The following is a 72,089-nucleotide window of genomic DNA, read 5'->3' on the forward strand; positions in this document are numbered from 1 at the left end:
TATTTCTTCTTCTTGTTGTTCTTCCTCTGCACAGCTAAGCTGGAAGTGGCATTTGCAGCTCGCAATATTGCAGAGTTATCTCACAGAAAGGGGCCACGGTGTTTCTGTATCTCTATTATGTTGGTGCGGCTTCGGAACTTTTAAATATCTTGATATATCTCGAGAACTAAGCATCTGATCAAAAAATATCATAGAACATAAAAAGTAGGAAACTTAATTCTCTACAAAAAAGGTCTCTTAACATTTTGCCATAGCTCGCTTCGTTTCCGAGATATTTGCATATTTATCTCAAGGGAAGGGGCCTGACGGACATATTTCGAGATATTTCTTCTTCTTGTTGTTCTTCTTCTGCACAGCTAAGCTGGAAGTGGCATTTGCGGCTCGCACTAGTGCAGAGTTATCTCAAAGAAAGGGGCCACGGTGTTTCTGTATCTCTATTATGTTGGTGCGGCTTCGGAACTTTTAAATATCTCGATATATCTCGAAAACTACGCTTCTGATCAAAAAATATCATAGAACATAAATTGTAGGAAACATAATTCTCTACAAAAAAGGTCTCTTAACATTTTGCCATAGCTCGCTTCGTTTCCGAGATATTTGCATATTTATCTCAAGGGAAGGGGCCTGACGGACATATTTCGAGATATTTCTTCTTCTTGTTGTTCTTCTTCTGCACAGCTAAGCTGGAAGTGGCATTTGCAGCTCGCAATAGTGCAGAGTTATCCCAAAGAAAGGGGCCACGTATCTCTATTATGTTGGTGCGGCTTCGGAACTTTTAAATATCTCGATATATCTCGAAAACTACGCTTCTGATCAAAAAATATCATAGAACATAAATTGTAGGAAACATAATTCTTTACAAAAAAGGTCTCTTAACATTTTGCCATAGCTCGCTTCGTTTCCGAGATATTTGCAGATTTATCTTAAGGGAAGGGTCCTGATGGACATATTTCGAGATATTTCTTCTTCTTGTTGTTCTTCTTCTGCACAGCTAAACTGGAAGTGGCATTTCCAGCTCGCAATCGTGCAGAGTTATCTCAAAGAAAGGGGCCATGGTGTTTCTGTATCTCTATTATGTTGGTGCGGCTTCGGAACTTTTAAATATCTTGATATATCTCGAGAACTACGCCTCTGATCAAAAAATATCATAGAACATAAAAAGTAGGAAACTTAATTCTCTACAAAAAAGGTCTCTTAACATTTTGCCATAGCTCTCTTCGTTTCCGAGATATTTGCAGATTTATCTCAAGGGAAGGGGCCTGACGGACATATTTCGAGATATTTCTTCTTCTTGTTGTTCTTCTTCTGCACAGCTAAGCTGGAAGTGGCATTTGCGGCTCGCACTAGTGCAGAGTTATCTCAAAGAAAGGGGCCACGGTGTTTCTGTATCTCTATTATGTTGGTGCGGCTTCGGAACTTTTAAATATCTTGATATATATCGAGAACTACGCATCTGATCAAAAAATATCATAGAACATAAAAAGTAGGAAACTTAATTCTCTACAACAACGGTCTCTTACATTTTGCCACAGCTCGCTTCGTTTCCGAGATATTTGCATATTTATCTCAAGGGAAGGGGCCTGACGGACATATTTCGAGATATTTCTTCTTCTTGTTGTTCTTCTTCTGCACAGCTAAGCTGGAAGTGGCATTTGCGGCTCGCACTAGTGCAGAGTTATCTCAAAGAAAGGGGCCACGGTGTTTCTGTATCTCTATTATGTTGGTGCGGCTTCGGAACTTTTAAATATCTTGATATATCTCGAGAACTACGCGTCTGATCAAAAAATATCATAGAACATAAAAAGTGGGAAACTTAATTCTCTACAACAACGGTCTCTTAACATTTTGCCATAGCTCGCTTCGTTTCCGAGATATTTGCATATTTATCTCAAGGGAAGGGGCCTGACGGACATATTTCGAGATATTTCTTCTTCTTGTTGTTCTTCTTCTGCACAGCTAAGCTGTAAGTGGCATTTGCGGCTCGCACTAGTGCAGAGTTATCTCAAAGAAAGGGGCCACGGTGTTTCTGTATCTCTATTATGTTGGTGCGGCTTCGGAACTTTTAAATATCTTGATATATCTCGAGAACTACGCTTCTGATCAAAAAATATCATAGAACGTAAATTGTAGGAAACATTATTCTCTACAAAAAAGGTCTCTTAACATTTTGCCATAGCTCGCTTCGTTTCCGAGATATTTGCAGATTCATCTCAAGGGAAGGGGTCTGACGGACATATTTCGAGATATTTCTTCTTCTTGTTGTTCTTCTTCTGCACAGCTAAGCTCGAAGTGGCATTTGCAGCTCGCAATAGTGCAGAGTTATCTCAAAGAAAGAGGCCACGGTGTTTCTGTACCTCTATTATGTTGGTGCAGCTTCGGAACTTTTAAATATCTTGATATATCTCGAGAACTACGCATCTGATCAAAAAATATCATCGAACATAAAAAGTAGGAAACTTAATTCTCTACAAAAAAGGTCTCTTAACATTTTGCCATAGCTCGCTTCGTTTCCGAGATATTTGCAGATTTATCTCAAGGGAAGTGGCATGACGGACATATTTCGAGATATTTCTTCTTCTTGTTGTTCTTCTTCTGCACAGCTAAGCTGGAAGTGGCATTTGCAGCTCGCAATAGTGCAGAGTTATCCCAAAGAAAGGGGCCACGTATCTCTATTATGTTGGTGCGGCTTCGGAACTTTTAAATATCTCGATATATCTCGAAAACTACGCTTCTGATCAAAAAATATCATAGAACATAAATTGTAGGAAACATAATTCTTTACAAAAAAGGTCTCTTAACATTTTGCCATAGCTCGCTTCGTTTCCGAGATATTTGCAGATTTATCTTAAGGGAAGGGTCCTGATGGACATATTTCGAGATATTTCTTCTTCTTGTTGTTCTTCTTCTGCACAGCTAAACTGGAAGTGGCATTTCCAGCTCGCAATCGTGCAGAGTTATCTCAAAGAAAGGGGCCATGGTGTTTCTGTATCTCTATTATGTTGGTGCGGCTTCGGAACTTTTAAATATCTTGATATATCTCGAGAACTACGCCTCTGATCAAAAAATATCATAGAACATGAAAAGTGGGAAACTTAATTCTCTACAAAAAAGATCTCTTAACATTTTGCCATAGCTCGCTTCGTTTCCGAGATATTTGCAGATTTATCTCAAGGGAAGGGGCCTGACGGAAATATTTCGAGATATTTCTTCTTTTTGTTGTTCTTCTTCTGCACAGCTAAGCTGGAAGTGGCATTTGCAGCGCGCAATAGTGCAGAGTTATCTCCAAGAAAGGGGCCACGGTGTTTCTGTATCTCTATTATGTTGGTGCGGCTTCGGAACTTTTGAATATCTTGATATATCTCGAGAACTACGCATCTGATCAAAAAATATCATACTACATAAAAAGTAGGAAACTTAATTCTCTACAAGAAAGGTCTCTAAACATTTTGCCATAGCTCGCTTCGTTTCCGAGATATTTGCAGATTTATCTCAAGGGAAGGGGCGTGACGGACATATTTCGAGATATTTCTTCTTCTTGTTGTTCTTCTTCAGCACAGCTAAGCTGGAAGTGGCATTTGCAGCTCGCAATAGTGCAGAGTTATCTCAAAGAGAGGGGCCACGGTGTTTCTGTATCTCTATTATGTTCGTGCGGCTTCGGAACTTTTAAATATCTTGATATATTTCGAGAACTACGCATCTGATCAAAAAATATCATAGAAGATAAAAAGTAGGAAACTTAATTCTCTACAAAAAAGGTCTCTTAACATTTCGCCATAGCTCGCTTCGTTTCCGAGATATTTGCAGATTTATCTCAAGGGAAGGGGCCTGTCGGACATATTTCGAGATATTTCTTCTTCTTGTTGTTCTTCTTCTGCACAGCTAAGCTGGAAGTGGCATTTGCGGCTCGCACTAGTGCAGAGTTATCTCAAAGAAAGGGGCCACGGTGTTTCTGTATCTCTATTATGTTGGTGCGGCTTCGGAACTTTTAAATATCTCGATATATCTCGAAAACTACGCTTCTGATCAAAAAATATCATAGAAAATAAATTGTAGGAAACATAATTCTCTACAAAAAACGTCTCTTAACATTTTGCCATAGCTCGCTTCGATTCCGAGATATTTGCAGATTCAGCTCAAAGGAACGGGCCTGACGGACATATTTCGAGATACTTCTTCTTCTTCTTGTTCTTCCTCTGCACAGCTAAGCTGGAAGTGGCATTTGCAGCTCGCAATAGTGCAGAGTTATCTCAAAGAAAGGGGCCACGGTGTTTCTGTATCTCTATTATGTTGGTGCGGCTTCGGAACTTTTAAATATCTTGATATATCTCGAGAACTACGCATCTGATCAAAAAATATCATAGAACATAAAAAGTAGGAAACTTAATTCTCTACAAAAAAGGTCTCTTAACATTTTGCCATAGCTCGCTTCGTTTCCGAGATATTTGCAGATTTATCTCAAGGGAAGGGGCCTGACGGACATATTTCGAGATATTTCTTCTTCTTGTTGTTCTTCTTCTGCACAGCTAAGCTGGAAGTGGCATTTGCAGCTCGCACTAGTGCAGAGTTATCTCAAAGAAAGGGGCCACGGTGTTTCTGTATCTCTATTATGTTGGTGCGGCTTCGGAACTTTTAAATATCTCGATATATCTCGAAAACTACGCTTCTGATCAAAAAATATCATAGAACATAAATTGTAGGAAACATAATTCTCTACAGAAAAGGTCTCTTAACATTTTGCCATAGCTCGCTTCGTTTCCGAGATATTTACATTTTTTTCTCAAGGGAAGGGGCCTGACGGACATATTTCGAGATATTTCTTCTTCTTGTTGTTCTTCTTCTGCACAGCTAAGCTGGAAGTGGTATTTGCGGCTCGCACTAGTGCAGAGTTATCTCAAAGAAAGGGGCCACGGTGTTTCTGTATCTCTATTATGTTGGTGCGGCTTCGGAACTTTTAAATATCTCGATATATCTCGAAAACTACGCTTCTGATCAAAAAATATCATAGAACATAAATTGTAGGAAACATAATTCTCTACAGAAAAGGTCTCTTAACATTTTGCCATAGCTCGCTTCGTTTCCGAGATATTTGCAGATTTATCTCAAGGGAAGGGGCCTGACGGACATATTTCGAGATATTTCTTCTTCTTGTTATTCTTCTTCTGCACAGCTAAGCTGGAAATGGCATTTGCGGCTCGCACTAGTGCAGAGTTATCTCAAAGAAAGGGGCCACGGTGTTTCTGTATCTCTATTATGTTGGTGCGGCTTCGGAACTTTTAAGTATCTTAATATATCTCGAGAACTACGCATCTGATCAAAAAATATCATAGAACATAAAAAGTAGGAAACTTAATTCTCTACAAAAAAGGTCTCTTAACATTTTGCCATAGCTCGCTTCGTTTCCGAGATATTTGCAGATTTATCTCAAGGGAAGGGGCCTGACGGACATATTTCGAGATATTTCTTCTTCTTGTTGTTCTTCTTCTGCACAGCTAAGCTGGAAGTGGCATTTGCAGCTCGCACTAGTGCAGAGTTATCTCAAAGAAAGGGGCCACGGTGTTTCTGTATCTCTATTATGTTGGTGCGGCTTCGGAACTTTTAAATATCTCGATATATCTCGAAAACTACGCTTCTGATCAAAAAATATCATAGAACATAAATTGTAGAAAACATAATTCTCTACAAAAAAGGTCTCTTAACATTTTGCCATAGCTCGCTTCCTTTCCGAGATATTTGCAGATTTATCTCAAGGGAAGGGGCCTGACGGAAATATTTCGAGATATTTCTTCTTTTTGTTGTTCTTCTTCTGCACAGCTAAGCTGGAAGTGGCATTTGCAGCGCGCAATAGTGCAGAGTTATCTCAAAGAAAGGGGCCACGGTGTTTCTGTATCCCTATTATGTTGGTGCGGCTTCGGAACTTTTAAATATCTCGATATATCTCGAAAACTACGCTTCTGATCAAAAAATATCATAGAACATAAATTGTAGGAAACATAATTCTCTACAAAAAACGTCTCTTAACATTTTGCCATAGCTCGCTTCGTTTCCGAGATATTTGCAGATTCAGCTCAAAGGAACTGGCCTGACGGACATATTTCGAGATATTTCTTCTTCTTGTTGTTCTTCCTCTGCACAGCTAAGCTGGAAGTGGCATTTGCAGCTCGCAATAGTGCAGAGTTATCTCAAAGAGAGGGGCCACGGTGTTTCTGTATCTCTATTATGTTGGTGCGGCTTCGGAACTTTTAAATATCTTGATATATTTCGAGAACTACGCATCTGATCAAAAAATATCATACAAGATAAAAAGTAGGAAACTTAATTCTCTACAAAAAAGGTCTCTTAACATTTCGCCATAGCTCGCTTCGTTTCCGAGATATTTGCAGATTTATCTCAAGGGAAGGGGCCTGTCGGACATATTTCGAGATATTTCTTCTTCTTGTTGTTCTTCTTCTGCACAGCTAAGCTGGAAGTGGCATTTGCGGCTCGCACTAGTGCAGAGTTATCTCAAAGAAAGGGGCCACGGTGTTTCTGTATCTCTATTATGTTGGTGCGGCTTCGGAACTTTTAAATATCTTGATATATCTCGAGAACTACGCATCTGATCAAAAAATATCATAGAACATAAATTGTAGGAAGCATAATTCTCTACAAAAAAGGTCTCTTAACATTTTGCCATAGCTCGCTTCGTTTCCGAGATATTTGCAGATATATCTCAAGGGAAGGGGCCTGACGGACATATTTCGAGATATTTCTTCTTCTTGTTGTTCTTCTTCTGCACAGCTAAGCTGGAAGTGGCATTTACAGCTCGCACTAGTGCAGAGTTATCTCAAAGAAAGGGGCCACGGTGTTTCTGTATCTCTATTATGTTGGTGCGGCTTCGGAACTTTTAAATATCTCGATATATCTCGAAAACTACGCTTCTGATCAAAAAATATCATAGAACATAAATTGTAGAAAACATAATTCTCTACAAAAAAGGTCTCTTAACATTTTGCCATAGCTCGCTTCGTTTCCGAGATATTTGCAGATTTATCTCAAGGGAAGGGGCCTGACGGACATATTTCGAGATATTTCTTCTTCTTGTTGTTCTTCTTCTGCACAGCTAAGCTGGAAGTGGCATTTGCGGCTCGCACTAGTGCAGAGTTATCTCAAAGAAAGGGGCCACGGTGTTTCTGTATCCCTATTATGTTGGTGCGGCTTCGGAACTTTTAAATATCTCGATATATCTCGAAAACTACGCTTCTGATCAAAAAATATCATAGAACATAAATTGTAGGAAACATAATTCTCTACAAAAAACGTCTCTTAACATTTTGCCATAGCTCGCTTCGTTTCCGAGATATTTGCAGATTCAGCTCAAAGGAACTGGCCTGACGGACATATTTCGAGATATTTCTTCTTCTTGTTGTTCTTCCTCTGCACAGCTAAGCTGGAAGTGGCATTTGCAGCTCGCAATAGTGCAGAGTTATCTCAAAGAAAGGGGCCACGGTGTTTCTGTATCTCTATTATGTTGGTGCGGCTTCGGAACTTTTAAATATCTCGATATATCTCGAAAACTACGCTTCTGATCAAAAAATATCATAGAACATAAATTGTAGAAAACATAATTCTCTACAAAAAAGGTCTCTTAACATTTTGCCATAGCTCGCTTCGTTTCCGAGATATTTGCAGATTTATCTCAAGGGAAGGGGCCTGTCGGACATATTTCGAGATATTTCTTCTTCTTGTTGTTCTTCTTCTGCACAGCTAAGCTGGAAGTGGCATTTGCGGCTCGCACTAGTGCAGAGTTATCTCAAAGAGAGGGGCCACGGTGTTTCTGTATCTCTATTATGTTGGTGCGGCTTCGGAACTTTTAAATATCTTGATATATTTCGAGAACTACGCATCTGATCAAAAAATATCATACAAGATAAAAAGTAGGAAACTTAATTCTCTACAAAAAAGGTCTCTTAACATTTCGCCATAGCTCGCTTCGTTTCCGAGATATTTGCAGATTTATCTCAAGGGAAGGGGCCTGTCGGACATATTTCGAGATATTTCTTCTTCTTGTTGTTCTTCTTCTGCACAGCTAAGCTGGAAGTGGCATTTGCGGCTCGCACTAGTGCAGAGTTATCTCAAAGAAAGGGGCCACGGTGTTTCTGTATCTCTATTATGTTGGTGCTGCTTCGGAACTTTTAAATATCTCGATATATCTCGAAAACTACGCTTCTGATCAAAAAATATCATAGAGCATAAATTGTAGGAAACATAATTCTCTACAAAAAACGTCTCTTAACATTTTGCCATAGCTCGCTTCGATTCCGAGATATTTGCAGATTCAGCTCAAAGGAACGGGCCTGACGGACATATTTCGAGATACTTCTTCTTCTTGTTGTTCTTCCTCTGCACAGCTAAGCTGGAAGTGGCATTTGCAGCTCGCAATAGTGCAGAGTTATCTCAAAGAAAGGGGCCACGGTGTTTCTGTATCTCTATTATGTTGGTGCGGCTTCGGAACTTTTAAATATCTTGATATATCTCGAGAACTACGCATCTGATCAAAAAATATCATAGAACATAAAAAGTAGGAAACATAATTCTCTACAGAAAAGGTCTCTTAACATTTTGCCATAGCTCGCTTCGTTTCCGAGATATTTGCAGATTTATCTCAAGGGAAGGGGCCTGACGGACATATTTCGAGATATTTCTTCTTCTTGTTGTTCTTCTTCTGCACAGCTAAGCTGGAAGTGGCATTTGCGGCTCGCACTAGTGCAGAGTTATCTCAAAGAAAGGGGCCACGGTGTTTCTGTATCTCTATTATGTTGGTGCGGCTTCGGAACTTTTAAATATCTTGATATATCTCGAGAACTACGCATCTGATCAAAAAATATCATAGAACATAAATTGTAGGAAGCATAATTCTCTACAAAAAAGGTCTCTTAACATTTTGCCATAGCTCGCTTCGTTTCCGAGATATTTGCAGATATATCTCAAGGGAAGGGGCCTGACGGACATATTTCGAGATATTTCTTCTTCTTGTTGTTCTTCTTCTGCACAGCTAAGCTGGAAGTGGCATTTACAGCTCGCAACAGTGCAGAGTTATCTCAAAGAAAGGGGCCACGGTGTTTCTGTATCTCTATTATGTTGGTGCGGCTTCGGAACTTTTAAATATCTCGATATATCTCGAGAACTACGCGTCTGATCAAAAAATATCATAGAACATAAAAAGTAGGAAACTTAATTCTCTACAAAAACGGTCTCTTAACATTTTGCCATAGCTCGCTTCGTTTCCGAGATATTTGCAGATATATTTCAAGGGAAGGGGCCTGACGGGCATATTTCGAGATATTTCTTCTTCTTGTTGTTCTTCTTCTGCACAGCTAAGCTGGAAGTGGCATTTGCGGCTCGCACTAGTGCACAGTTATCTCAAAGAAAGGGGCCACGGTGTTTCTGTATCTCTATTATGTTGGTGCGTCTTCGGAACTTTTAAATATCTCGATATATCTCGAAAACTACGCTTCTGATCAAAAAATATCATAGAACATAAATTGTAGGAAACATAATTCTCTACAAAAAACGTCTCTTAACATTTTGCCATAGCTCGCTTCGTTTCCGAGATATTTGCAGATTCAGCTCAAAGGAACTGGCCTGACGGACATATTTCGAGATATTTCTTCTTCTTGTTGTTCTTCTTCTGCACAGCTAAGCTGGAAGTGGCATTTGCAGCTCGCAATAGTGCAGAGTTATCTCAAAGAAAGGGGCCACGGTGTTTCTGTATCTCTATTATGTTGGTGCGGCTTCGGAACTTTTAAATATCTTGATATATCTCGAGAACTACGCGTCTGATCAAAAAATGTCATAGAACATAAAAAGTAGGAAACTTAATTCTCTACAAAAACGGTCTCTTAATATTTTGCCATAGCTCACTTCGTTTCCGAGATATTTGCAGATATATCTCAAGGGAAGGGGCCTGACGGACATATTTCGAGATATTTCTTCTTCTTGTTGTTCTTCTTCTGCACAGCTAAGCTGGAAGTGGCATTTGCGGCTCGCACTAGCGCACAGTTATCTCAAAGAAAGGGGCCACGGTGTTTCTGTATCTCTATTATGTTGGTGCGTCTTCGGAACTTTTAAATATCTCGATATATCTCGAAAACTACGCTTCTGATCAAAAAATATCATAGAACGTAAATTGTAGGAAACATTATTCTCTACAAAAAAGGTCTCTTAACATTTTGCCATAGCTCGCTTCGTTTCCGAGATATTTGCAGATTCATCTCAAGGGAAGGGGTCTGACGGACATATTTCGAGATATTTCTTCTTCTTGTTGTCCTTCTTCTGCACAGCTAAGCTCGAAGTGGCATTTGCAGCTCGCAGTAGTGCAGAGTTATCTCAAAGAAAGAGGCCACGGTGTTTCTGTACCTCTATTATGTTGGTGCAGCTTCGGAACTTTTAAATATCTTGATATATCTCGAGAACTACGCATCTGATCAAAAAATATCATCGAACATAAAAAGTAGGAAACTTAATTCTCTACAAAAAAGGTCTCTTAACATTTTGCCATAGCTCGCTTCGTTTCCGAGATATTTGCATATTTATCTCAAGGGAAGGGGCCTGACGGACATATTTCGAGATATTTCTTCTTCTTGTTGTTCTTCTTCTGCACAGCTAAGCTGGAAGTGGCATTTGCGGCTCGCACTAGTGCAGTTATCTCAAAGAAAGGGGCCACGGTGTTTCTGTATCTCTATTATGTTGGTGCGGCTTCGGAACTTTTAAATATCTTGATATATCTCGAGAACTACGCGTCTGATCAAAAAATATCATAGAACATAAAAAGTAAGAAACATAATTCTCTACAAAAAAGGTCTCTTAACATTTTGCCATAGCTCGCTTCGTTTCCGAGATATTTGCAGATTTATCTCAAGGGAAGGGGCCTGACGGACATATCTCGAGATATTTCTTCTTCTTGTTGTTCTTCTTCTGCACAGCTAAGCTGGAAGTGGCATTTGCGGCTCGCACTAGTGCACAGTTATCTCAAAGAAAGGGGCCACGGTGTTTCTGTATCTCTATTATGTTGGTGCGTCTTCGGAACTTTTAAATATCTCGATATATCTCGAAAACTACGCTTCTGATCAAAAAATATCATAGAACGTAAATTGTAGGAAACATTATTCTCTACAAAAAAGGTCTCTTAACATTTTGCCATAGCTCGCTTCGTTTCCGCGATATTTGCAGATACATCTCAAGGGAAGGGGTCTGACGGACATATTTCGAGATATTTCTTCTTCTTGTTGTTCTTCTTCTGCACAGCTAAGCTCGAAGTGGCATTTGCAGCTCGCAATAGTGCAGAGTTATCTCAAAGAAAGAGGCCACGGTGTTTCTGTACCTCTATTATGTTGGTGCAGCTTCGGAACTTTTAAATATCTTGATATATCTCGAGAACTACGCATCTGATCAAAAAATATCATCGAACATAAAAAGTAGGAAACTTAATTCTCTACAAAAAAGGTCTCTTAACATTTTGCCATAGCTCGCTTCGTTTCCGAGATATTTGCAGATTCAACTCAAAGGAACTGGCCTGACGGACATATTTCGAGATATTTCTTCTTCTTGTTGTTCTTCCTCTGCACAGCTAAGCTGGAAGTGGCATTTGCAGCTCGCAATAGTGCAGAGTTATCTCAAAGAAAGGGGCCACGGTGTTTCTGTATCGCTATTATGTTGGTGCGGCTTCGGAACTTTTAAATATCTTGATATATCTCGAGAACTACGCATCTGATCAAAAAATTTCATAGAACATAAAAAGTAGGAAACTTAATTCTCTACAAAAAAGGTCTCTTAACATTTTGCCATAGCTCGCTTCGTTTCCGAGATATTTGCAGATTTATCTCAAGGGAAGGGGCCTGACGGACATATTTCGAGATATTTCTTCTTCTTGTTGTTCTTCTTCTGCACAGTTAAGCTGGAAGTGGCATTTGCGGCTCGCACTAGTGCAGAGTTATCTCAAAGAAAGGGGCCACGGTGTTTCTGTATCTCTATTATGATTGTGCGGCTTCGGAACTTTTAAATATCTTGATATATCTCGAGAACTACGCGTCCGATCAAAAAATATCATAGAACATAAAAAGTAGGAAACTTAATTCTCTACAAAAACGGTTTCTTAACATTTTGCCATAGCTCGCTTCGTTTCCGAGATATTTGCAGATATATTTCAAGGGAAGGGGCCTGACGGACATATTTCGAGATATTTCTTCTTCTTGTTGTTCTTCTTCTGCACAGCTAAGCTGGAAGTGGCATTTGCGGCTCGCACTAGTGCAGAGTTATCTCAAAGAAAGGGGCCACGGTGTTTCTGTATCTCTATTATGTTGGTGCGGCTTCGGAACTTTTAAATATCTCGATATATCTCGAAAACTACGCTTCTGATCAAAAAATATCATAGAACATAGATTGTAGGAAACATAATTCTCTACAAAACACGTCTCTTAACATTTTGCCATAGCTCGCTTCGTTTCCGAGATATGTGCAGATTTATCTCAAGGGAAGGGGCCTGACGGACATATTTCGAGATATTTCTTCTTCTTGTTGTTCTTCTTCTGCACAGCTAAGCTGGAAGTGGCATTTGCGGCTCGGACTAGTGCAGAGTTATCTCAAAGAAAGGGGCCACGGTGTTTCTGTATCTCTATTATGTTGGTGCGGCTTCGGAACTTTTAAATATCTCGATATATCTCGAGAACTACGCATCTGATCAAAAAATATCATAGAACATAAATTGTAGGAAACATAATTCTCTACAAAAAACGTCTCTTAACATTTTGCCATAGCTCGCTTCGTTTCCGAGATATTTGCAGATTCAGCTCAAAGGAACTGGCCTGACGGACATATTTCGAGATATTTCTTCTTCTTGTTGTTCTTCTTCTGCACAGCTAAGCTGGAAGTGGCATTTGCAGTTCGCAATAGTGCAGAGTTATCTCAAAGAAAGGGGCCACGGTGTTTCTGTATCTCTATTATGTTGGTGCGGCTTCGGAACTTTTAAATATCTTGATATATCTCGAGAACTACGCTTCTAATCAAAAAATATCGTAGAACATAAAAAGTAGGAAACTTAATTCTCTACAAATAAGGTCTCTTAACATTTTGCCATAGCTCGCTTGGTTTCCGAGATATTTGCAGATATATCTCAAGGGAAGGGGCCTGACGGACATATTTCGAGATATTTCTTCTTCTTGTTGTTCTTCTTCTGCACAGCTAAGCTGGAAGTGGCATTTGCAGCTCGCAATAGTGCAGAGTTATCTCAAAGAAAGGGGCCACGGTGTTTCTGTATCTCTATTATGTTGGTGCGGCTTCGGAACTTTTAAATATCTTGATATATCTCGAGAACAACGCATCTGATCAAAAAATATCATAGAACATAAAAAGTAGGAAACTTAATTCTCTACAAAAAAGGTCTGTTAACATTTTGCCATAGCTCGCTTCGTTTCCGAGATATTTGCATATTTATCTCAAGGGAAGGGGCCTGACGGACATATTTCGAGATATTTCTTCTTCTTGTTGTTCTTCTTCTGCACAGCTAAGCTGGAAGTGGCATTTGCGGCTCGCACTAGTGCAGAGTTATCTCAAAGAAAGGGGCCACGGTGTTTCGGTATCTCTATTATGTTGGTGCGGCTTCGGAACTTTTAAATATCTCGATATATCTCGAGAACTACGCATCTGATCAAAAAATATCATAGAACATAAAAAGTAGGAAACTTAATTCTCTACAAAAAAGGTCTCTTAACATTTTGCCATAGCTCGCTTCGTTTCCGAGATATTTGCAGATTTATCTCAAGGGAAGGGGCCTGACGGACATATTTCGAGATATTTCTTCTTCTTGTTGTTCTTCTTCTGCACAGCTAAGCTGGAAGTGGCATTTGCGGCTCGCACTAGTGCAGAGTTATCTCAAAGAAAGGGGCCACGGTGTTTCTGTATCTCTATTATGTTGGTGCGGCTTCGGAACTTTTAAATATCTTGATATATCTCGAGAACTACGCGTCTGATCAAAAAATATCATAGAACATAAAAAGTAAAAAACATAATTCTCTACAAAAAAGGTCTCTTAACATTTTGCCATAGCTCGCTTCGTTTCCGAGATATTTGCAGATTTATCTCAAGGGAAGGGGCCTGACGGACATATCTCGAGATATTTCTTCTTCTTGTTGTTCTTCTTCTGCACAGCTAAGCTGGAAGTGGCATTTGCGGCTCGCACTAGTGCACAGTTATCTCAAAGAAAGGGGCCACGGTGTTTCTGTATCTCTATTATGTTGGTGCGTCTTCGGAACTTTTAAATATCTCGATATATCTCGAAAACTACGCTTCTGATCAAAAAATATCATAGAACGTAAATTGTAGGAAACATTATTCTCTACAAAAAAGGTCTCTTAACATTTTGCCATAGCTCGCTTCGTTTCCGCGATATTTGCAGATTCATCTCAAGGGAAGGGGTCTGACGGACATATTTCGAGATATTTCTTCTTCTTGTTGTTCTTCTTCTGCACAGCTAAGCTGGAAGTGGCATTTGCGGCTCGCACTAGTGCAGAGTTATCTCAAAGAAAGGGGCCACGGTGTTTCTGTATCTCTATTATGTTGGTGCGGCTTCGGAACTTTTAAATATCTCGATATATCTCGAAAACTACGCTTCTGATCAAAAAATATCATAGAACATAGATTGTAGGAAACATAATTCTCTACAAAACACGTCTCTTAACATTTTGCCATAGCTCGCTTCGTTTCCGAGATATGTGCAGATTTATCTCAAGGGAAGGGGCCTGACGGACATATTTCGAGATATTTCTTCTTCTTGTTGTTCTTCTTCTGCACAGCTAAGCTGGAAGTGGCATTTGCGGCTCGCACTAGTGCAGAGTTATCTCAAAGAAAGGGGCCACGGTGTTTCTGTATCTCTATTATGTTGGTGCGGCTTCGGAACTTTTAAATATCTCGATATATCTCGAAAACTACGCTTCTGATCAAAAAATATCATAGAACATAAATTGTAGGAAACATAATTCTCTACAAAAAACGTCTCTTAACATTTTGCCATAGCTCGCTTCGTTTCCGAGATATTTGCAGATTCAGCTCAAAGGAACTGGCCTGACGGACATATTTCGAGATATTTCTTCTTCTTGTTGTTCTTCTTCTGCACAGCTAAGCTGGAAGTGGCATTTGCAGTTCGCAATAGTGCAGAGTTATCTCAAAGAAAGGGGCCACGGTGTTTCTGTATCTCTATTATGTTGGTGCGGCTTCGGAACTTTTGAATATCTTGATATATCTCGAGAACTACGCATCTAATCAAAAAATATCGTAGAACATAAAAAGTAGGAAACTTAATTCTCTACAAATAAGGTCTCTTAACATTTTGCCATAGCTCGCTTGGTTTCCGAGATATTTGCAGATATATCTCAAGGGAAGGGGCCTGACGGACATATTTCGAGATATTTCTTCTTCTTGTTGTTCTTCTTCTGCACAGCTAAGCTGGAAGTGGCATTTGCAGCTCGCAATAGTGCAGAGTTATCTCAAAGAAAGGGGCCACGGTGTTTCTGTATCTCTATTATGTTGGTGCGGCTTCGGAACTTTTAAATATCTTGATATATCTCGAGAACAACGCATCTGATCAAAAAATATCATAGAACATAAAAAGTAGGAAACTTAATTCTCTACAAAAAAGGTCTGTTAACATTTTGCCATAGCTCGCTTCGTTTCCGAGATATTTGCATATTTATCTCAAGGGAAGGGGCCTGACGGACATATTTCGAGATATTTCTTCTTCTTGTTGTTCTTCTTCTGCACAGCTAAGCTGGAAGTGGCATTTGCGGCTCGCACTAGTGCAGAGTTATCTCAAAGAAAGGGGCCACGGTGTTTCGGTATCTCTATTATGTTGGTGCGGCTTCGGAACTTTTAAATATCTTGATATATCTCGAGAACTACGCATCTAATCAAAAAATATCGCAGAACATAGAAAGTAGGAAACTTAATTCTCTACAAATAAGGTCTCTTAACATTTTGCCATAGCTCGCTTGGTTTCCGAGATATTTGCAGATTTATCTCAAGGGAAGGGGCCTGACGGACATATTTCGAGATATTTCTTCTTCTTGTTGTTCTTCTTCTGCACAGCTAAGCTGGAAGTGGCATTTGCAGCTCGCAATAGTGCAGAGTTATCTCAAAGAAAGGGGCCACGGTGTTTCTGTATCTCTATTATGTTGGTGCGGCTTCGGAACTTTTAAATATCTTGATATATCTCGAGAACAACGCATCTGATCAAAAAATATTATAGAACATAAAAAGTAGGAAACTTAATTCTCTACAAAAAAGGTCTGTTAACATTTTGCCATAGCTCGCTTCGTTTCCGAGATATTTGCATATTTATCTCAAGGGAAGGGGCCTGACGGACATATTTCGAGATATTTCTTCTTCTTGTTGTTCTTCTTCTGCACAGCTAAGCTGGAAGTGGCATTTGCAGCTCGCAGTAGTGCAGAGTTATCTCAAAGAAAGGGGCCACGGTGTTTCTGTATCTCTATTATGTTGGTGCGGCTTCGGAACTTTTAAATATCTTGATATATCTCGAGAACTACGCATCTGATCAAAAAATATCATAGAACATAAAAAGTAGGAAACTTAATTCTCTACAAAAAAGGTCTCTAAACATTTTGCCATAGCTCGCTTCGTTTCCGAGATATTTGCAGATTTATCTCAAGGGAAGGGGCCTGACAGACATATTTCGAGATATTTCTTCTTCTTGTTGTTCTTCTTCTGCACAGCTAAGCTGGAAGTGGCATTTGCAGCTCGCAATAGTGCAGAGTTATCTCAAAGAAAGGGGCCACGGTGTTTCTGTATCTCTATTATGTTGGTGCGGCTTCGGAACTTTTAAATATCTTGATATATCTCGAGAACAACGCATCTGATCAAAAAATATCATAGAACATAAAAAGTAGGAAACTTAATTCTCTACAAAAAAGGTCTCTTAACATTTTGCAATAGCTCGCTTCGTTTCCGAGATATTTGCAGATTTATCTCAAGGGAAGGGGTCTGACGGACATATTTCGAGATATTTCTTCTTCTTGTTGTTCTTCTTCTGCACAGCTAAGCTGGAAGTGGCATTTGCAGCTCGCAGTAGTGCAGAGTTATCTCAAAGAAAGGGGCCACGGTGTTTCTGTATCTCTATTATGTTGGTGCGGCTTCGGAACTTTTAAATATCTTGATATATCTCGAGAACTACGCATCTGATCAAAAAATATCATGGAACATAAAAAGTAGGAAACTTAATTCTCTACAAAAAAGGTCTCTTAACATTTTGCCATAGCTCGCTTCGTTTCCGAGATATTTGCAGATTTATCTCAAGGGAAGGGGCCTGACGGACATATTTCGAGATATTTCTTCTTCTTGTTGTTCTTCTTCTGCACAGCTAAGCTGGAAGTGGCATTTGCAGCGCGCAATAGTGCAGAGTTATCTCAAAGAAAGGGGCCACGGTGTTTCTGTATCTCTATTATGTTGGTGCGGCATCGTAACTTTTAAATATCTTGATATATCTCGAGAACTACGCATCTGATCAGAAAATATCATACTACATAAAAAGTAGGAAACTTAATTCTCTACAAGAAAGGTCTCTAAACATTTTGCCATAGCTCGCTTCGTTTCCGAGATATTTGCAGATTTATCTCAAGGGAAGGGGCCTGACGGACATATTTCGAGATGTTTCTTCTTCTTGTTGTTCTTCTTCTGCACAGCTAAGCTGGAAGTGGCATTTGCAGCTCGCAATAGTGCAGAGTTATCTCAAAGAAAGAGGCCACGGTGTTTCTGTACCTCTATTATGTGGGTGCAGCTTCGGAACTTTTAAATATCTTGATATATCTCGAGAACTACGCATCTGATCAAAAAATATCATCGAACATAAAAAGTAGGAAACTTAATTCTCTACAAAAAAGGTCTCTTAACATTTTGCCATAGCTCGCTTCGTTTCCGAGATATTTGCAGATTTATCTCAATGGAAGGGGCCTGACGGGCATATTTCGAGATATTTCTTCTTCTTGTTGTTCTTCTTCTGCACAGCTAAGCTGGAAGTGGCATTTGCAGCGCGCAATAGTGCAGAGTTATCTCAAAGAAAGGGGCCACGGTGTTTCTGTATCTCTATTATGTTGGTGCGGCTTCGGAACTTTTAAATATCTTGATATATCTCGAGAACAACGCATCTGATCAAAAAATATCATAGAACATAAAAAGTAGGAAACTTAATTCTCTACAAAAAAGGTCTCTTAACATTTTGCCATAGCTCGCTTCGTTTCCGAGATATTTGCATATTTATCTCAAGGGAAGGGGCCTGACGGACATATTTCGAGATATTTCTTCTTCTTGTTGTTCTTCTTCTGCACAGCTAAGCTGGAAGTGGCATTTGCGGCTCGCACTAGTGCAGAGTTATCTCAAAGAAAGGGGCCACGGTGTTTCTGTATCTCTATTATGTTGGTGCGGCTTCGGAACTTTTAAATATCTCGATATATCTCGAAAACTACGCTTCTGATCAAAAAATATCACAGAACATAAATTGTAGGAAACTTAATTCTCTACAAAAAACGTCTCTTAACATTTTGCCATAGCTCGCTTCGTTTCCGAGATATTTGCAGATTTATCTCAAGGGAAGGGGCCTGACGGACATATTTCGAGATATTTCTTCTTCTTGTTGTTCTTCTTCTGCACAGCTAAGCTGGAAGTGGCATTTGCAGCGCGCAATAGTGCAGAGTTATCTCAAAGAAAGGGGCCACGGTGTTTCTGTATCTCTATTATGTTGGTGCGGCTTCGGAACTTTTAAATATCTTGATATATCTCGAGAACTACGCATCTGATTAAAAAATATCATACTACATAAAAAGTAGGAAACTTAATTCTCTACAAGAAAGGTCTCTAAACATTTTGCCATAGCTCGCTTCGTTTCCGAGATATTTGCAGATTTATCTCAAGGGAAGGGGCCTGACGGACATATTTCGAGATGTTTCTTCTTCTTGTTGTTCTTCTTCTGCACAGCTAAGCTGGAAGTGGCATTTGCAGCTCGCAATAGTGCAGAGTTATCTCAAAGAAAGAGGCCACGGTGTTTCTGTACCTCTATTATGTGGGTGCAGCTTCGGAACTTTTAAATATCTTGATATATCTCGAGAACTACGCATCCGATCAAAAAATATCATAGAACATAAAAAGTAGGAAACTTAATTCTCTACAAAAAAGGTCTCTCAACATTTTGCCATAGCTCGCTTCGTTTCCGAGATATTTGCAGATATATCTCAAGGGAAGGGGCCTGACAGACATATTTCGAGATATTTCTTCTTCTTGTTGTTCTTCTTCTGCACAGCTAAGCTGGAAGTGGCATTTGCAGCTCGCAATAGTGCAGAGTTATCTCAAAGAAAGGGGCCACGGTGTTTCTGTATCTCTATTATGTTGGTGCGGCTTCGGAACTTTTAAATATCTTGATATATCTCGAGAACAACGCATCTGATCAAAAAATATCATAGAACATAAAAAGTAGGAAACTTAATTCTCTACAAAAAAGGTCTCTTAACATTTTGCCATAGCTCGCTTCGTTTCCGAGATATTTGCATATTTATCTCAAGGGAAGGGGCCTGACGGACATATTTCGCCATATTTCTTCTTCTTGTTGTTCTTCTTCTGCACAGCTAAGCTGGAAGTGGCATTTGCGGCTCGCACTAGTGCAGAGTTATCTCAAAGAAAGGGGCCACGGTGTTTCTGTATCTCTATTATGTTGGTGCGGCTTCGGAACTTTTAAATATCTCGATATATCTCGAGAACTACGCATCTGATCAAAAAATATCATAGAACATAAAAAGTAGGAAACTTAATTCTCTACAAAAAAGGTCTCTTTACATTTTGCCATAGCTCGCTTCGTTTCCGAGATATTTGCAGATTTATCTCAAGGGAAGGGGCCTGACGGACATATTTCGAGATGTTTCTTCTTCTTGTTGTTCTTCTTCTGCACAGCTAAGCTGGAAGTGGCATTTGCAGCTCGCAATAGTGCAGAGTTATCTCAAAGAAAGAGGCCACGGTGTTTCTGTACCTCTATTATGTGGGTGCAGCTTCGGAACTTTTAAATATCTTGATATATCTCGAGAACTACGCATCTGATCAAAAAATATCATCGAACATAAAAAGTAGGAAACTTAATTCTCTACAAAAAAGGTCTCTTAACATTTTGCCATAGCTCGCTTCGTTTCCGAGATATTTGCAGATTTATCTCAATGGAAGGGGCCTGACGGGCATATTTCGAGATATTTCTTCTTCTTGTTGTTCTTCTTCTGCACAGCTAAGCTGGAAGTGGCATTTGCAGCGGGCAATAGTGCAGAGTTATCTCAAAGAAAGGGGCCACGGTGTTTCTGTATCTCTATTATGTTGGTGCGGCTTCGGAACTTTTAAATATCTTGATATATCTCGAGAACAACGCATCTGATCAAAAAATATCATAGAACATAAAAAGTAGGAAACTTAATTCTCTACAAAAAAGGTCTCTTAACATTTTGCCATAGCTCGCTTCGTTTCCGAGATATTTGCATATTTATCTCAAGGGAAGGGGCCTGACGGACATATTTCGAGATATTTCTTCTTCTTGTTGTTCTTCTTCTGCACAGCTAAGCTGGAAGTGGCATTTGCGGCTCGCACTAGTGCAGAGTTATCTCAAAGAAAGGGGCCACGGTGTTTCTGTATCTCTATTATGTTGGTGCGGCTTCGGAACTTTTAAATATCTCGATATATCTCGAAAACTACGCTTCTGATCAAAAAATATCACAGAACATAAATTGTAGGAAACTTAATTCTCTACAAAAAACTTCTCTTAACATTTTGCCATAGCTCGCTTCGTTTCCGAGATATTTGCAGATTTATCTCAAGGGAAGGGGCCTGACGGACATATTTCGAGATATTTCTTCTTCTTGTTGTTCTTCTTCTGCACAGCTAAGCTGGAAGTGGCATTTGCAGCGCGCAATAGTGCAGAGTTATCTCAAAGAAAGGGGCCACGGTGTTTCTGTATCTCTATTATGTTGGTGCGGCTTCGGAACTTTTAAATATCTTGATATATCTCGAGAACTACGCATCTGATCAAAAAATATCATACTACATAAAAAGTAGGAAACTTAATTCTCTACAAGAAAGGTCTCTAAACCTTTTGCCATAGCTCGCTTCGTTTCCGAGATATTTGCAGATTTATCTCAAGGGAAGGGGCCTGACAGACATATTTCGAGATATTTCTTCTTCTTGTTGTTCTTCTTCTGCACAGCTAAGCTGGAAGTGGCATTTGCAGCTCGCAATAGTGCAGAGTTATCTCAAAGAAAGGGGCCACGGTGTTTCTGTATCTCTATTATGTTGGTGCGGCTTCGGAACTTTTAAATATCTTGATATATCTCGAGAACAACGCATCTGATCAAAAAATATCATAGAACATAAAAAGTAGGAAACTTAATTCTCTACAAAAAAGGTCTCTTAACATTTTGCCATAGCTCGCTTCGTTTCCGAGATATTTGCATATTTATCTCAAGGGAAGGGGCCTGACGGACATATTTCGCCATATTTCTTCTTCTTGTTGTTCTTCTTCTGCACAGCTAAGCTGGAAGTGGCATTTGCGGCTCGCACTAGTGCAGAGTTATCTCAAAGAAAGGGGCCACGGTGTTTCTGTATCTCTATTATGTTGGTGCGGCTTCGGAACTTTTAAATATCTCGATATATCTCGAGAACTACGCATCTGATCAAAAAATATCATAGAACATAAAAAGTAGGAAACTTAATTCTCTACAAAAAAGGTCTCTTAACATTTTGCCATAGCTCGCTTCGTTTCCGAGATATTTGCAGATTTATCTCAAGGGAAGGGGTCTGACGGACATATTTCGAGATATTTCTTCTTCTTGTTCTTCTTCTTCTGCACAGCTAAACTGGAAGTGGCATTTGCAGTTCGCAATAGTGCAGAGTTATCTCAAAGAAAGGGGCCACGGTGTTTCTGTCTCTATTATGTTGGTGCGGCTTCGGAACTTTTAAATATCTTGATATATCTCGAGAACTACGCATCTAATCAAAAAATATCGCAGAACATAGAAAGTAGGAAACTTAATTCTCTACAAATAAGGTCTCTTAACATTTTGCCATAGCTCGCTTGGTTTCCGAGATATTTGCAGATTTATCTCAAGGGAAGGGGCCTGACGGACATATTTCGAGATATTTCTTCTTCTTGTTGTTCTTCTTCTGCACAGCTAAGCTGGAAGTGGCATTTGCAGCTCGCAATAGTGCAGAGTTATCTCAAAGAAAGGGGCCACGGTGTTTCTGTATCTCTATTATGTTGGTGCGGCTTCGGAACTTTTAAATATCTTGATATATCTCGAGAACAACGCATCTGATCAAAAAATATTATAGAACATAAAAAGTAGGAAACTTAATTCTCTACAAAAAAGGTCTGTTAACATTTTGCCATAGCTCGCTTCGTTTCCGAGATATTTGCATATTTATCTCAAGGGAAGGGGCCTGACGGACATATTTCGAGATATTTCTTCTTCTTGTTGTTCTTCTTCTGCACAGCTAAGCTGGAAGTGGCATTTGCAGCTCGCAGTAGTGCAGAGTTATCTCAAAGAAAGGGGCCACGGTGTTTCTGTATCTCTATTATGTTGGTGCGGCTTCGGAACTTTTAAATATCTTGATATATCTCGAGAACTACGCATCTAATCAAAAAATATCGCAGAACATAAAAAGTAGGAAACTTAATTCTCTACAAAAAAGGTCTCTTAACATTTTGCCATAGCTCGCTTCGTTTCCGAGATATTTGCATATTTATCTCAAGGGAAGGGGCCTGACGGACATATTTCGCCATATTTCTTCTTCTTGTTGTTCTTCTTCTGCACAGCTAAGCTGGAAGTGGCATTTGCGGCTCGCACTAGTGCAGAGTTATCTCAAAGAAAGGGGCCACGGTGTTTCTGTATCTCTATTATGTTGGTGCGGCTTCGGAACTTTTAAATATCTCGATATATCTCGAGAACTACGCATCTGATCAAAAAATATCATAGAACATAAAAAGTAGGAAACTTAATTCTCTACAAAAAAGGTCTCTTAACATTTTGCCATAGCTCGCTTCGTTTCCGAGATATTTGCAGATTTATCTCAAGGGAAGGGGTCTGACGGACATATTTCGAGATATTTCTTCTTCTTGTTCTTCTTCTTCTGCACAGCTAAACTGGAAGTGGCATTTGCAGTTCGCAATAGTGCAGAGTTATCTCAAAGAAAGGGGCCACGGTGTTTCTGTCTCTATTATGTTGGTGCGGCTTCGGAACTTTTAAATATCTTGATATATCTCGAGAACTACGCATCTAATCAAAAAATATCGCAGAACATAGAAAGTAGGAAACTTAATTCTCTACAAATAAGGTCTCTTAACATTTTGCCATAGCTCGCTTGGTTTCCGAGATATTTGCAGATTTATCTCAAGGGAAGGGGCCTGACGGACATATTTCGAGATATTTCTTCTTCTTGTTGTTCTTCTTCTGCACAGCTAAGCTGGAAGTGGCATTTGCAGCTCGCAATAGTGCAGAGTTATCTCAAAGAAAGGGGCCACGGTGTTTCTGTATCTCTATTATGTTGGTGCGGCTTCGGAACTTTTAAATATCTTGATATATCTCGAGAACAACGCATCTGATCAAAAAATATTATAGAACATAAAAAGTAGGAAACTTAATTCTCTACAAAAAAGGTCTGTTAACATTTTGCCATAGCTCGCTTCGTTTCCGAGATATTTGCATATTTATCTCAAGGGAAGGGGCCTGACGGACATATTTCGAGATATTTCTTCTTCTTGTTGTTCTTCTTCTGCACAGCTAAGCTGGAAGTGGCATTTGCAGCTCGCAGTAGTGCAGAGTTATCTCAAAGAAAGGGGCCACGGTGTTTCTGTATCTCTATTATGTTGGTGCGGCTTCGGAACTTTTAAATATCTTGATATATCTCGAGAACTACGCATCTGATCAAAAAATATCATAGAACATAAAAAGTAGGAAACTTAATTCTCTACAAAAAAGGTCTCTAAACATTTTGCCATAGCTCGCTTCGTTTCCGAGATATTTGCAGATTTATCTCAAGGGAAGGGGCCTGACAGACATATTTCGAGATATTTCTTCTTCTTGTTGTTCTTCTTCTGCACAGCTAAGCTGGAAGTGGCATTTGCAGCTCGCAATAGTGCAGAGTTATCTCAAAGAAAGGGGCCACGGTGTTTCTGTATCTCTATTATGTTGGTGCGGCTTCGGAACTTTTAAATATCTCGATATATCTCGAGAACTACGCATCTGATCAAAAAATATCATAGAACATAAAAAGTAGGAAACTTAATTCTCTACAAAAAAGGTCTCTTAACATTTTGCCATAGCTCGCTTCGTTTCCGAGATATTTGCAGATTTATCTCAAGGGAAGGGGTCTGACGGACATATTTCGAGATATTTCTTCTTCTTGTTGTTCTTCTTCTGCACAGCTAAGCTGGAAGTGGCATTTGCAGCTCGCAATAGTGCAGAGTTAACTCAAAGAAAGGGGCCACGGTGTTTCTGTATCTCTATTATCTTGGTGCCGCTTCGGAACTTTTAAATATCTGGATATATCTCGAGAACTACGCATCTGATCAAAAAATATCATAGAACATAAAAAGTAGGAAACTTAATTCTCTACAAAAAAGGTCTCTTAACATTTTGCCATAGCTCGCTTCGTTTCCGAGATATTTGCCGATTTATCTCAATGGAAGGGGCCTGACGGGCATATTTCGAGATATTTCTTCTTCTTGTTGTTCTTCTTCTGCACAGCTAAGCTGGAAGTGGCATTTGCAGCGCGCAATAGTGCAGAGTTATCTCAAAGAAAGGGGCCACGGTGTTTCTGTATCTCTATTATGTTGGTGCGGCTTCGGAACTTTTAAATATCTTGATATATCTCGAGAACTACGCATCCGATCAAAAAATATCATAGAACATAAAAAGTAGGAAACTTAATTCTCTACAAAAAAGGTCTCTTAACATTTTGCCATAGCTCGCTTCGTTTCCGAGATATTTGCAGATTTATCTCAAGGGAAGGGGCCTGACGGACATATTTCGAGATATTTCTTCTTCTTGTTGTTCTTCTTCTGCACAGCTAAGCTGGAAGTGGCATTTGCGGCTCGCACTAGTGCAGAGTTATCTCAAAGAAAGGGGCCACGGTGTTTCTGTATCTCTATTATGTTGGTGCGGCTTCGGAACTTTTAAATATCTCGATATATCTCGAAAACTACGCTTCTGATCAAAAAATATCATAGAACATAAATTGTAGGAAACTGAATTCTCTACAAAAAACGTCTCTTAACATTTTGCCATAGCTCGCTTCGTTTCCGAGATATTTGCAGATTTATCTCAAGGGAAGGGGCCTGACGGACATATTTCGAGATATTTCTTCTTCTTGTTGTTCTTCTTCTGCACAGCTAAGCTGGAAGTGGCATTTGCAGCGCGCAATAGTGCAGAGTTATCTCAAAGAAAGGGGCCACGGTGTTTCTGTATCTCTATTATGTTGGTGCGGCTTCGGAACTTTTAAATATCTTGATATATCTCGAGAACTACGCATCTGATCAAAAAATATCATACTACATAAAAAGTAGGAAACTTAATTCTCTACAAGAAAGGTCTCTAAACATTTTGCCATAGCTCGCTTCGTTTCCGAGATATTTGCAGATTTATCTCAAGGGAAGGGGCCTGACGGACATATTTCGAGATGTTTCTTCTTCTTGTTGTTCTTCTTCTGCACAGCTAAGCTGGAAGTGGCATTTGCAGCTCGCAATAGTGCAGAGTTATCTCAAAGAAAGAGGCCACGGTGTTTCTGTACCTCTATTATGTGGGTGCAGCTTCGGAACTTTTAAATATCTTGATATATCTCGAGAACTACGCATCTGATCAAAAAATATCATCGAACATAAAAAGTAGGAAACTTAATTCTCTACAAAAAAGGTCTCTTAACATTTTGCCATAGCTCGCTTCGTTTCCGAGATATTTGCAGATTTATCTCAATGGAAGGGGCCTGACGGGCATATTTCGAGATATTTCTTCTTCTTGTTGTTCTTCTTCTGCACAGCTAAGCTGGAAGTGGCATTTGCAGCGCGCAATAGTGCAGAGTTATCTCAAAGAAAGGGGCCACGGTGTTTCTGTATCTCTATTATGTTGGTGCGGCTTCGGAACTTTTAAATATCTTGATATATCTCGAGAACTACGCATCCGATCAAAAAATATCATAGAACATAAAAAGTAGGAAACTTAATTCTCTACAAAAAAGGTCTCTTAACATTTTGCCATAGCTCGCTTCGTTTCCGAGATATTTGCAGATTTATCTCAAGGGAAGGGGTCTGACGGACATATTTCGAGATATTTCTTCTTCTTGTTGTTCTTCTTCTGCACAGCTAAGCTGGAAGTGGCATTTGCAGCTCGCAGTAGTGCAGAGTTATCTCAAAGAAAGGGGCCACGGTGTTTCTGTATCTCTATTATGTTGGTGCGGCTTCGGAACTTTTAAATATCTTGATATATCTCGAGAACTACGCATCTGATCAAAAAATATCATAGAACATAAAAAGTAGGAAACTTAATTCTCTACAAAAAAGGTCTCTTAACATTTTGCCATAGCTCGCTTCGTTTCCGAGATATTTGCAGATTTATCTCAATGGAAGGGGCCTGACGGGCATATTTCGAGATATTTCTTCTTCTTGTTGTTCTTCTTCTGCACAGCTAAGCTGGAAGTGGCATTTGCGGCTCGCACTAGTGCAGAGTTATCTCAAAGAAAGGGGCCACGGTGTTTCTGTATCTCTATTATGTTGGTGCGGCTTCGGAACTTTTAAATATCTCGATATATCTCGAAAACTACGCTTCTGATCAAAAAATATCGTAGAACATAAAAAGTAGGAAACTTAATTCTCTACAAATAAGGTCTCTTAACATTTTGCCATAGCTCGCTTGGTTTCCGAGATATTTGCAGATTTATCTCAAGGGAAGGGGCCTGACGGACATATTTCGAGATATTTCTTCTTCTTGTTGTTCTTCTTCTGCACAGCTAAGCTGGAAGTGGCATTTGCAGCTCGCAATAGTGCAGAGTTACCTCAAAGAAAGGGGCCACGGTGTTTCTGTATCTCTATTATCTTGGTGCCGCTTCGGAACTTTTAAATATCTGGATATATCTCGAGAACTACGCATCTGATCAAAAAATATCATAGAACATAAAAAGTAGGAAACTTAATTCTCTACAAAAAAGGTCTCTTAACATTTTGCCATAACTCGCTTAGTTTCCGAGATATTTGCCGATTTATCTCAATGGAAGGGGCCTGACGGGCATATTTCGAGATATTTCTTCTTCTTGTTGTTCTTCTTCTGCACAGCTAAGCTGGAAGTGGCATTTGCGGCTCGCACTAGTGCAGAGTTATCTCAAAGAAAGGGGCCACGGTGTTTCTGTATCTCTATTATGTTGGTGCGGCTTCGGAACTTTTAAATATCTCGATATATCTCGAAAACTACGCTTCTGATCAAAAAATATCGTAGAACATAAAAAGTAGGAAACTTAATTCTCTACAAATAAGGTCTCTTAACATTTTGCCATAGCTCGCTTGGTTTCCGAGATATTTGCAGATTTATCTCAAGGGAAGGGGCCTGACGGACATATTTCGAGATATTTCTTCTTCTTGTTGTTCTTCTTCTGCACAGCTAAGCTGGAAGTGGCATTTGCAGCTCGCAATAGTGCAGAGTTACCTCAAAGAAAGGGGCCACGGTGTTTCTGTATCTCTATTATCTTGGTGCCGCTTCGGAACTTTTAAATATCTGGATATATCTCGAGAACTACGCATCTGATCAAAAAATATCATAGAACATAAAAAGTAGGAAACTTAATTCTCTACAAAAAAGGTCTCTTAACATTTTGCCATAACTCGCTTAGTTTCCGAGATATTTGCCGATTTATCTCAATGGAAGGGGCCTGACGGGCATATTTCGAGATATTTCTTCTTCTTGTTGTTCTTCTTCTGCACAGCTAAGCTGGAAGTGGCATTTGCAGCGCGCAATAGTGCAGAGTTATCTCAAAGAAAGGGGCCACGGTGTTTCTGTATCTCTATTATGTTGGTGCGGCTTCGGAACTTTTAAATATCTTGATATATCTCGAGAACTACGCATCTGATCAAAAAATATCATAGAACATGAAAAGTAGGAAACTTAATTCTCTACAAAAAAGGTCTCTTAACATTTTGCCATAGCTCTCTTCGTTTCCGAGATATTTGCAGATTTATCTCAAGGGAAGGGGCCTGACGGACATATTTCGAGATATTTCTTCTTCTTGTTGTTCTTCTTCTGCACAGCTAAGCTGGAAGTGGCATTTGCGGCTCGCACTAGTGCAGAGTTATCTCAAAGAAAGGGGCCACGGTGTTTCTGTATCCCTATTATGTTGGTGCGGCTTCGGAACTTTTAAATATCTCGATATATCTCGAAAACTACGCTTCTGATCAAAAAATATCGTAGAACATAAAAAGTAGGAAACTTAGTTCTCTACAAATAAGGTCTCTTAACATTTTGCCATAGCTCGCTTGGTTTCCGAGATATTTGCAGATTTATCTCAAGGGAAGGGGCCTGACGGACATATTTCGAGATATTTCTTCTTCTTGTTGTTCTTCTTCTGCACAGCTAAGCTGGAAGTGGCATTTGCAGCTCGCAATAGTGCAGAGTTACCTCAAAGAAAGGGGCCACGGTGTTTCTGTATCTCTATTATCTTGGTGCCGCTTCGGAACTTTTAAATATCTGGATATATCTCGAGAACTACGCATCTGATCAAAAAATATCATAGAACATAAAAAGTAGGAAACTTAATTCTCTACAAAAAAGGTCTCTTAACATTTTGCCATAGCTCGCTTCGTTTCCGAGATATTTGCCGATTTATCTCAATGGAAGGGGCCTGACGGGCATATTTCGAGATATTTCTTCTTCTGGTTGTTCTTCTTCTGCACAGCTAAGCTGGAAGTGGCATTTGCAGCGCGCAATAGTGCAGAGTTATCTCAAAGAAAGGGGCCACGGTGTTTCTGTATCTCTATTATGTTGGTGCGGCTTCGGAACTTTTAAATATCTTGATATATCTCGAGAACTACGCATCCGATCAAAAAATATCATAGAACATAAAAAGTAGGAAACTTAATTCTCTACAAAAAAGGTCTCTTAACATTTTGCCATAGCTCGCTTCGTTTCCGAGATATTTGCAGATTTATCTCAAGGGAAGGGGCCTGACGGACATATTTCGAGATATTTCTTCTTCTTGTTGTTCTTCTTCTGCACAGCTAAGCTGGAAGTGGCATTTGCAGCGCGCAATAGTGCAGAGTTATCTCAAAGAAAGGGGCCACGGTGTTTCTGTATCTCTATTATGTTGGTGCGGCTTCGGAACTTTTAAATATCTTGATATATCTCGAGAACTACGCCTCTGATCGAAAAATATCATAGAACATAAAAAGTAGGAAACATAATTCTCTACAAAAAACGTCTCTTAACATTCTTCCATAGCTCGCTTCGTTTCCGAGATATTTGCAGATTTATCTCAAGGGAAGGGGCCTGACGGACATATTTCGAGATATTTCTTCTTCTTGTTGTTCTTCTTCTGCACAGCTAAGCTGGAAGTGGCATTTGCGGCTCGCACTAGTGCAGAGTTATCTCAAAGAAAGGGGCCACGGTGTTTCTGTATCTCTATTATGTTGGTGCGGCTTCGGAACTTTTAAATATCTCGATATATCTCGAAAACTACGCTTCTGATCAAAAAATATCATAGAACATAAATTGTAGGAAACTGAATTCTCTACAAAAAACGTCTCTTAACATTTTGCCATAGCTCGCTTCGTTTCCGAGATATTTGCAGATTTATCTCAAGGGAAGGGGCCTGACGGACATATTTCGAGATATTTCTTCTTCTTGTTGTTCTTCTTCTGCACAGCTAAGCTGGAAGTGGCATTTGCAGCGCGCAATAGTGCAGAGTTATCTCAAAGAAAGGGGCCACGGTGTTTCTGTATCTCTATTATGTTGGTGCGGCTTCGGAACTTTTAAATATCTTGATATATCTCGAGAACTACGCATCTGATCAAAAAATATCATACTACATAAAAAGTAGGAAACTTAATTCTCTACAAGAAAGGTCTCTAAACATTTTGCCATAGCTCGCTTCGTTTCCGAGATATTTGCAGATTTATCTCAAGGGAAGGGGCCTGACGGACATATTTCGAGATGTTTCTTCTTCTTGTTGTTCTTCTTCTGCACAGCTAAGCTGGAAGTGGCATTTGCAGCTCGCAATAGTGCAGAGTTATCTCAAAGAAAGAGGCCACGGTGTTTCTGTACCTCTATTATGTGGGTGCAGCTTCGGAACTTTTAAATATCTTGATATATCTCGAGAACTACGCATCTGATCAAAAAATATCATCGAACATAAAAAGTAGGAAACTTAATTCTCTACAAAAAAGGTCTCTTAACATTTTGCCATAGCTCGCTTCGTTTCCGAGATATTTGCAGATTTATCTCAATGGAAGGGGCCTGACGGGCATATTTCGAGATATTTCTTCTTCTTGTTGTTCTTCTTCTGCACAGCTAAGCTGGAAGTGGCATTTGCAGCGCGCAATAGTGCAGAGTTATCTCAAAGAAAGGGGCCACGGTGTTTCTGTATCTCTATTATGTTGGTGCGGCTTCGGAACTTTTAAATATCTTGATATATCTCGAGAACTACGCATCCGATCAAAAAATATCATAGAACATAAAAAGTAGGAAACTTAATTCTCTACAAAAAAGGTCTCTTAACATTTTGCCATAGCTCGCTTCGTTTCCGAGATATTTGCAGATTTATCTCAATGGAAGGGGCCTGACGGGCATATTTCGAGATATTTCTTCTTCTTGTTGTTCTTCTTCTGCACAGCTAAGCTGGAAGTGGCATTTGCGGCTCGCACTAGTGCAGAGTTATCTCAAAGAAAGGGGCCACGGTGTTTCTGTATCTCTATTATGTTGGTGCGGCTTCGGAACTTTTAAATATCTCGATATATCTCGAAAACTACGCTTCTGATCAAAAAATATCGTAGAACATAAAAAGTAGGAAACTTAATTCTCTACAAATAAGGTCTCTTAACATTTTGCCATAGCTCGCTTGGTTTCCGAGATATTTGCAGATTTATCTCAAGGGAAGGGGCCTGACGGACATATTTCGAGATATTTCTTCTTCTTGTTGTTCTTCTTCTGCACAGCTAAGCTGGAAGTGGCATTTGCAGCTCGCAATAGTGCAGAGTTACCTCAAAGAAAGGGGCCACGGTGTTTCTGTATCTCTATTATCTTGGTGCCGCTTCGGAACTTTTAAATATCTGGATATATCTCGAGAACTACGCATCTGATCAAAAAATATCATAGAACATAAAAAGTAGGAAACTTAATTCTCTACAAAAAAGGTCTCTTAACATTTTGCCATAACTCGCTTAGTTTCCGAGATATTTGCCGATTTATCTCAATGGAAGGGGCCTGACGGGCATATTTCGAGATATTTCTTCTTCTTGTTGTTCTTCTTCTGCACAGCTAAGCTGGAAGTGGCATTTGCGGCTCGCACTAGTGCAGAGTTATCTCAAAGAAAGGGGCCACGGTGTTTCTGTATCTCTATTATGTTGGTGCGGCTTCGGAACTTTTAAATATCTTGATATATCTCGAGAACTACGCATCTGATCAAAAAATATCATACAACATAAAAAGTAGGAAACTTAATTCTCTACAAAAAAGGTCTCTTAACATTTTGCCATAGCTCGCTTCGTTTCCGAGATATTTGCAGATTTATCTCAAGGGAAGGGGCCTAACGGACATATTTCGAGATATTTCTTCTTCTTGTTGTTCTTCTTCTGCACAGCTAAACTGGAAGTGGCATTTCCAGCTCGCAATAGAGCAGAGTTATCTCAAAGAAAGGGGCCACGGTGTTTCTGTATCTCTATTATGTTGGTGCGGCTTCGGAACTTTTAAATATCTCGATATATCTCGACCACTACGCTTCTGATCAAAAAATATCATAGAACATAAATTGTAGGAAACATAATTCTCGACAAAAAAGGTCTCTTAACATTTTGCCATAGCTCGCTTCCTTTCCGAGATATTTGCAGATTTATCTCAAGGGAAGGGGCCTGACGGACATATTTCGAGATATTTCTTCTTCTTGTTGTTCTTCTTCTGCACAGCTAAGCTGGAAGTGGCATTTGCAGCGCGCAATAGTGCAGAGTTATCTCAAAGAAAGGGGCCACGGTGTTTCTGTATCCCTATTATGTTGGTGTGGCTTCGGAACTTTTAAATATCTCGATATATCTCGAAAACTATGCTTCTGATCAAAAAATATCATAGAACATAAATTGTAGGAAACATAATTCTCTACAGAAAAGGTCTCTTAACATTTTGCCATAGCTCGCTTCGTTTCCGAGATATTTGCAGATTTATCTCAAGGGAAGGGGCCTGACGGACATATTTCGAGATATTTCTTCTTCTTGTTGTTCTTCTTCTGCACAGCTAAGCTGGAAGTGGCATTTGCGGCTCGCACTAGTGCAGAGTTATCTCAAAGAAAGGGGCCACGGTGTTTCTGTATCTCTATTATGTTGGTGCGGCTTCGGAACTTTTAAATATCTTGATATATCTCGAGAACTACGCATCTGATCAAAAAATATCATAGAACATAAAAAGTAGGAAACTTAATTCTCTACAAAAAAGGTCTCTTAACATTTTGCCATAGCTCGCTTCGTTTCCGAGATATTTGCAGATTTATCTCAAGGGAAGGGGACTAACGGACATATTTCGAGATATTTCTTCTTCTTGTTGTTCTTCTTCTGCACAGCTAAACTGGAAGTGGCATTTCCAGCTCGCAATAGTGCAGAGTTATCTCAAAGAAAGGGGCCACGGTGTTTCTGTATCTCTATTATGTTGGTGCGGCTTCGGAACTTTTAAATATCTCGATATATCTCGAAAACTACGCTTCTGATCAAAAAATATCATAGAACATAAATTGTAGGAAACATAATTCTCGACAAGAAAGGTCTCTTAACATTTTGCCATAGCTCGCTTCGTTTCCGAGATATTTGCAGATATATCTCAAGGGAAGGGGCCTGACGGACATATTTCGAGATATTTCTTCTTCTTGTTGTTCTTCTTCTGCACAGCTAAGCTGGAAGTGGCATTTGCAGCTCGCAATAGTGCAGAGTTATCTCAAAGAAAGGGGCCACGGTGTTTCTGTATCTCTATTATGTTGGTGCGGCTTCGGAACTTTTAAATATCTTGATATATCTCGAGAACTACGCGTCTGATCAAAAAATATCATAGAACATAAAAAGTAGGAAACTTAATTCTCTACAAAAACGGTCTCTTAACATTTTGCCATAGCTCGCTTCGTTTCCGAGATATTTGCAGATATATCTCAAGGGAAGGGGCCTGACGGACATATTTCGAGATATTTCTTCTTCTTGTTGTTCTTCTTCTGCACAGCTAAGCTGGAAGTGGCATTTGCGGCTCGCACTAGTGCACAGTTATCTCAAAGAAAGGGGCCACGGTGTTTCTGTATCTCTATTATGTTGGTGCGGCTTCGGAACTTTTAAATATCTCGATATATCTCGAAAACTACGCTTCTGATCAAAAAATATCATAGAACATAAATTGTAGGAAACATAATTCTCTACAAAAAAGGTCTCTTAACATTTTGCCATAGCTCGCTTCGTTTCCGAGATATTTGCAGATATATCTCAAGGGAAGGGGCCTGACGGACATATTTCGAGATATTTCTTCTTCTTGTTGTTCTTCTTCTGCACAGCTAAGCTGGAAGTGGCATTTACAGCTCGGAATAGTGCAGAGTTATCTCAAAGAAAGGGGCCACGGTGTTTCTGTATCTCTATTATGTTGGTGCGGCTTCGGAACTTTTAAATATCTTGATATATCTCGAGAACTACGCATCTGATCAAAAAATATCATAGAACATAAAAAGTAGGAAACTTAATTCTCTACAAAAAAGGTCTCTTAACATTTTGCCATAGCTCGCTTCGTATCCGAGATATTTGCAGATTTATCTCAAGGGAAGGGGACTAACGGACATATTTCGAGATATTTCTTCTTCTTGTTGTTCTTCTTCTGCACAGCTAAACTGGAAGTGGCATTTCCAGCTCGCAATAGTGCAGAGGTATCTCAAAGAAAGGGGCCACGGTGTTTCTGTATCTCTATTATGTTGGTGCGGCTTCGGAACTTTTAAATATCTCGATATATCTCGAAAACTACGCTTCTGATCAAAAAATATCATAGAACATAAATTGTAGGAAACATAATTCTCGACAAAAAAGGTCTCTTAACATTTTGCCATAGCTCGCTTCGTTTCCGAGATATTTGCAGATATATCTCAAGGGAAGGGGCCTGACGGACATATTTCGAGATATTTCTTCTTCTTGTTGTTCTTCTTCTGCACAGCTAAGCTGGAAGTGGCATTTACAGCTCGGAATAGTGCAGAGTTATCTCAAAGAAAGGGGCCACGGTGTTTCTGTATCTCTATTATGTTGGTGCGGCTTCGGAACTTTTAAATATCTTGATATATCTCGAGAACTACGCATCTGATCAAAAAATATCATAGAACATAAAAAGTAGGAAACTTGATTCTCTACAAAAAAGGTCTCTTAACATTTTGCCATAGCTCGCTTCGTTTCCGAGATATTTGCAGATTTATCTCAAGGGAAGGGGACTAACGGACATATTTCGAGATATTTCTTCTTCTTGTTGTTCTTCTTCTGCACAGCTAAACTGGAAGTGGCATTTCCAGCTCGCAATAGTGCAGAGTTATCTCAAAGAAAGGGGCCACGGTGTTTCTGTATCTCTATTATGTTGGTGCGGCTTCGGAACTTTTAAATATCTCGATATATCTCGAAAACTACGCTTCTGATCAAAAAATATCATACAACATAAATTGTAGGAAACATAATTCTCGACAAAAAAGGTCTCTTAACATTTTGCCATAGCTCGCTTCGTTTCCGAGATATTTGCAGATATATCTCAAGGGAAGGGGCCTGACGGACATATTTCGAGATATTTCTTCTTCTTGTTGTGCTTCTTCTGCACAGCTAAGCTGGAAGTGGCATTCACAGCTCGGAATAGTGCAGAGTTATCTCAAAGAAAGGGGCCACGGTGTTTCTGTATCTCTATTATGTTGGTGCGGCTTCGGAACTTTTAAATATCTCGATATATCTCGACCACTACGCTTCTGATCAAAAAATATCATAGAACATAAATTGTAGGAAACATAATTCTCGACAAAAAAGGTCTCTTAACATTTTGCCATAGCTCGCTTCGTTTCCGAGATATTTGCAGATATATCTCAAGGGAAGGGGCCTGACGGACATATTTCGAGATATTTCTTCTTCTTGTTGTTCTTCTTCTGCACAGCTAAGCTGGAAGTGGCATTTACAGCTCGGAATAGTGCAGAGTTATCTCAAAGAAAGGGGCCACGGTGTTTCTGTATCTCTATTATGTTGGTGCGGCTTCGGAACTTTTAAATATCTTGATATATCTCGAGAACTACGCATCTGATCAAAAAATATCATAGAACATAAAAAGTAGGAAACTTAATTCTCTACAAAAAAGGTCTCTTAACATTTTGCCATAGCTCGCTTCGTTTCCGAGATATTTGCAGATTTATCTCAAGGGAAGGGGACTAACGGACATATTTCGAGATATTTCTTCTTCTTGTTGTTCTTCTTCTGCACAGCTAAACTGGAAGTGGCATTTCCAGCTCGCAATAGTGCAGAGTTATCTCAAAGAAAGGGGCCACGGTGTTTCTGTATCTCTATTATGTTGGTGCGGCTTCGGAACTTTTAAATATCTCGATATATCTCGAAAACTACGCTTCTGATCAAAAAATATCATAGAACATAAATTGTAGGAAACATAATTCTCGACAAAAAAGGTCTCTTAACATTTTGCCATAGCTCGCTTCGTTTCCGAGATATTTGCAGATATATCTCAAGGGAAGGGGCCTGACGGACATATTTCGAGATATTTCTTCTTCTTGTTGTTCTTCTTCTGCACAGCTAAGCTGGAAGTGGCATTTACAGCTCGGAATAGTGCAGAGTTATCTCAAAGAAAGGGGCCACGGTGTTTCTGTATCTCTATTATGTTGGTGCGGCTTCGGAACTTTTAAATATCTTGATATATCTCGAGAACTACGCGTCTGATCAAAAAATATCATAGAACATAAAAAGTAGGAAACTTAATTCTCTACAAAAACGGTCTCCTAACATTTTGCCATAGCTCGCTTCGTTTCCGAGATATTTGCAGATATATCTCAAGGGAAGGGGCCTGACGGACATATTTCGAGATATTTCTTCTTCTTGTTGTTCTTCTTCTGCACAGCTAAGCTGGAAGTGGCATTTGCGGCTCGCACTAGTGCACAGTTATCTCAAAGAAAGGGGCCACGGTGTTTCTGTATCTCTATTATGTTGGTGCGGCTTCGGAACTTTTAAATATCTCGATATATCTCGACCACTACGCTTCTGATCAAAAAATATCATAGAACATAAATTGTAGGAAACATAATTCTCGACAAAAAAGGTCTCTTAACATTTTGCCATAGCTCGCTTCCTTTCCGAGATATTTGCAGATATATCTCAAGGGAAGGGGCCTGACGGACATATTTCGAGATATTTCTTCTTCTTGTTGTTCTTCTTCTGCACAGCTAAGCTGGAAGTGGCATTTGCAGCGCGCAATAGTGCAGAGTTATCTCAAAGAAAGGGGCCACGGTGTTTCTGTATCTCTATTATGTTGGTGCGGCTTCGGAACTTTTAAATATCTTGATATATCTCGAGAACTGCGCGTCTGATCAAAAAATATCATAGAACATAAAAAGTAGGAAACTTAATTCTCTACAAAAACGGTCTCCTAACATTTTGCCATAGCTCGCTTCGTTTCCGAGATATTTGCAGATATATCTCAAGGGAAGGGGCCTGACGGACATATTTCGAGATATTTCTTCTTCTTGTTGTTCTTCTTCTGCACAGCTAAGCTGGAAGTGGCATTTGCGGCTCGCACTAGTGCACAGTTATCTCAAAGAAAGGGGCCACGGTGTTTCTGTATCTCTATTATGTTGGTGCGGCTTCGGAACTTTTAAATATCTCGATATATCTCGACCACTACGCTTCTGATCAAAAAATATCATAGAACATAAATTGTAGGAAACATAATTCTCGACAAAAAAGGTCTCTTAACATTTTGCAATAGCTCGCTTCGTTTCCGAGATATTTGCAGATATATCTCAAGGGAAGGGGCCTGACGGACATATTTCGGGATATTTCTTCTTCTTGTTGTTCTTCCTCTGCACAGCTAAGCTGGAAGTGGCATTTGCAGCTCGCAATAGTGCAGAGTTATCTCAAAGAAAGGGGCCACGGTGTTTCTGTATCTCTATTATGTTGGTGCGGCTTCGGAACTTTTAAATATCTTGATATATCTCGAGAACTACGCGTCTGATCAAAAAATATCATAGAACATAAAAAGTAGGAAACTTAATTCTCTACAAAAACGGTCTCTTAACATTTTGCCATAGCTCGCTTCGTTTCCGAGATATTTGCAGATATATCTCAAGGGAAGGGGCCTGACGGACATATTTCGAGATATTTCTTCTTCTTGTTGTTCTTCTTCTGCACAGCTAAGCTGGAAGTGGCATTTGCGGCTCGCACTAGTGCACAGTTATCTCAAAGAAAGGGGCCACGGTGTTTCTGTATCTCTATTATGTTGGTGCGGCTTCGGAACTTTTAAATATCTCGATATATCTCGAAAACTACGCTTCTGATCAAAAAATATCATAGAACATAAATTGTAGGAAACATAATTCTCTACAAAAAAGGTCTCTTAACATTTTGCCATAGCTCGCTTCGTTTCCGAGATATTTGCAGATATATCTCAAGGGAAGGGGCCTGACGGACATATTTCGAGATATTTCTTCTTCTTGTTGTTCTTCTTCTTCACAGCTAAGCTGGAAGTGGCATTTACAGCTCGGAATAGTGCAGAGTTATCTCAAAGAAAGGGACCACGGTGTTTCTGTATCTCTATTATGTTGGTGCGGCTTCGGAACTTTTAAATATCTTGATATATCTCGAGAACTACGCATCTGATCAAAAAATATCATAGAACATAAAAAGTAGGAAACTTAATTCTCTACAAAAAACGTCTCTTAACATTTTGCCATAGCTCGCTTCGTTTCCGAGATATTTGCAGATTTATCTCAAGGGAAGGGGCCTGACGGACATATTTCGAGATATTTCTTCTTCTTGTTGTTCTTCTTCTGCACAGCTAAGCTGGAAGTGGCATTTGCAGCTCGCAATAGTGCAGAGTTATCTCAAAGAAAGGGGCCACGGTGTTTCTGTATCTCTATTATGTTGGTGCGGCTTCGGAACTTTTAAATATCTTGATATATCTCGAGAACTACGCGTCTGATCAAAAAATATCATAGAACATAAAAAGTAGGAAACTTAATTCTCTACAAAAACGGTCTCTTAACATTTTGCCATAGCTCGCTTCGTTTCCGAGATATTTGCAGATATATCTCAAGGGAAGGGGCCTGACGGACATATTTCGAGATATTTCTTCTTCTTGTTGTTCTTCTTCTGCACAGCTAAGCTGGAAGTGGCATTTGCAGCTCGCAATAGTGCAGAGTTATCTCAAAGAAAGGGGCCACGGTGTTTCTGTATCTCTATTATGTTGGTGCGGCTTCGGAACTTTTAAATATCTTGATATATCTCGAGAACTACGCGTCTGATCAAAAAATATCATAGAACATAAAAAGTAGGAAACTTAATTCTCTACAAAAACGGTCTCTTAACATTTTGCCATAGCTCGCTTCGTTTCCGAGATATTTGCAGATATATCTCAAGGGAAGGGGCCTGACGGACATATTTCGAGATATTTCTTCTTCTTGTTGTTCTTCTTCTGCACAGCTAAGCTGGAAGTGGCATTTGCGGCTCGCACTAGTGCACAGTTATCTCAAAGAAAGGGGCCACGGTGTTTCTGTATCTCTATTATGTTGGTGCGGCTTCGGAACTTTTAAATATCTCGATATATCTCGAAAACTACGCTTCTGATCAAAAAATATCATAGAACATAAATTGTAGGAAACATAATTCTCTACAAAAAAGGTCTCTTAACATTTTGCCATAGCTCGCTTCGTTTCCGAGATATTTGCAGATATATCTCAAGGGAAGGGGCCTGACGGACATATTTCGAGATATTTCTTCTTCTTGTTGTTCTTCTTCTTCACAGCTAAGCTGGAAGTGGCATTTACAGCTCGGAATAGTGCAGAGTTATCTCAAAGAAAGGGGCCACGGTGTTTCTGTATCTCTATTATGTTGGTGCGGCTTCGGAACTTTTAAATATCTTGATATATCTCGAGAACTACGCATCTGATCAAAAAATATCATAGAACATAAAAAGTAGGAAACTTAATTCTCTACAAAAAACGTCTCTTAACATTTTGCCATAGCTCGCTTCGTTTCCGAGATATTTGCAGATTTATCTCAAGGGAAGGGGCCTGACGGACATATTTCGAGATATTTCTTCTTCTTGTTGTTCTTCTTCTGCACAGCTAAGCTGGAAGTGGCATTTGCAGCTCGCAATAGTGCAGAGTTATCTCAAAGAAAGGGGCCACGGTGTTTCTGTATCTCTATTATGTTGGTGCGGCTTCGGAACTTTTAAATATCTTGATATATCTCGAGAACTACGCGTCTGATCAAAAAATATCATAGAACATAAAAAGTAGGAAACTTAATTCTCTACAAAAACGGTCTCTTAACATTTTGCCATAGCTCGCTTCGTTTCCGAGATATTTGCAGATATATCTCAAGGGAAGGGGCCTGACGGACATATTTCGAGATATTTCTTCTTCTTGTTGTTCTTCTTCTGCACAGCTAAGCTGGAAGTGGCATTTGCAGCTCGCAATAGTGCAGAGTTATCTCAAAGAAAGGGGCCACGGTGTTTCTGTATCTCTATTATGTTGGTGCGGCTTCGGAACTTTTAAATATCTTGATATATCTCGAGAACTACGCGTCTGATCAAAAAATATCATAGAACATAAAAAGTAGGAAACTTAATTCTCTACAAAAACGGTCTCTTAACATTTTGCCATAGCTCGCTTCGTTTCCGAGATATTTGCAGATATATCTCAAGGGAAGGGGCCTGACGGACATATTTCGAGATATTTCTTCTTCTTGTTGTTCTTCTTCTGCACAGCTAAGCTGGAAGTGGCATTTGCGGCTCGCACTAGTGCACAGTTATCTCAAAGAAAGGGGCCACGGTGTTTCTGTATCTCTATTATGTTGGTGCGGCTTCGGAACTTTTAAATATCTCGATATATCTCGAAAACTACGCTTCTGATCAAAAAATATCATAGAACATAAATTGTAGGAAACATAATTCTCTACAAAAAAGGTCTCTTAACATTTTGCCATAGCTCGCTTCGTTTCCGAGATATTTGCAGATATATCTCAAGGGAAGGGGCCTGACGGACATATTTCGAGATATTTCTTCTTCTTGTTGTTCTTCTTCTGCACAGCTAAGCTGGAAGTGGCATTTACAGCTCGGAATAGTGCAGAGTTATCTCAAAGAAAGGGGCCACGGTGTTTCTGTATCTCTATTATGTTGGTGCGGCTTCGGAACTTTTAAATATCTTGATATATCTCGAGAACTACGCATCTGATCAAAAAATATCATAGAACATAAAAAGTAGGAAACTTAATTCTCTACAAAAAAGGTCTCTTAACATTTTGCCATAGCTCGCTTCGTTTCCGAGATATTTGCAGATTTATCTCAAGGGAAGGGGACTAACGGACATATTTCGAGATATTTCTTCTTCTTGTTGTTCTTCTTCTGCACAGCTAAACTGGAAGTGGCATTTCCAGCTCGCAATAGTGCAGAGTTATCTCAAAGAAAGGGGCCACGGTGTTTCTGTATCTCTATTATGTTGGTGCGGCTTCGGAACTTTTAAATATCTCGATATATCTCGAAAACTACGCTTCTGATCAAAAAATATCATAGAACATAAATTGTAGGAAACATAATTCTCGACAAAAAAGGTCTCTTAACATTTTGCCATAGCTCGCTTCGTTTCCGAGATATTTGCAGATATATCTCAAGGGAAGGGGCCTGACGGACATATTTCGAGATATTTCTTCTTCTTGTTGTTCTTCTTCTGCACAGCTAAGCTGGAAGTGGCATTTGCGGCTCGCACTAGTGCACAGTTATCTCAAAGAAAGGGGCCACGGTGTTTCTGTATCTCTATTATGTTGGTGCGGCTTCGGAACTTTTAAATATCTCGATATATCTCGAAAACTACGCTTCTGATCAAAAAATATCATAGAACATAAATTGTAGGAAACATAATTCTCTACAAAAAAGGTCTCTTAACATTTTGCCATAGCTCGCTTCGTTTCCGAGATATTTGCAGATATATCTCAAGGGAAGGGGCCTGACGGACATATTTCGAGATATTTCTTCTTCTTGTTGTTCTTCTTCTGCACAGCTAAGCTGGAAGTGGCATTTACAGCTCGGAATAGTGCAGAGTTATCTCAAAGAAAGGGGCCACGGTGTTTCTGTATCTCTATTATGTTGGTGCGGCTTCGGAACTTTTAAATATCTTGATATATCTCGAGAACTACGCATCTGATCAAAAAATATCATAGAACATAAAAAGTAGGAAACTTAATTCTCTACAAAAAAGGTCTCTTAACATTTTGCCATAGCTCGCTTCGTTTCCGAGATATTTGCAGATTTATCTCAAGGGAAGGGGCCTGACGGACATATTTCGAGATATTTCTTCTTCTTGTTGTTCTTCTTCTGCACAGCTAAACTGGAAGTGGCATTTCCAGCTCGCAATAGTGCAGAGTTATCTCAAAGAAAGGGGCCACGGTGTTTCTGTATCTCTATTATGTTGGTGCGGCTTCGGAACTTTTAAATATCTCGATATATCTCGAAAACTACGCTTCTGATCAAAAAATATCATAGAACATAAATTGTAGGAAACATAATTCTCTACAAAAAAGGTCTCTTAACATTTTGCCATAGCTCGCTTCGTTTCCGAGATATTTGCAGATATATCTCAAGGGAAGGGGCCTGACGGACATATTTCGAGATATTTCTTCTTCTTGTTGTTCTTCTTCTGCACAGCTAAGCTGGAAGTGGCATTTGCGGCTCGCACTAGTGCACAGTTATCTCAAAGAAAGGGGCCACGGTGTTTCTGTATCTCTATTATGTTGGTGCGGCTTCGGAACTTTTAAATATCTCGATATATCTCGAAAACTACGCTTTTGATCAAAAAATATCATAGAACATAAATTGTAGGAAACATAATTCTCTACAAAAAAGGTCTCTTAACATTTTGCCATAGCTCGCTTCGTTTCCGAGATATTTGCAGATATATCTCAAGGGAAGGGGCCTGACGGACATATTTCGAGATATTTCTTCTTCTTGTTGTTCTTCTTCTGCACAGCTTACCTGGAAGTGGCATTTACAGCTCGGAATAGTGCAGAGTTATCTCAAAGAAAGGGGCCACGGTGTTTCTGTATCTCTATTATGTTGGTGCGGCTTCGGAACTTTTAAATATCTTGATATATCTCGAGAACTACGCATCTGATCAAAAAATATCATAGAACATAAAAAGTAGGAAACTTAATTCTCTACAAAAAAGGTCTCTTAACATTTTGCCATAACTCGCTTCGTTTCCGAGATATTTGCAGATTTATCTCAAGGGAAGGGGACTAACGGACATATTTCGAGATACTTCTTCTTCTTGTTGTTCTTCTTCTGCACAGCTAAACTGGAAGTGGCATTTCCAGCTCGCAATAGTGCAGAGTTATCTCAAAGAAAGGGGCCACGGTGTTTCTGTATCTCTATTATGTTGGTGCGGCTTCGGAACTTTTAAATATCTCGATATATCTCGAAAACTACGCTTCAGATCAAAAAATATCATAGAACATAAATTGTAGGAAACATAATTCTCGACAAAAAAGGTCTCTTAACATTTTGCCATAGCTCGCTTCGTTTCCGAGATATTTGCAGATATATCTCAAGGGAAGGGGCCTGACGGACATATTTCGAGATATTTCTTCTTCTTGTTGTTCTTCTTCTGCACAGCTAAGCTGGAAGTGGCATTTACAGCTCGGAATAGTGCAGAGTTATCTCAAAGAAAGGGGCCACGGTGTTTCTGTATCCCTATTATGTTGGTGCGGCTTCGGAACTTTTAAATATCTCGATATATCTCGAGAACTACGCTCCTGATCAAAAAATATCATAGAACATAAATTGTAGGAAACATAATTCTCGACAAAAAAGGTCTCTTAACATTTTGCCATAGCTCGCTTCGTTTCCGAGATATTTGCAGATATATCAGAAGGGAAGGGGCCTGACGGACATATTTCGAGATATTTCTTCTTCTTGTTGTTCTTCTTCTGCACAGCTAAGCTGGAAGTGGCATTTGCAGCTCGCAATAGTGCAGAGTTATCTCAAAGAAAGGGGCCACGGTGTTTCTGTATCTCTATTATGTTGGTGCGGCTTCGGAACTTTTAAATATCTTGATATATCTCGAGAACTACGCGTCTGATCAAAAAATATCATAGAACATAGAAAGTAGGAAACTTAATTCTCTACAAAAACGGTCTCTTAACATTTTGCCATAGCTCGCTTCGTTTCCGAGATATTTGCAGATATATCTCAAGGGAAGGGGCCTGACGGACATATTTCGAGATATTTCTTCTTCTTGTTGTTCTTCTTCTGCACAGCTAAGCTGGAAGTGGCATTTGCAGCTCGCAATAGTGCAGAGTTATCTCAAAGAAAGGGGCCACGGGTGTTTCTGTATCTCTATTATGTTGGTGCGGCTTCGGAACTTTTAAATATCTTCATATATCTCGAGAACTACGCGTCTGATCAAAAAATATCATAGAACATAAAAAGTAGGAAACTTAATTCTCTACAAAAACGGTCTCTTAACATTTTGCCATAGCTCGCTTCGTTTCCGAGATATTTGCAGATATATCTCAAGGGAAGGGGCCTGACGGACATATTTCGAGATATTTCTTCTTCTTGTTGTTCTTCTTCTGCACAGCTAAGCTGGAAGTGGCATTTGCGGCTCGCACTAGTGCACAGTTATCTCAAAGAAAGGGGCCACGGTGTTTCTGTATCTCTATTATGTTGGTGCGGCTTCGGAACTTTTAAATATCTCGATATATCTCGAAAACTACGCTTCTGATCAAAAAATATCATAGAACATAAATTGTAGGAAACATAATTCTCTACAAAAAAGGTCTCTGAACATTTTGCCATAGCTCGCTTCGTTTCCGAGATATTTGCAGATTTATCTCAAGGGAAGGGGCCTGACGGACATATTTCGAGATATTTCTTCTTCTTGTTGTTCTTCTTCTGCACAGCTAAGCTGGAAGTGGCATTTGCGGCTCGCACTAGTGCAGAGTTATCTCAAAGAAAGGGGCCACGGTGTTTCTGTATCCCTATTATGTTGGTGCGGCTTCGGAACTTTTAAATATCTCGATATATCTCGAGAACTACGCTTCTGATCAAAAAATATCATAGAACATAAATTGTAGGAAACATAATTCTCGACAAAAAAGGTCTCTTAACATTTTGCCATAGCTCGCTTCGTTTCCGAGATATTTGCAGATATATCACAAGGGAAGGGGCCTGACGGACATATTTCGAGATATTTCTTCTTCTTGTTGTTCTTCTTCTGCACAGCTAAGCTGGAAGTGGCATTTGCAGCTCGCAATAGTGCAGAGTTATCTCAAAGAAAGGGGCCACGGTGTTTCTGTATCTCTATTATGTTGGTGCGGCTTCGGAACTTTTAAATATCTTGATATATCTCGAGAACTACGCGTCTGATCAAAAAATATCATAGAACATAAAAAGTAGGAAACTTAATTCTCTACAAAAACGGTCTCTTAACATTTTGCCATAGCTCGCTTCGTTTCCGAGATATTTGCAGATATATCTCAAGGGAAGGGGCCTGACGGACATATTTCGAGATATTTCTTCTTCTTGTTGTTCTTCTTCTGCACAGCTAAGCTGGAAGTGGCATTTGCAGCTCGCAATAGTGCAGAGTTATCTCAAAGAAAGGGGCCACGGTGTTTCTGTATCTCTATTATGTTGGTGCGGCTTCGGAACTTTTAAATATCTTGATATATCTCGAGAACTACGCGTCTGATCAAAAAATATCATAGAACATAAAAAGTAGGAGACTTAATTCTCTACAAAAACGGTCTCTTAACATTTTGCCATAGCTCGCTTCGTTTCCGAGATATTTGCAGATATATCTCAAGGGAAGGGGCCTGACGGACATATTTCGAGATATTTCTTCTTCTTGTTGTTCTTCTTCTGCACAGCTAAACTGGAAGTGGCATTTCCAGCTCGCAATAGTGCAGAGTTATCTCAAAGAAAGGGGCCACGGTGTTTCTGTATCTCTATTATGTTGGTGCGGCTTCGGAACTTTTAAATATCTCGATATATCTCGAAAACTACGCTTCTGATCAAAAAATATCATAGAACATAAATTGTAGGAAACATAATTCTCGACAAAAAAGGTCTCTTAACATTTTGCCATAGCTCGCTTCGTTTCCGAGATATTTGCAGATATATCTCAAGGGAAGGGGCCTGACGGACATATTTCGAGATATTTCTTCTTCTTGTTGTTCTTCTTTTGCACAGCTAAGCTGGAAGTGGCATTTGCGGCTCGCACTAGTGCACAGTTATCTCAAAGAAAGGGGCCACGGTGTTTCTGTATCTCTATTATGTTGGTGCGGCTTCGGAACTTTTAAATATCTCGATATATCTCGAAAACTACGCTTCTGATCAAAAAATATCATAGAAGATAAATTGTAGGAAACATAATTCTCTACAAAAAAGGTCTCTTAACATTTTGCCATAGCTCGCTTCGTTTCCGAGATATTTGCAGATATATCTCAAGGGAAGGGGCCTGACGGACATATTTCGAGATATTTCTTCTTCTTGTTGTTCTTCTTCTGCACAGCTAAGCTGGAAGTGGCATTTGCAGCTCGCAATAGTGCAGAGTTATCTCAAAGAAAGGGGCCACGGTGTTTCTGTATCTCTATTATGTTGGTGCGGCTTCGGAACTTTTAAATATCTTGATATATCTCGAGAACTACGCATCTGATCAAAAAATATCATAGAACATAAAAAGTAGGAAACTTAATTCTCTACAAAAAAGGTCTCTTAACATTTTGCCATAGCTCGCTTCGTTTCCGAGATATTTGCAGATTTATCTCAAGGGAAGGGGACTAACGGACATATTTCGAGATATTTCTTCTTCTTGTGGTTCTTCTTCTGCACAGCTAAACTGGAAGTGGCATTTCCAGCTCGCAATAGTGCAGAGTTATCTCAAAGAAAGGGGCCACGGTGTTTCTGTATCTCTATTATGTTGGTGCGGCTTCGGAACTTTTAAATATCTCGATATATCTCGAAAACTACGCTTCTGATCAAAAAATATCATAGAACATAAATTGTAGGAAACATAATTCTCGACAAAAAAGTCTGTTAACATTTTGCCATAGCTCGCTTCGTTTCCGAGATATTTGCAGATATATCTCAAGGGAAGGGGCCTGACGGACATATTTCGAGATATTTCTTCTTCTTGTTGTTCTTCTTCTGCACAGCTAAGCTGGAAGTGGCATGTGCAGCTCGCAATAGTGCAGAGTTATCTCAAAGAAAGTGGCCACGGTGTTTCTGTATCTCTATTATGTTGGTGCGGCTTCGGAACTTTTAAATATCTTGATATATCTCGAGAACTACGCGTCTGATCAAAAAATATCATAGAACATAAAAAGTAGGAAACTTAATTCTCTACAAAAACGGTCTCTTAACATTTTGCCATAGCTCGCTTCGTTTCCGAGATATTTGCAGATATATCTCAAGGGAAGGGGCCTGACGGACATATTTCGAGATATTTCTTCTTCTTGTTGTTCTTCTTCTGCACAGCTAAGCTGGAAGTGGCATTTGCGGCTCGCACTAGTGCACAGTTATCTCAAAGAAAGGGGCCACGGTGTTTCTGTATCTCTATTATGTTGGTGCGGCTTCGGAACTTTTAAATATCTCGATATATCTCGAAAACTACGCTTCTGATCAAAAAATATCATAGAACATAAATTGTAGGAAACATAATTCTCTACAAAAAAGGTCTCTGAACATTTTGCCATAGCTCGCTTCGTTTCCGAGATATTTGCAGATTTATCTCAAGGGAAGGGGCCTGACGGACATATTTCGAGATATTTCTTCTTCTTGTTGTTCTTCTTCTGCACAGCTAAGCTGGAAGTGGCATTTGCGGCTCGCACTAGTGCAGAGTTATCTCAAAGAAAGGGGCCACGGTGTTTCTGTATCCCTATTATGTTGGTGCGGCTTCGGAACTTTTAAATATCTCGATATATCTCGAGAACTACGCTTCTGATCAAAAAATATCATAGAACATAAATTGTAGGAAACATAATTCTCGACAAAAAAGGTCTCTTAACATTTTGCCATAGCTCGCTTCGTTTCCGAGATATTTGCAGATATATCACAAGGGAAGGGGCCTGACGGACATATTTCGAGATATTTCTTCTTCTTGTTGTTCTTCTTCTGCACAGCTAAGCTGGAAGTGGCATTTGCAGCTCGCAATAGTGCAGAGTTATCTCAAAGAAAGGGGCCACGGTGTTTCTGTATCTCTATTATGTTGGTGCGGCTTCGGAACTTTTAAATATCTTGATATATCTCGAGAACTACGCGTCTGATCAAAAAATATCATAGAACATAAAAAGTAGGAAACTTAATTCTCTACAAAAACGGTCTCTTAACATTTTGCCATAGCTCGCTTCGTTTCCGAGATATTTGCAGATATATCTCAAGGGAAGGGGCCTGACGGACATATTTCGAGATATTTCTTCTTCTTGTTGTTCTTCTTCTGCACAGCTAAGCTGGAAGTGGCATTTGCAGCTCGCAATAGTGCAGAGTTATCTCAAAGAAAGGGGCCACGGTGTTTCTGTATCTCTATTATGTTGGTGCGGCTTCGGAACTTTTAAATATCTTGATATATCTCGAGAACTACGCGTCTGATCAAAAAATATCATAGAACATAAAAAGTAGGAGACTTAATTCTCTACAAAAACGGTCTCTTAACATTTTGCCATAGCTCGCTTCGTTTCCGAGATATTTGCAGATATATCTCAAGGGAAGGGGCCTGACGGACATATTTCGAGATATTTCTTCTTCTTGTTGTTCTTCTTCTGCACAGCTAAACTGGAAGTGGCATTTCCAGCTCGCAATAGTGCAGAGTTATCTCAAAGAAAGGGGCCACGGTGTTTCTGTATCTCTATTATGTTGGTGCGGCTTCGGAACTTTTAAATATCTCGATATATCTCGAAAACTACGCTTCTGATCAAAAAATATCATAGAACATAAATTGTAGGAAACATAATTCTCGACAAAAAAGGTCTCTTAACATTTTGCCATAGCTCGCTTCGTTTCCGAGATATTTGCAGATATATCTCAAGGGAAGGGGCCTGACGGACATATTTCGAGATATTTCTTCTTCTTGTTGTTCTTCTTTTGCACAGCTAAGCTGGAAGTGGCATTTGCGGCTCGCACTAGTGCACAGTTATCTCAAAGAAAGGGGCCACGGTGTTTCTGTATCTCTATTATGTTGGTGCGGCTTCGGAACTTTTAAATATCTCGATATATCTCGAAAACTACGCTTCTGATCAAAAAATATCATAGAAGATAAATTGTAGGAAACATAATTCTCTACAAAAAAGGTCTCTTAACATTTTGCCATAGCTCGCTTCGTTTCCGAGATATTTGCAGATATATCTCAAGGGAAGGGGCCTGACGGACATATTTCGAGATATTTCTTCTTCTTGTTGTTCTTCTTCTGCACAGCTAAGCTGGAAGTGGCATTTGCAGCTCGCAATAGTGCAGAGTTATCTCAAAGAAAGGGGCCACGGTGTTTCTGTATCTCTATTATGTTGGTGCGGCTTCGGAACTTTTAAATATCTTGATATATCTCGAGAACTACGCATCTGATCAAAAAATATCATAGAACATAAAAAGTAGGAAACTTAATTCTCTACAAAAAAGGTCTCTTAACATTTTGCCATAGCTCGCTTCGTTTCCGAGATATTTGCAGATTTATCTCAAGGGAAGGGGACTAACGGACATATTTCGAGATATTTCTTCTTCTTGTGGTTCTTCTTCTGCACAGCTAAACTGGAAGTGGCATTTCCAGCTCGCAATAGTGCAGAGTTATCTCAAAGAAAGGGGCCACGGTGTTTCTGTATCTCTATTATGTTGGTGCGGCTTCGGAACTTTTAAATATCTCGATATATCTCGAAAACTACGCTTCTGATCAAAAAATATCATAGAACATAAATTGTAGGAAACATAATTCTCGACAAAAAAGTCTGTTAACATTTTGCCATAGCTCGCTTCGTTTCCGAGATATTTGCAGATATATCTCAAGGGAAGGGGCCTGACGGACATATTTCGAGATATTTCTTCTTCTTGTTGTTCTTCTTCTGCACAGCTAAGCTGGAAGTGGCATGTGCAGCTCGCAATAGTGCAGAGTTATCTCAAAGAAAGTGGCCACGGTGTTTCTGTATCTCTATTATGTTGGTGCGGCTTCGGAACTTTTAAATATCTTGATATATCTCGAGAACTACGCGTCTGATCAAAAAATATCATAGAACATAAAAAGTAGGAAACTTAATTCTCTACAAAAACGGTCTCTTAACATTTTGCCATAGCTCGCTTCGTTTCCGAGATATTTGCAGATATATCTCAAGGGAAGGGGCCTGACGGACATATTTCGAGATATTTCTTCTTCTTGTTGTTCTTCTTCTGCACAGCTAAGCTGGAAGTGGCATTTGCGGCTCGCACTAGTGCACAGTTATCTCAAAGAAAGGGGCCACGGTGTTTCTGTATCTCTATTATGTTGGTGCGGCTTCGGAACTTTTAAATATCTCGATATATCTCGAAAACTACGCTTCTGATCAAAAAATATCATAGAACATAAATTGTAGGAAACATAATTCTCTACAAAAACGGTCTCTTAACATTTTGCCATAGCTCGCTTCGTTTCCGAGATATTTGCAGATATATCTCAAGGGAAGGGGCCTGACGGACATATTTCGAGATATTTCTTCTTCTTGTTGTTCTTCTTCTGCACAGCTAAGCTGGAAGTGGCATTTACAGCTCGGAATAGTGCAGAGTTATCTCAAAGAAAGGGGCCACGGTGTTTCTGTATCTCTATTATGTTGGTGCGGCTTCGGAACTTTTAAATATCTTGATATATCTCGAGAACTACGCATCTGATCAAAAAATATCATAGAACATAAAAAGTAGGAAACTTAATTCTCTACAAAAAAGGTCTCTTAACATTTTGCCATAGCTCGCTTCGTTTCCGAGATATTTGCAGATTTATCTCAAGGGAAGGGGCCTGACGGACATATTTCGAGATATTTCTTCTTCTTGTTGTTCTTCTTCTGCACAGCTAAGCTGGGAGTGGCATTTGCAGCTCGCAATAGTGCAGAGTTATCTCAAAGAAAGGGGCCACGGTGTTTCTGTATCTCTATTATGTTGGTGCGGCTTCGGAACTTTTAAATATCTTCATATATCTCGAGAACTACGCGTCTGATCAAAAAATATCATAGAACATAAAAAGTAGGAAACTTAATTCTCTACAAAAACGGTCTCTTAACATTTTGCCATAGCTCGCTTCGTTTCCGAGATATTTGCAGATATATCTCAAGGGAAGGGGCCTGACGGACATATTTCGAGATATTTCTTCTTCTTGTTGTTCTTCTTCTGCACAGCTAAGCTGGAAGTGGCATTTGCGGCTCGCACTAGTGCACAGTTATCTCAAAGAAAGGGGCCACGGTGTTTCTGTATCTCTATTATGTTGGTGCGGCTTCGGAACTTTTAAATATCTCGATATATCTCGAAAACTACGCTTCTGATCAAAAAATATCATAGAACATAAATTGTAGGAAACATAATTCTCTACAAAAAAGGTCTCTTAACATTTTGCCATAGCTCGCTTCGTTTCCGAGATATTTGCAGATATATCTCAAGGGAAGGGGCCTGACGGACATATTTCGAGATATTTCTTCTTCTTGTTGTTCTTCTTCTGCACAGCTAAGCTGGAAGTGGCATTTACAGCTCGCACTAGTGCAGAGTTATCTCAAAGAAAGGGGCCACGGTGTTTCTGTATCCCTATTATGTTGGTGCGGCTTCGGAACTTTTAAATATCTCGATATATCTCGAGAACTACGCTTCTGATCAAAAAATATGATAGAACATAAATTGTAGGAAACATAATTCTCTACAAAAAACGTCTCTTAACATTCTGCCATAGCTCGCTTCGTTTGCGAGATATTTGCAGATTTATCTCAAGGGAAGGGGCCTGACGGACATATTTCGAGATATTTCTTCTTCTTGTTGTTCTTCTTCTGCACAGCTAAGCTGGAAGTGGCATTTGCGGCTCGCACTAGTGCAGAGTTATCTCAAAGAAAGGGGCCACGGTGTTTCTGTATCCCTATTATGTTGGTGCGGCTTCGGAACTTTTAAATATCTCGAGAACTACGCTTCTGATCAAAAAATATCATAGAACATAAATTGTAGGAAACATAATTCTCTACAAAAAAGGTCTCTTAACATTTTGCCATAGCTCGCTTCGTTTCCGAGATATTTGCAGATATATCTCAAGGGAAGGGGCCTGACGGACATATTTCGAGATATTTCTTCTTCTTGTTGTTCTTCTTCTGCACAGCTAAGCTGGAAGTGGCATTTGCGGCTCGCACTAGTGCACAGTTATCTCAAAGAAAGGGGCCACGGTGTTTCTGTATCTCTATTATGTTGGTGCGGCTTCGGAACTTTTAAATATCTCGATATATCTCGAAAACTACGCTTCTGATCAAAAAATATCATAGAACATAAATTGTAGGAAACATAATTCTCTACAAAAAAGGTCTCTTAACATTTTGCCATAGCTCGCTTCGTTTCCGAGATATTTGCAGATATATCTCAAGGGAAGGGGCCTGACGGACATATTTCGAGATATTTCTTCTTCTTGTTGTTCTTCTTCTGCACAGCTAAGCTGGAAGTGGCATTTACAGCTCGGAATAGTGCAGAGTTATCTCAAAGAAAGGGGCCACGGTGTTTCTGTATCTCTATTATGTTGGTGCGGCTTCGGAACTTTTAAATATCTTGATATATCTCGAGAACTACGCATCTGATCAAAAAATATCATAGAACATAAAAAGTAGGAAACTTAATTCTCTACAAAAAAGGTCTCTTAACATTTTGCCATAGCTCGCTTGGTTTCCGAGATATTTGCAGATTTATCTCAAGGGAAGGGGCCTAACGGACATATTTCGAGATATTTCTTCTTCTTGTTGTTCTTCTTCTGCACAGCTAAATTGGAAGTGGCATTTCCAGCTCGCAATAGTGCAGAGTTATCTTAAAGAAAGGGGCCACGGTGTTTCTGTATCTCTATTATGTTGGTGCGGCTTCGGAACTTTTAAATATCTCGATATATCTCGAAAACTACGCTTCTGATCAAAAAATATCATAGAACATAAATTGTAGGAAACATAATTCTCTACAAAAACGGTCTCTTAACATTTTGCCATAGCTCGCTTCGTTTCCGAGATATTTGCAAATATATCTCAAGGGAAGGGGCCTGACGGACATATTTCGAGATATTTCTTCTTCTTGTTGTTCTTCTTCTGCACAGCTAAGCTGGAAGTGGCATTTACAGCTCGGAATAGTGCAGAGTTATCTCAAAGAAAGGGGCCACGGTGTTTCTGTATCTCTATTATGTTGGTGCGGCTTCGGAACTTTTAAATATCTTGATATATCTCGAGAACTACGCATCTGATCAAAAAATATCATAGAACATAAAAAGTAGGAAACTTAATTCTCTACAAAAAAGGTCTCTTAACATTTTGCCATAGCTCGCTTCGTTTCCGAGATATTTGCAGATATATCTCAAGGGAAGGGGCCTGACGGACATATTTCGAGATATTTCTTCTTCTTGTTGTTCTTCTTCTGCACAGCTAAGCTGGAAGTGGCATGTGCAGCTCGCAATAGTGCAGAGTTATCTCAAAGAAAGTGGCCACGGTGTTTCTGTATCTCTATTATGTTGGTGCGGCTTCGGAACTTTTAAATATCTTGATATATCTCGAGAACTACGCGTCTGATCAAAAAATATCATAGAACATAAAAAGTAGGAAACTTAATTCTCTACAAAAACGGTCTCTTAACATTTTGCCATAGCTCGCTTCGTTTCCGAGATATTTGCAGATATATCTCAAGGGAAGGGGCCTGACGGACATATTTCGAGATATTTCTTCTTCTTGTTGTTCTTCTTCTGCACAGCTAAGCTGGAAGTGGCATTTGCGGCTCGCACTAGTGCACAGTTATCTCAAAGAAAGGGGCCACGGTGTTTCTGTATCTCTATTATGTTGGTGCGGCTTCGGAACTTTTAAATATCTCGATATATCTCGAAAACTACGCTTCTGATCAAAAAATATCATAGAACATAAATTGTAGGAAACATAATTCTCTACAAAAACGGTCTCTTAACATTTTGCCATAGCTCGCTTCGTTTCCGAGATATTTGCAGATATATCTCAAGGGAAGGGGCCTGACGGACATATTTCGAGATATTTCTTCTTCTTGTTGTTCTTCTTCTGCACAGCTAAGCTGGAAGTGGCATTTACAGCTCGGAATAGTGCAGAGTTATCTCAAAGAAAGGGGCCACGGTGTTTCTGTATCTCTATTATGTTGGTGCGGCTTCGGAACTTTTAAATATCTTGATATATCTCGAGAACTACGCATCTGATCAAAAAATATCATAGAACATAAAAAGTAGGAAACTTAATTCTCTACAAAAAAGGTCTCTTAACATTTTGCCATAGCTCGCTTCGTTTCCGAGATATTTGCAGATTTATCTCAAGGGAAGGGGCCTGACGGACATATTTCGAGATATTTCTTCTTCTTGTTGTTCTTCTTCTGCACAGCTAAGCTGGAAGTGGCATTTGCGGCTCGCACTAGTGCAGAGTTATCTCAAAGAAAGGGGCCACGGTGTTTCTGTATCTCTATTATGTTGGTGCGGCTTCGGAACTTTTAAATATCTTGATATATCTCGAGAACTACGCGTCTGATCAAAAAATATCATAGAACATAAAAAGTAGGAAACTTAATTTTCTACAAAAACGGTCTCTTAACATTTTGCCATAGCTCGCTTCGTTTCCGAGATATTTGCAGATATATCTCAAGGGAAGGGGCCTGACGGACATATTTCGAGATATTTCTTCTTCTTGTTGTTCTTCTTCTGCACAGCTAAGCTGGAAGTGGCATTTGCGGCTCGCACTAGTGCACAGTTATCTCAAAGAAAGGGGCCACGGTGTTTCTGTATCTCTATTATGTTGGTGCGGCTTCGGAACTTTTAAATATCTCGATATATCTCGAAAACTACGCTTCTGATCAAAAAATATCATAGAACATAAATTGTAGGAAACATAATTCTCGACAAAAAAGGTCTCTTAACATTTTGCCATAGCTCGCTTCGTTTCCGAGATATTTGCAGATATATCTCAAGGGAAGGGGCCTGACGGACATATTTCGAGATATTTCTTCTTCTTGTTGTTCTTCTTCTGCACAGCTAAGCTGGAAGTGGCATTTACAGCTCGGAATAGTGCAGAGTTATCTCAAAGAAAGGGGCCACGGTGTTTCTGTATCTCTATTATGTTGGTGCGGCTTCGGAACTTTTAAATATCTTGATATATCTCGAGAACTACGCATCTGATCAAAAAATATCATAGCACATAAAAAGTAGGAAACTTAATTCTCTACAAAAAACGTCTCTTAACATTTTGCCATAGCTCGCTTCGTTTCCGAGATATTTGCAGATTTATCTCAAGGGAAGGGGCCTGACGGACATATTTCGAGATATTTCTTCTTCTTGTTGTTCTTCTTCTGCACAGCTAAGCTGGAAGTGGCATTTGCGGCTCGCACTAGTGCAGAGTTATCTCAAAGAAAGGGGCCACGGTGTTTCTGTATCCCTATTATGTTGGTGCGGCTTCGGAACTTTTAAATATCTCGATATATCTCGAGAACTACGCTTCTGATCAAAAAATATCATAGAACATAAATTGTAGGAAACATAATTCTCTACAAAAAACGTCTCTTAACATTCTGCCATAGCTCGCTTGGTTTCCGAGATATTTGCAGATTTATCTCAAGGGAAGGGGCCTGACGGACATATTTCGAGATATTTCTTCTTCTTGTTGTTCTTCTTCTGCACAGCTAAGCTGGAAGTGGCATTTGCGGCTCGCACTAGTGCACAGTTATCTCAAAGAAAGGGGCCACGGTGTTTCTGTATCTCTAATATGTTGGTGCGGCTTCGGAACTTTTAAATATCTCGATATATCTCGAAAACTACGCTTCTGATCAAAAAATATCATAGAACATAAATTGTAGGAAACATAATTCTCTACAAAAAAGGTCTCTTAACATTTTGCCATAGCTCGCTTCGTTTCCGAGATATTTGCAGATATATCTCAAGGGAAGGGGCCTGACGGACATATTTCGAGATATTTCTTCTTCTTGTTGTTCTTCTTCTGCACAGCTAAGCTGGAAGTGGCATTTACAGCTCGGAATAGTGCAGAGTTATCTCAAAGAAAGGGGCCACGGTGTTTCTGTATCTCTATTATGTTGGTGCGGCTTCGGAACTTTTAAATATCTTGATATATCTCGAGAACTACGCATCTGATCAAAAAATATCATAGAACATAAAAAGTAGGAAACTTAATTCTCTACAAAAAACGTCTCTTAACATTTTGCCATAGCTCGCTTCGTTTCCGAGATATTTGCAGATATATCACAAGGGAAGGGGCCTGACGGACATATTTCGAGATATTTCTTCTTCTTGTTGTTCTTCTTCTGCACAGCTAAGCTGGAAGTGGCATTTGCAGCTCGCAATAGTGCAGAGTTATCTCAAAGAAAGGGGCCACGGTGTTTCTGTATCTCTATTATATTGGTGCGGCTTCGGAACTTTTAAATATCTTGATATATCTCGAGAACTACGCGTCTGATCAAAAAATATCATAGAACATAAAAAGTAGGAAACTTAATTCTCTACAAAAACGGTCTCTTAACATTTTGCCATAGCTCGCTTCGTTTCCGAGATATTTGCAGATATATCTCAAGGGAAGGGGCCTGACGGACATATTTCGAGATATTTCTTCTTCTTGTTGTTCTTCTTCTGCACAGCTAAGCTGGAAGTGGCATTTGCGGCTCGCACTAGTGCAGAGTTATCTCAAAGAAAGGGGCCACGGTGTTTCTGTATCCCTATTATGTTGGTGCGGCTTCGGAACTTTTAAATATCTTGATATATCTCGAGAACTACGCATCTGATCAAAAAATATCATAGAACATAAAAAGTAGGAAACTTAATTCTCTACAAAAAAGGTCTCTTAACATTTTGCCATAGCTCGCTTCGTTTCCGAGATATTTGCAGATTTATCTCAAGGGAAGGGGCCTAACGGACATATTTCGAGATATTTCTTCTTCTTGTTGTTCTTCTTCTGCACAGCTAAACTGGAAGTGGCATTTCCAGCTCGCAATAGTGCAGAGTTATCTTAAAGAAAGGGGCCACGGTGTTTCTGTATCTCTATTATGTTGGTGCGGCTTCGGAACTTTTAAATATCTTGATATATCTCGAGAACTACGCGTCTGATCAAAAAATATCATAGAACATAAAAAGTAGGAAACTTAATTTTCTACAAAAACGGTCTCTTAACATTTTGCCATAGCTCGCTTCGTTTCCGAGATATTTGCAGATATATCTCAAGGGAAGGGGCCTGACGGACATATTTCGAGATATTTCTTCTTCTTGTTGTTCTTCTTCTGCACAGCTAAGCTGGAAGTGGCATTTGCGGCTCGCACTAGTGCACAGTTATCTCAAAGAAAGGGGCCACGGTGTTTCTGTATCTCTATTATGTTGGTGCGGCTTCGGAACTTTTAAATATCTCGATATATCTCGAAAACTACGCTTCTGATCAAAAAATATCATAGAACATAAATTGTAGGAAACATAATTCTCTACAAAAAAGGTCTCTTAACATTTTGCCATAGCTCGCTTCGTTTCCGAGATATTTGCAGATATATCTCAAGGGAAGGGGCCTGACGGACATATTTCGAGATATTTCTTCTTCTTGTTGTTCTTCTTCTGCACAGCTAAGCTGGAAGTGGCATTTACAGCTCGGAATAGTGCAGAGTTATCTCAAAGAAAGGGGCCACGGTGTTTCTGTATCTCTATTATGTTGGTGCGGCTTCGGAACTTTTAAATATCTTGATATATCTCGAGAACTACGCATCTGATTAAAAAATATCATGGAACATAAAAAGTAGGAAACTTAATTCTCTACAAAAAACGTCTCTTAACATTTTGCCATAGCTCGCTTCGTTTCCGAGATATTTGCAGATTTATCTCAAGGGAAGGGGCCTGACGGACATATTTCGAGATATTTCTTCTTCTTGTTGTTCTTCTTCTGCACAGCTAAGCTGGAAGTGGCATTTGCGGCTCGCACTAGTGCAGAGTTATCTCAAAGAAAGGGGCCACGGTGTTTCTGTATCCCTATTATGTTGGTGCGGCTTCGGAACTTTTAAATATCTCGATATATCTCGAGAACTACGCTTCTGATCAAAAAATATCATAGAACATAAATTGTAGGAAACATAATTCTCGACAAAAAAGGTCTCTTAACATTTTGCCATAGCTCGCTTCGTTTCCGAGATATTTGCAGATATATCTCAAGGGAAGGGGCCTGACGGACATATTTCGAGATATTTCTTCTTCTTGTTGTTCTTCTTCTGCACAGCTAAGCTGGAAGTGGCATTTACAGCTCGGAATAGTGCAGAGTTATCTCAAAGAAAGGGGCCACGGTGTTTCTGTATCTCTATTATGTTGGTGCGGCTTCGGAACTTTTAAATATCTTGATATATCTCGAGAACTACGCATCTGATCAAAAAATATCATAGCACATAAAAAGTAGGAAACTTAATTCTCTACAAAAAACGTCTCTTAACATTTTGCCATAGCTCGCTTCGTTTCCGAGATATTTGCAGATTTATCTCAAGGGAAGGGGCCTGACGGACATATTTCGAGATATTTCTTCTTCTTGTTGTTCTTCTTCTGCACAGCTAAGCTGGAAGTGGCATTTGCGGCTCGCACTAGTGCAGAGTTATCTCAAAGAAAGGGGCCACGGTGTTTCTGTATCCCTATTATGTTGGTGCGGCTTCGGAACTTTTAAATATCTCGATATATCTCGAGAACTACGCTTCTGATCAAAAAATATCATAGAACATAAATTGTAGGAAACATAATTCTCTACAAAAAACGTCTCTTAACATTCTGCCATAGCTCGCTTCGTTTCCGAGATATTTGCAGATTTATCTCAAGGGAAGGGGCCTGACGGACATATTTCGAGATATTTCTTCTTCTTGTTGTTCTTCTTCTGCACAGCTAAGCTGGAAGTGGCATTTGCGGCTCGCACTAGTGCACAGTTATCTCAAAGAAAGGGGCCACGGTGTTTCTGTATCTCTAATATGTTGGTGCGGCTTCGGAACTTTTAAATATCTCGATATATCTCGAAAACTACGCTTCTGATCAAAAAATATCATAGAACATAAATTGTAGGAAACATAATTCTCTACAAAAAAGGTCTCTTAACATTTTGCCATAGCTCGCTTCGTTTCCGAGATATTTGCAGATATATCTCAAGGGAAGGGGCCTGACGGACATATTTCGAGATATTTCTTCTTCTTGTTGTTCTTCTTCTGCACAGCTAAGCTGGAAGTGGCATTTACAGCTCGGAATAGTGCAGAGTTATCTCAAAGAAAGGGGCCACGGTGTTTCTGTATCTCTATTATGTTGGTGCGGCTTCGGAACTTTTAAATATCTTGATATATCTCGAGAACTACGCATCTGATCAAAAAATATCATAGAACATAAAAAGTAGGAAACTTAATTCTCTACAAAAAACGTCTCTTAACATTTTGCCATAGCTCGCTTCGTTTCCGAGATATTTGCAGATATATCACAAGGGAAGGGGCCTGACGGACATATTTCGAGATATTTCTTCTTCTTGTTGTTCTTCTTCTGCACAGCTAAGCTGGAAGTGGCATTTGCAGCTCGCAATAGTGCAGAGTTATCTCAAAGAAAGGGGCCACGGTGTTTCTGTATCTCTATTATGTTGGTGCGGCTTCGGAACTTTTAAATATCTTGATATATCTCGAGAACTACGCGTCTGATCAAAAAATATCATAGAACATAAAAAGTAGGAAACTTAATTCTCTACAAAAACGGTCTCTTAACATTTTGCCATAGCTCGCTTCGTTTCCGAGATATTTGCAGATATATCTCAAGGGAAGGGGCCTGACGGACATATTTCGAGATATTTCTTCTTCTTGTTGTTCTTCTTCTGCACAGCTAAGCTGGAAATGGCATTTGCAGCTCGCAATAGTGCAGAGTTATCTCAAAGAAAGAGGCCACGGTGTTTCTGTATCTCTATTATGTTGGTGCGGCTTCGGAACTTTTAAATATCTCGATATATCTCGAAAACTACGCTTCTGATCAAAAAATATCATAGAACATAAATTGTAGGAAACATAATTCTCTACAAAAAAGGTCTCTTAACATTTTGCCATAGCTCGCTTCGTTTCCGAGATATTTGCAGATATATCTCAAGGGAAGGGGCCTGACGGACATATTTCGAGATATTTCTTCTTCTTGTTGTTCTTCTTCTGCACAGCTAAGCTGGAAGTGGCATTTACAGCTCGGAATAGTGCAGAGTTATCTCAAAGAAAGGGGCCACGGTGTTTCTGTATCTCTATTATGTTGGTGCGGCTTCGGAACTTTTAAATATCTTGATATATCTCGAGAACTACGCATCTGATCAAAAAATATCATAGAACATAAAAAGTAGGAAACTTAATTCTCTACAAAAAACGTCTCTTAACATTTTGCCATAGCTCGCTTCGTTTCCGAGATATTTGCAGATTTATCTCAAGGGAAGGGGCCTGACGGACATATTTCGAGATATTTCTTCTTCTTGTTGTTCTTCTTCTGCACAGCTAAGCTGGAAGTGGCATTTCCAGCTCGCAATAGTGCAGAGTTATCTCAAAGAAAGGGGCCACGGTGTTTCTGTATCTCTATTATGTTGGTGCGGCTTCGGAACTTTTAAATATCTCGATATATCTCGAAAACTACGCTTCTGATCAAAAAATATCATAGAACATAAATTGTAGGAAACATAATTCTCTACAAAAAAGGTCTCTTAACATTTTGCCATAGCTCGCTTCGTTTCCGAGATATTTAAGATATATCTCAAGGGAAGGGGCCTGACGGACATATTTCGAGATATTTCTTCTTCTTGTTGTTCTTCTTCTGCACAGCTAAGCTGGAAGTGGCATTTACAGCTCGGAATAGTGCAGAGTTATCTCAAAGAGAGGGGCCACGGTGTTTCTGTATCTCTATTATGTTGGTGCGGCTTCGGAACTTTTAAATATCTTGATATATCTCGAGAACTACGCATCTGATTAAAAAATATCATGGAACATAAAAAGTAGGAAACTTAATTCTCTACAAAAAACGTCTCTTAACATTTTGCCATAGCTCGCTTCGTTTCCGAGATATTTGCAGATTTATCTCAAGGGAAGGGGCCTGACGGACATATTTCGAGATATTTCTTCTTCTTGTTGTTCTTCTTCTGCACAGCTAAGCTGGAAGTGGCATTTGCGGCTCGCACTAGTGCAGAGTTATCTCAAAGAAAGGGGCCACGGTGTTTCTGTATCCCTATTATGTTGGTGCGGCTTCGGAACTTTTAAATATCTTGATATATCTCGAGAACTACGCATCTGATCAAAAAATATCATAGAACATAAAAAGTAGGAAACTTAATTCTCTACAAAAAAGGTCTCTTAACATTTTGCCATAGCTCGCTTCGTTTCCGAGATATTTGCAGATTTATCTCAAGGGAAGGGGCCTAACGGACATATTTCGAGATATTTCTTCTTCTTGTTGTTCTTCTTCTGCACAGCTAAACTGGAAGTGGCATTTCCAGCTCGCAATAGTGCAGAGTTATCTTAAAGAAAGGGGCCACGGTGTTTCTGTATCTCTATTATGTTGGTGCGGCTTCGGAACTTTTAAATATCTTGATATATCTCGAGAACTACGCGTCTGATCAAAAAATATCATAGAACATAAAAAGTAGGAAACTTAATTTTCTACAAAAACGGTCTCTTAACATTTTGCCATAGCTCGCTTCGTTTCCGAGATATTTGCAGATATATCTCAAGGGAAGGGGCCTGACGGACATATTTCGAGATATTTCTTCTTCTTGTTGTTCTTCTTCTGCACAGCTAAGCTGGAAGTGGCATTTGCGGCTCGCACTAGTGCACAGTTATCTCAAAGAAAGGGGCCACGGTGTTTCTGTATCTCTATTATGTTGGTGCGGCTTCGGAACTTTTAAATATCTCGATATATCTCGAAAACTACGCTTCTGATCAAAAAATATCATAGAACATAAATTGTAGGAAACATAATTCTCTACAAAAAAGGTCTCTTAACATTTTGCCATAGCTCGCTTCGTTTCCGAGATATTTGCAGATATATCTCAAGGGAAGGGGCCTGACGGACATATTTCGAGATATTTCTTCTTCTTGTTGTTCTTCTTCTGCACAGCTAAGCTGGAAGTGGCATTTACAGCTCGGAATAGTGCAGAGTTATCTCAAAGAAAGGGGCCACGGTGTTTCTGTATCTCTATTATGTTGGTGCGGCTTCGGAACTTTTAAATATCTTGATATATCTCGAGAACTACGCATCTGATTAAAAAATATCATGGAACATAAAAAGTAGGAAACTTAATTCTCTACAAAAAACGTCTCTTAACATTTTGCCATAGCTCGCTTCGTTTCCGAGATATTTGCAGATTTATCTCAAGGGAAGGGGCCTGACGGACATATTTCGAGATATTTCTTCTTCTTGTTGTTCTTCTTCAGCACAGCTAAGCTGGAAGTGGCATTTGCGGCTCGCACTAGTGCAGAGTTATCTCAAAGAAAGGGGCCACGGTGTTTCTGTATCCCTATTATGTTGGTGCGGCTTCGGAACTTTTAAGTATCTCGATATATCTCGAGAACTACGCTTCTGATCAAAAAATATCATAGAACATAAATTGTAGGAAACATAATTCTCGACAAAAAAGGTCTCTTAACATTTTGCCATAGCTCGCTTCGTTTCCGAGATATTTGCAGATATATCTCAAGGGAAGGGGCCTGACGGACATATTTCGAGATATTTCTTCTTCTTGTTGTTCTTCTTCTGCACAGCTAAGCTGGAAGTGGCATTTACAGCTCGGAATAGTGCAGAGTTATCTCAAAGAAAGGGGCCACGGTGTTTCTGTATCTCTATTATGTTGGTGCGGCTTCGGAACTTTTAAATATCTTGATATATCTCGAGAACTACGCATCTGATCAAAAAATATCATAGCACATAAAAAGTAGGAAACTTAATTCTCTACAAAAAACGTCTCTTAACATTTTGCCATAGCTCGCTTCGTTTCCGAGATATTTGCAGATTTATCTCAAGGGAAGGGGCCTGACGGACATATTTCGAGATATTTCTTCTTCTTGTTGTTCTTCTTCTGCACAGCTAAGCTGGAAGTGGCATTTGCGGCTCGCACTAGTGCAGAGTTATCTCAAAGAAAGGGGCCACGGTGTTTCTGTATCCCTATTATGTTGGTGCGGCTTCGGAACTTTTAAATATCTCGATATATCTCGAGAACTACGCTTCTGATCAAAAAATATCATAGAACATAAATTGTAGGAAACATAATTCTCTACAAAAAACGTCTCTTAACATTCTGCCATAGCTCGCTTCGTTTCCGAGATATTTGCAGATTTATCTCAAGGGAAGGGGCCTGACGGACATATTTCGAGATATTTCTTCTTCTTGTTGTTCTTCTTCTGCACAGCTAAGCTGGAAGTGGCATTTGCGGCTCGCACTAGTGCACAGTTATCTCAAAGAAAGGGGCCACGGTGTTTCTGTATCTCTAATATGTTGGTGCGGCTTCGGAACTTTTAAATATCTCGATATATCTCGAAAACTACGCTTCTGATCAAAAAATATCATAGAACATAAATTGTAGGAAACATAATTCTCTACAAAAAAGGTCTCTTAACATTTTGCCATAGCTCGCTTCGTTTCCGAGATATTTGCAGATATATCTCAAGGGAAGGGGCCTGACGGACATATTTCGAGATATTTCTTCTTCTTGTTGTTCTTCTTCTGCACAGCTAAGCTGGAAGTGGCATTTACAGCTCGGAATAGTGCAGAGTTATCTCAAAGAAAGGGGCCACGGTGTTTCTGTATCTCTATTATGTTGGTGCGGCTTCGGAACTTTTAAATATCTTGATATATCTCGAGAACTACGCATCTGATCAAAAAATATCATAGAACATAAAAAGTAGGAAACTTAATTCTCTACAAAAAACGTCTCTTAACATTTTGCCATAGCTCGCTTCGTTTCCGAGATATTTGCAGATATATCACAAGGGAAGGGGCCTGACGGACATATTTCGAGATATTTCTTCTTCTTGTTGTTCTTCTTCTGCACAGCTAAGCTGGAAGTGGCATTTGCAGCTCGCAATAGTGCAGAGTTATCTCAAAGAAAGGGGCCACGGTGTTTCTGTATCTCTATTATGTTGGTGCGGCTTCGGAACTTTTAAATATCTTGATATATCTCGAGAACTACGCGTCTGATCAAAAAATATCATAGAACATAAAAAGTAGGAAACTTAATTCTCTACAAAAACGGTCTCTTAACATTTTGCCATAGCTCGCTTCGTTTCCGAGATATTTGCAGATATATCTCAAGGGAAGGGGCCTGACGGACATATTTCGAGATATTTCTTCTTCTTGTTGTTCTTCTTCTGCACAGCTAAGCTGGAAATGGCATTTGCAGCTCGCAATAGTGCAGAGTTATCTCAAAGAAAGAGGCCACGGTGTTTCTGTATCTCTATTATGTTGGTGCGGCTTCGGAACTTTTAAATATCTCGATATATCTCGAAAACTACGCTTCTGATCAAAAAATATCATAGAACATAAATTGTAGGAAACATAATTCTCTACAAAAAAGGTCTCTTAACATTTTGCCATAGCTCGCTTCGTTTCCGAGATATTTGCAGATATATCTCAAGGGAAGGGGCCTGACGGACATATTTCGAGATATTTCTTCTTCTTGTTGTTCTTCTTCTGCACAGCTAAGCTGGAAGTGGCATTTACAGCTCGGAATAGTGCAGAGTTATCTCAAAGAAAGGGGCCACGGTGTTTCTGTATCTCTATTATGTTGGTGCGGCTTCGGAACTTTTAAATATCTTGATATATCTCGAGAACTACGCATCTGATCAAAAAATATCATAGAACATAAAAAGTAGGAAACTTAATTCTCTACAAAAAACGTCTCTTAACATTTTGCCATAGCTCGCTTCGTTTCCGAGATATTTGCAGATTTATCTCAAGGGAAGGGGCCTGACGGACATATTTCGAGATATTTCTTCTTCTTGTTGTTCTTCTTCTGCACAGCTAAGCTGGAAGTGGCATTTCCAGCTCGCAATAGTGCAGAGTTATCTCAAAGAAAGGGGCCACGGTGTTTCTGTATCTCTATTATGTTGGTGCGGCTTCGGAACTTTTAAATATCTCGATATATCTCGAAAACTACGCTTCTGATCAAAAAATATCATAGAACATAAATTGTAGGAAACATAATTCTCTACAAAAAAGGTCTCTTAACATTTTGCCATAGCTCGCTTCGTTTCCGAGATATTTAAGATATATCTCAAGGGAAGGGGCCTGACGGACATATTTCGAGATATTTCTTCTTCTTGTTGTTCTTCTTCTGCACAGCTAAGCTGGAAGTGGCATTTACAGCTCGGAATAGTGCAGAGTTATCTCAAAGAGAGGGGCCACGGTGTTTCTGTATCTCTATTATGTTGGTGCGGCTTCGGAACTTTTAAATATCTTGATATATCTCGAGAACTACGCATCTGATCAAAAAATATCATAGAACATGAAAAGTAGGAAACTTAATTCTCTACAAAAAAGGTCTCTTAACATTTTGCCATAGCTCGCTTCGTTTCCGAGATATTTGCAGATTCAGCTCAAAGGAACTGGCCTGACGGACATATTTCGAGATATTTCTTCTTCTTGTTGTTCTTCCTCTGCACAGCTAAGCTGGAAGTGGCATTTGCAGCTCGCAATAGTGCAGAGTTATCTCAAAGAAAGGGGCCACGGTGTTTCTGTATCTCTATTATGTTGGTGCGGCTTCGGAACTTTTAAATATCTTGATATATCTCGAGAACTACGCATCTGATCAAAAAATATCATAGAACATAAAAAGTAGGAAACTTAATTCTCTACAAAAAAGGTCTCTTAACATTTTGCCATAGCTCGCTTCGTTTCCGAGATATTTGCAGATTTATCTCAAGGGAAGGGGCCTGACGGACATATTTCGAGATATTTCTTCTTCTTGTTGTTCTTCTTCTGCACAGCTAAGCTGGAAGTGGCATTTGCGGCTCGCACTAGTGCAGACTTATCTCAAAGAAAGGGGCCACGGTGTTTCTGTATCTCTATTATGTTGGTGCGGCTTCGGAACTTTTAAATATCTTGATATATCTCGAGAACTACGCATCTGATCAAAAAATATCATAGAACATGAAAAGTAGGAAACTAAATTCTCTACAAAAGAGGTCTCTTAACATTTTGCCATAGCTCGCTTCCTTTCCGAGATATTTGCAGATATATCTCAAGGGAAGGGGCCTGACGGACATATTTCGAGATATTTCTTCTTCTTGTTGTTCTTCTTCTGCACAGCTAAGCTGGAAGTGGCATTTGCGGCTCGCACTAGTGCAGACTTATCTCAAAGAAAGGGGCCACGGTGTTTCTGTATCTCTATTATGTTGGTGCGGCTTCGGAACTTTTAAATATCTTGATATATCTCGAGAACTACGCATCTGATCAAAAAATATCATAGAACATGAAAAGTAGGAAACTTAATTCTCTACAAAAGAGGTCTCTTAACATTTTGCCATAGCTCGCTTCCTTTCCGAGATATTTGCAGATATATCTCAAGGGAAGGGGCCTGACGGACATATTTCGAGATATTTCTTCTTCTTGTTGTTCTTCTTCTGCACAGCTAAGCTGGAAGTGGCATTTGCGGCTCGCACTAGTGCACAGTTATCTCAAAGAAAGGGGCCACGGTGTTTCTGTATCTCTATTATGTTGGTGGGTCTTCGGAACTTTTAAATATCTTGATATATCTCGAGAACTACGCATCTGATCAAAAAATATCGTAGAACGTAAAAAGTAGGAAACTTAATTCTCTACAAAAAAGGTCTCTTAACATTTCGCCATAGCTCGCTTCGTTTCCGAGATATTTGCAGATTTATCTCAAGGGAAGGGGCCTGACGGACATATTTCGAGATATTTCTTCTTCTTGTTGTTCTTCTTCTGCACAGCTAAGCTGGAAGTGGCATTTGCGGCTCGCACTAGTGCACAGTTATCTCAAAGAAAGGGGCCACGGTGTTTCTGTATCTCTATTATGTTGGTGCGGCTTCGGAACTTTTAAATATCTCGATATATCTCGAAAACTACGCTTCTGATCAAAAAATATCATAGAACATAAATTGTAGGAAACATAATTCTCTACAAAAAAGGTCTCTTAACATTTTGCCATAGCTCGCTTCGTTTCCGAGATATTTGCAGATATATCTCAAGGGAAGGGGCCTGACGGACATATTTCGAGATATTTCTTCTTCTTGTTGTTCTTCTTCTGCACAGCTAAGCTGGAAGTGGCATTTACAGCTCGGAATAGTGCAGAGTTATCTCAAAGAAAGGGGCCACGGTGTTTCTGTATCTCTATTATGTTGGTGCGGCTTCGGAACTTTTAAATATCTTGATATATCTCGAGAACTACGCATCTGATTAAAAAATATCATGGAACATAAAAAGTAGGAAACTTAATTCTCTACAAAAAACGTCTCTTAACATTTTGCCATAGCTCGCTTCGTTTCCGAGATATTTGCAGATTTATCTCAAGGGAAGGGGCCTGACGGACATATTTCGAGATATTTCTTCTTCTTGTTGTTCTTCTTCTGCACAGCTAAGCTGGAAGTGGCATTTGCGGCTCGCACTAGTGCAGAGTTATCTCAAAGAAAGGGGCCACGGTGTTTCTGTATCCCTATTATGTTGGTGCGGCTTCGGAACTTTTAAATATCTCGATATATCTCGAGAACTACGCTTCTGATCAAAAAATATCATAGAACATAAATTGTAGGAAACATAATTCTCGACAAAAAAGGTCTCTTAACATTTTGCCATAGCTCGCTTCGTTTCCGAGATATTTGCAGATATATCTCAAGGGAAGGGGCCTGACGGACATATTTCGAGATATTTCTTCTTCTTGTTGTTCTTCTTCTGCACAGCTAAGCTGGAAGTGGCATTTACAGCTCGGAATAGTGCAGAGTTATCTCAAAGAAAGGGGCCACGGTGTTTCTGTATCTCTATTATGTTGGTGCGGCTTCGGAACTTTTAAATATCTTGATATATCTCGAGAACTACGCATCTGATCAAAAAATATCATAGCACATAAAAAGTAGGAAACTTAATTCTCTACAAAAAACGTCTCTTAACATTTTGCCATAGCTCGCTTCGTTTCCGAGATATTTGCAGATTTATCTCAAGGGAAGGGGCCTGACGGACATATTTCGAGATATTTCTTCTTCTTGTTGTTCTTCTTCTGCACAGCTAAGCTGGAAGTGGCATTTGCGGCTCGCACTAGTGCAGAGTTATCTCAAAGAAAGGGGCCACGGTGTTTCTGTATCCCTATTATGTTGGTGCGGCTTCGGAACTTTTAAATATCTCGATATATCTCGAGAACTACGCTTCTGATCAAAAAATATCATAGAACATAAATTGTAGGAAACATAATTCTCTACAAAAAACGTCTCTTAACATTCTGCCATAGCTCGCTTCGTTTCCGAGATATTTGCAGATTTATCTCAAGGGAAGGGGCCTGACGGACATATTTCGAGATATTTCTTCTTCTTGTTGTTCTTCTTCTGCACAGCTAAGCTGGAAGTGGCATTTGCGGCTCGCACTAGTGCACAGTTATCTCAAAGAAAGGGGCCACGGTGTTTCTGTATCTCTATTATGTTGGTGCGGCTTCGGAACTTTTAAATATCTCGATATATCTCGAAAACTACGCTTCTGATCAAAAAATATCATAGAACATAAATTGTAGGAAACATAATTCTCTACAAAAAAGGTCTCTTAACATTTTGCCATAGCTCGCTTCGTTTCCGAGATATTTGCAGATATATCTCAAGGGAAGGGGCCTGACGGACATATTTCGAGATATTTCTTCTTCTTGTTGTTCTTCTTCTGCACAGCTAAGCTGGAAGTGGCATTTACAGCTCGGAATAGTGCAGAGTTATCTCAAAGAAAGGGGCCACGGTGTTTCTGTATCTCTATTATGTTGGTGCGGCTTCGGAACTTTTAAATATCTTGATATATCTCGAGAACTACGCATCTGATCAAAAAATATCATAGAACATAAAAAGTAGGAAACTTAATTCTCTACAAAAAACGTCTCTTAACATTTTGCCATAGCTCGCTTCGTTTCCGAGATATTTGCAGATTTATCTCAAGGGAAGGGGCCTGACGGACATATTTCGAGATATTTCTTCTTCTTGTTGTTCTTCTTCTGCACAGCTAAGCTGGAAGTGGCATTTGCGGCTCGCACTAGTGCAGAGTTATCTCAAAGAAAGGGGCCACGGTGTTTCTGTATCCCTATTATGTTGGTGCGGCTTCGGAACTTTTAAATATCTCGATATATCTCGAGAACTACGCTTCTGATCAAAAAATATCATAGAACATAAATTGTAGGAAACATAATTCTCTACAAAAAACGTCTCTTAACATTCTGCCATAGCTCGCTTCGTTTCCGAGATATTTGCAGATTCAGCTCAAAGGAACTGGCCTGACGGACATATTTCGAGATATTTCTTCTTCTTGTTGTTCTTCCTCTGCACAGCTAAGCTGGAAGTGGCATTTGCAGCTCGCAATAGTGCAGAGTTATCTCAAAGAAAGGGGCCACGGTGTTTCTGTATCTCTATTATGTTGGTGCGGCTTCGGAACTTTTAAATATCTTGATATATCTCGAGAACTACGCATCTGATCAAAAAATATCATAGAACATAAAAAGTAGGAAACTTAATTCTCTACAAAAAAGGTCTCTTAACATTTTGCCATAGCTCGCTTCGTTTCCGAGATATTTGCAGATATATCTCAAGGGAAGGGGCCTGACGGACATATTTCGAGATATTTCTTCTTCTTGTTGTTCTTCTTCTGCACAGCTAAGCTGGAAGTGGCATTTGCGGCTCGCACTAGTGCACAGTTATCTCAAAGAAAGGGGCCACGGTGTTTCTGTATCTCTATTATGTTGGTGGGTCTTCGGAACTTTTAAATATCTTGATATATCTCGAGAACTACGCATCTGATCAAAAAATATCGTAGAACGTAAAAAGTAGGAAACTTAATTCTCTACAAAAAAGGTCTCTTAACATTTCGCCATAGCTCGCTTCGTTTCCGAGATATTTGCAGATTTATCTCAAGGGAAGGGGCCTGACGGACATATTTCGAGATATTTCTTCTTCTTGTTGTTCTTCTTCTGCACAGCTAAGCTGGAAGTGGCATTTGCGGCTCGCACTAGTGCACAGTTATCTCAAAGAAAGGGGCCACGGTGTTTCTGTATCTCTATTATGTTGGTGCGGCTTCGGAACTTTTAAATATCTCGATATATCTCGAAAACTACGCTTCTGATCAAAAAATATCATAGAACATAAATTGTAGGAAACATAATTCTCTACAAAAAAGGTCTCTTAACATTTTGCCATACCTCGCTTCGTTTCCGAGATATTTGCAGATATATCTCAAGGGAAGGGGCCTGACGGACATATTTCGAGATATTTCTTCTTCTTGTTGTTCTTCTTCTGCACAGCTAAGCTGGAAGTGGCATTTACAGCTCGGAATAGTGCAGAGTTATCTCAAAGAAAGGGGCCACGGTGTTTCTGTATCTCTATTATGTTGGTGCGGCTTCGGAACTTTTAAATATCTTGATATATCTCGAGAACTACGCATCTGATTAAAAAATATCATGGAACATAAAAAGTAGGAAACTTAATTCTCTACAAAAAACGTCTCTTAACATTTTGCCATAGCTCGCTTCGTTTCCGAGATATTTGCAGATTTATCTCAAGGGAAGGGGCCTGACGGACATATTTCGAGATATTTCTTCTTCTTGTTGTTCTTCTTCTGCACAGCTAAGCTGGAAGTGGCATTTGCGGCTCGCACTAGTGCAGAGTTATCTCAAAGAAAGGGGCCACGGTGTTTCTGTATCCCTATTATGTTGGTGCGGCTTCGGAACTTTTAAATATCTCGATATATCTCGAGAACTACGCTTCTGATCAAAAAATATCATAGAACATAAATTGTAGGAAACATAATTCTCGACAAAAAAGGTCTCTTAACATTTTGCCATAGCTCGCTTCGTTTCCGAGATATTTGCAGATATATCTCAAGGGAAGGGGCCTGACGGACATATTTCGAGATATTTCTTCTTCTTGTTGTTCTTCTTCTGCACAGCTAAGCTGGAAGTGGCATTTACAGCTCGGAATAGTGCAGAGTTATCTCAAAGAAAGGGGCCACGGTGTTTCTGTATCTCTATTATGTTGGTGCGGCTTCGGAACTTTTAAATATCTTGATATATCTCGAGAACTACGCATCTGATCAAAAAATATCATAGCACATAAAAAGTAGGAAACTTAATTCTCTACAAAAAACGTCTCTTAACATTTTGCCATAGCTCGCTTCGTTTCCGAGATATTTGCAGATTTATCTCAAGGGAAGGGGCCTGACGGACATATTTCGAGATATTTCTTCTTCTTGTTGTTCTTCTTCTGCACAGCTAAGCTGGAAGTGGCATTTGCGGCTCGCACTAGTGCAGAGTTATCTCAAAGAAAGGGGCCACGGTGTTTCTGTATCCCTATTATGTTGGTGCGGCTTCGGAACTTTTAAATATCTCGATATATCTCGAGAACTACGCTTCTGATCAAAAAATATCATAGAACATAAATTGTAGGAAACATAATTCTCTACAAAAAACGTCTCTTAACATTCTGCCATAGCTCGCTTCGTTTCCGAGATATTTGCAGATTTATCTCAAGGGAAGGGGCCTGACGGACATATTTCGAGATATTTCTTCTTCTTGTTGTTCTTCTTCTGCACAGCTAAGCTGGAAGTGGCATTTGCGGCTCGCACTAGTGCACAGTTATCTCAAAGAAAGGGGCCACGGTGTTTCTGTATCTCTATTATGTTGGTGCGGCTTCGGAACTTTTAAATATCTCGATATATCTCGAAAACTACGCTTCTGATCAAAAAATATCATAGAACATAAATTGTAGGAAACATAATTCTCTACAAAAAAGGTCTCTTAACATTTTGCCATAGCTCGCTTCGTTTCCGAGATATTTGCAGATATATCTCAAGGGAAGGGGCCTGACGGACATATTTCGAGATATTTCTTCTTCTTGTTGTTCTTCTTCTGCACAGCTAAGCTGGAAGTGGCATTTACAGCTCGGAATAGTGCAGAGTTATCTCAAAGAAAGGGGCCACGGTGTTTCTGTATCTCTATTATGTTGGTGCGGCTTCGGAACTTTTAAATATCTTGATATATCTCGAGAACTACGCATCTGATCAAAAAATATCATAGAACATAAAAAGTAGGAAACTTAATTCTCTACAAAAAACGTCTCTTAACATTTTGCCATAGCTCGCTTCGTTTCCGAGATATTTGCAGATTTATCTCAAGGGAAGGGGCCTGACGGACATATTTCGAG

This window comes from Osmia lignaria, unplaced genomic scaffold, assembly GCF_051020975.1.
Source record: "Osmia lignaria lignaria isolate PbOS001 unplaced genomic scaffold, iyOsmLign1 scaffold0002, whole genome shotgun sequence".
Classification (NCBI taxonomy): Eukaryota; Metazoa; Arthropoda; class Insecta; order Hymenoptera; family Megachilidae; genus Osmia; species Osmia lignaria.